Below are 72089 nucleotides of genomic sequence, written 5' to 3'. Positions count from 1 at the left end.
TATAGTTGGCTTTAAATGCTGCTATGCTTTAACCTGCTTAAAATGTCTTTATTTATTACTATGCTTAATACTGCCGTGTTATGAGCTGTAAATAGCTTCAACAGAGACATGCAGATAATAGCATTATTATTGTCAATTATTAGATATATTAGCCACTTGTTACCAACCAAGGTCTCCAAACAACTTGCATTTAAAAACCTAAACCTAAATATATTATACCATAAAAATTCATAGAAAACATGAACATTCTCATTCAAACACCTGCAATTCATTCACTTGTACATACACACACACACAAAAGCACACACATGCTCACAACAGCCACAGGAAGCTTTTGGGACAAGTGACAATCTTACTGGGGAGCCATAGTTCTGAAATCTCAGTGAGCATTAAGTCCACATAGTTGGCCATCTAGTAGGCTGGCTCTTAGCCTTCTTGCTTTTCGGAAATGAGCACTGTTTTGTCTGCACAGTTCTTGTCAAAGATAAGACCATTTATCCCCTAGAACAGCCCTGTTTAGATCTATTGGTATGTCTAGCATTTGCTGCATAAATAGCAACGGGTGAGGTACGCGACTGGCAGCATTTTCCTCCACAAAACACACAAACGAAACACAACAGGGAAAGTTCGGTGGTTTGTCTGGGCAATTCATTTCTCAGAAGAGGTGCCAAGGTTCAAATATGGGCAGATTTCAGGCTTGCAGATCCTACTTTGCTTTTAAATCGAAAACAGGGACTGCCATACGTCCGGATTTCCCCGGACATTACCGGGATTGTACTGAATTGTGTCAATGGAGAATTTCACACACAAGACCAGCTCAGGGTGCTTGGATACCCAAAAGGAAGATAAATAAATTGTTGCTTCTGCTGCTGCTGTTGTTTTACTGCTTAATTCCAAAATAGGCTTCTAAGTTGTTTACTAGTGTTCAAGCATTTAAAAAACACAGTGATGCAAACATTAAAATAGACATGACATTATGGATCTACACCCAAATTATTTATATCACAATTGACACTTTATGTTTATCCTTCTACAACATGATGGTGCCAATGAAATATGTTATGGATATTGATATGAACTGCAAGACTGCTCTGTATTGAATTGTTGTATTTTGGACTGTTAATCATAAAAACTGTAATGAAAACTTTTTTTAAAAAAAGAAAGAAACTACTGCGTTAAATTTCTTTCCAGAATCTTGGTTTTCCTCACTGCACTCCAAAGTGATTTCTGGTCCCACACAACACTAGGAGAAAGGAAAGGAAAAGAGAAGCACAATTGCCTCCCCACCTGTTTGTGTTGCCTCAAGTATCTACAACAGGTGCGTGGATATCGTGCATCTCCCTGCTGCCAAAGGCAACTGGTTGTGCTGTCTATAGCGGTGTTTGCCAACCCTTTTCATAGAATCATAGAGTTGGAAGAGACCACAAGGGCCATCCAGTCCAACCCCCTGCCAAGTAGGAAACACCATCAAAGCATTCTTGACATATGGCTGTCAAGCCTCTGCTTAAAGACCTCCAAAGAAGGAGACTCCACCACACTTCTTGGCAGCAAATTCCACTGTCGAACAGCTCTTACTGTCAGGAAGTTCTTCCTAATGTTTAGGTGGAATCTTCTTTCTTGTAGTTTGAATCCATTGCTCCGTGTCCACTTCTCTGGAGCAGCAGAAAACAACCTTTCACCCTTCTCTATATGACATCCTTTCATATATTTGAACATGGCTATCATATCACCCCTTAACCTTCTCTTCTCCAGGCTAAACATACCAAGCTCCCTAAGCCGTTCCTTTTCTGACTGTGGCCCTCTTCCAAACTTGTTTCCTTCCTGTGGCCCCCCATTGGCATAGTTAAGGAGGGGCAGCTGCCCCCCCCACAAGTAAAAATCAATACAAATCTGAGGTTCTGGCCCTGCTAACAACAGCCTGCCCCCTAACAAAAATCCTGGCTATGCCCATGTCCCCCCATTCCGACCGGTAGAAAGGTAGCTATTTCAATCTTTTGTTTGTAAATAGAATATGTTTTATTTTTAATTTTTTTATTATTCATAAAAAAATACAGTTACATAAAATGATAGGAACACAGTGAAATATTGTTTGAAGCAGAAAAACATAGAATCATATTTCTAGTGCAACCCCATGCAATGTGGGAAACTCTGCTAAAGCATCCATGACAGATAGCCATCCAACCTCTGCTTAAAAACCTCCAAGGAAGGAGAGTCCACAATCTCTGAGGAATATCTATCTTCTATGTATTATAAACAAGTAAACAACATTTATTTGATCCCGGTTGCTTGACACAGAGGGGGAAACCTACAGATACCGTCCAAAAGGCACAAAGGGAGTTCTGTATATATGGGAGAATTTTAAAAAGCAAGTGATGCTCACTGACCTGGTGCAAAAAGGATCTTGTCATGCCGCCTAGCTCCCCACACTCTTACCTGGGAGTAAGGCCCACTCAACTCAGTGCAGCTTTCTTCTGAGTAGACACTTAGCTATTTACTAGATGCAAGTCAGCAGCACCAGATGACCCCGCTCACCTAGTGGCTGGGGTGGGTTTCACCCCATGCCTTGCAGAGCCAGTCTGATGCTGTCAATGAGCCCTGCACCCCTCGGCAACATCTGAAGGCCCTGATCCACTAGGTGCTGTGGTGGATTGCATCCTGCGTGTTATGTACTGAGCTGAATCATAGAACAATAGGATCCAGAATCAGCAGTCTGATTGGTCCGCAGGAGCCACTGAATCCAACTCCAGGGGGAAGTGAATCCACAACCTGATTGGCCTGCAGGAGCAGCCAATCAGGTGACTGGCAGAAGTGAATCTGCAACCTGATTGGCCTGCAGGAGCAGCCAATCAGGCTGCTGGCAGAAGTCAATCCACAAACTGATTGGCCCACAGGTGTAGCCCTGAAATAGCCAATCACGCAAAGCCCATTGTGTAAATAATGTATATAAGCAGATGGTTTTGGGGAAAGGACATTCTTCTCTTCTTCTCCTTGATGACTACGAGCTGAATAAAGAACATGAAATTCACTCTCGACTCAGAGTATATTTCACTGCGCCTTGTAGAGTCAGGCAGGGGCGTAGGAAGATAGGGGCAGTCGGGGCGGTGCGCCCCGAGCGACGCAATCCCAGGGGCGCCATCGCCGCTGCCCGCCCTGCCCCAAAACATGCGGCCCACCACAAAACGCGCATCACATCACAAAACATGTGCCACGTCATTGTGCACGGCGCGCCCCACCCCCAGAACGTGTGCCACGTCACTGGGGGCAGCGCGCCTGCTCACCGCCCCCGGTGGTGGAGCATGAAGCTCCGCCACTGGAGTCAGGCTCAGGCTGCCACCGGGGCCAGCACTGGCTCATCTCGCCCTACCCATTGCTACTCCACCACCACACTTGGGGTTCTGATCACGGGCGCTACTGGTCAGTACGGGAGCCTCAGCGTTTGCCCTCTCCTGCCAGAAAGAAACCAAGACTGCACCAAGAAAGCACACATGGCAAAAATGAGCACTAGGCCCTCCTGGTGGGTCGCCCCCTTACCCGCTTGATAGACAGCCAATCCATATATATATATATATATTCACTTCTCACTTCCCTCTGTGGCCCCCTAGCCTCGTGCTGTGCCCCCCCCCCCATTTATACGATTTTCACCTGTTGCCCCCTTGGAATATCCTTGCACCCTCCAGGGGGCTATATGGCCCCCAGTTGGGAAACACTGGTCTATAGGGTTACGAGAGAAATTCACCTCAGTTTGCATTCAAAAGGGAACGTACCTAATCTGCACTCTCCTGAGTAATAAACGAAACGAAACTCAGCCATCCTTTGAAATTCACGCTTCTCTGAATTTTGCAGTGCAGCTCCCCAGGCCAATATGAAAAATGCACATGCCATGGTAAAGTGTGCATAGGAATGTATATGCTCTACCCTCCAAGATCAGAGGCTATATGCTTCTGAATACCAGTTGCTGGAAACTGATGGAGAGAACAGGGCTCTGTCTCCTGCTTGCAGGCTTCCCACAGGCTCCTGGGTCCTGTGAGAAGAGGGAGCTCTTCTTTCATTCTTAAGGGCTCTCATGCTCTGCTGCTCTGCAATTACTAACATTGCTAAGAATAATTGGGAAACGTGTTGGGTGATATATGTTGACTAAAGGTGAACCTGAATCTCTTCTTGAGCCTAAAGGAGAACGTTGCTTTAAAACCTGATGAGTCTCACATTTGCCTTCTTGGAAGAGAAGGAAGGAGATAAGCAACCGAAAGCAACGACATTATGGAACGATCGAGGGAGGTTAGCAGTAGCCAAAGGAGAGAAAGTGGAAACAGGAACTTTGGCTGATCCATTAGGTCAGAAGGAAGCATCCGTCAACAAAGTCCTGCGGTGAGGCCTTGAAGAATGTAATTTGCGAGTAGCTAAAGAGGGAAAGGGCTTTGTTGACAAGCAAGTCCAAGGCAGCCCCATATATTCAAAGAACCCGCACAGTTCATCTTTGCAGAAGGAAACAAGGATGAGCTGGAGGCATCCCCACCCAAGAAAGATCACACATCCATTATTACCCCTGTAAATGTGGAGGGTGGTGACTAACACCAGCAAGAGACAACGGGAGGAAAGGTCACTCAGAAGAATGCATGAGCACAGCACAGTCCTGGAACAGAACAGGGAGGAACTTCTTGAACTGCCACAAAGTGCATCCTTCAATCCATCAAAAGGGAAGGCAGAGAATGAAAACGATGGACCTCGAGGTCATCGAAGCCCTCAGAAGTGAGGGGCGACCATTTATTGCAGGGATGGCAAATCCTTTGACCCTCCAGTTTATGGCTGGGCTATAATTCCCATCAGCCCTGCTGACTGGGCCTGATGGAGGGTGGAGTCCATAGCAGGAGAGGGACCCAGGCCATGCAGAGCTTGTCTGACGCATGGGGCAGGAGTCTTGTTAGAAGAAAGTTATAAACTACAGGGTAAAATGTCAACTCCACCTACCATTCAGAGGAAAGGAACAGCATGGGGGGATTCTCTCTCTCTCTCTCTCTCTCTCTCTCTCTCTCTCTCTCTCTCTCTCTCTCTCTCTCTCTCTGTGTGTGTGTGTGTGTGTGTGTGTGTGTGTGTGTGTACATACACCTTCACATACAACCCACCCCCAAAATGCATCAACTTTCCAAAGCCAAAAACAATGTTACATTGTGCAATTGAGGAATGTCACATCATATCATTATTATTTCAGCCAAGATTAGGATGTTCAAATATTGCAATGTTCCTAGTTTATACTGCAGAATACTTGGGGAATCGAAAGTTCTTGAGAAGACAAATCATCCAGAGGACAAGACTGAGATAAACGTGGTCTAGAGGAATACAAAGTAATTAATTTCCCCTCCTAGCCTGAGCCAATGTTGTTATTCCTTTTTGGACAAAGTTATTGCATTTCCTCATTATATTTGCTTCGGCAGAAACCCTACATGTTCTGAAGGTAGAAGGAACAGTTTCCAGAACAACAGAGAAGCACAAAAATACCCAGACTTTGGAAAGGAAGAAATTTGCCAGCTTTTGGCATGACTTGGCTAGATTCTCACCTCTCCATGCTAGGCTACACCAAGATATCCTAAGTGGAGGGAGCACTGTGGCACTCAGGTCCTGCTTGTGGGTTTCTCTCTGGTTGGCCACTGTGAGAACAGGATGCTGGACTAGATAGATAGGTCACTGGATGTTACTTGAACTCCAACTCCCATCAGCCCCAGCCAGCGGAGCCAATGAGCGGGGATGATGGGAGCTTCAGCCCAACAACATCTTGAAGTCCACAGATTCCTGACTCCAGCTTTAGAAGCAGTTCATGTTCCTGGCAGTAGCATTGGATGACATGTCAGGAAAGAACCGGTGGGTCTGTGTTCAGCTGCCCCATGTGGTGAACCTTTGAACTGCAAGTGGCAGCATCTCCAGGCCCACCCAGTTGACCATTGGGTCCTCCTTGGCAGGAAAGAGTCTAAAAGGGCATTCAATTCCAGTTGGGCGTGGCTTGAGCAGCAAGGTCTTCCTGAGCTCTGGTGGGCTCCTAAATGGTTGATTATACTTTGATTTCTGGTTTGCCCCTGGATCCAGCTCTGGATTTGTCCATTTATTCTGGCTTATCATTTGGTCCTCAACACACTTGGCTCCTAAGGGAAGTATTTAATGTTTGATGTTTTATCGTGTTTTTAATATTCTGTTGGGAGCTGCCCAGAGTGGCTGGGGAAACCCAGCCAGATTTTTTTTGGGGGTGGTGGTGGTGGTGGTGGTAAATGTTGTTGTTTAGTCGTGTCCAACTCTTCGTGACCCCATGGACCAGTGCACACCAGGCACTCCTGTCTTCCACTGCCTCCCGCAGTTTGGTGAGACTCATGTTGGTAGCTTCGCACTGTCCAACCATCTCATCCTCTGTCGTCCCCTTCTCCTTGTGCCCTCCATCTTTCCCAACATCAGGGTCTTTTCCAGGGAGTCTTCTCTTCTCATGAGGTGGCCAAAGTATTGGAGCCTCAGCTTCACGATCTGTCCTTCCAGTGAGCACTCAGGGCTGATTTCCTTCAGAATGGATAGGTTTGATCTTCTAGCAGTCCATGGGACTCTCAAGAGTCTCCTCCAGCACCATAATTCAAAAGCATCAATTCTTTGGCGATCAGCCTTTTTTATGGTCCAGCTCTCACTTTCATACATCACTACTGGGAAAACCATAGCTTTAACTATACAGACCTTTGTCGGCAAATATATGGGGTGTAAATATATTATTATTATTATTATTATTATTATTATTATTATTATTATTATTAGGCTGCTCAGGCAAGGCATCACATTTGGCTGTAGTAAGCCTAGCACTGAATGCAGAGCTCAGAATTTTCACCATGGGGGGAGGTGGAGTCATGCTACAAAGCAATACTTTATCTCTACATAATAATAATAATAATAATAGTATTATAATTATTTATACCCCACCCATCTGGCTGGGTTTCCCCAGACATCCTGGGCAACTCCCAACAGAATGTTTAAAAAAATGATAAAAGATTTAAAAAACTTCCCTCAATAGGGCTGCCTTCAGATGTCTTTAAAAAGTAAGATAGTTGCTTATTTCCTTGACTTCTGATGGGAGGGCGTTCCACAGGGCGGCGCCATTACCGAGAAGGCCCTCTGCCTGGTTCCCTGTAACTTCGCTTCTCGCAGTGAGGGAACCACCAAAAGGCCCTTGGCACTGGACCTCAGTGTCCAGGCTGAACAATGGGGGTGGAGAAGCTCCTTCAGGTATACTGGACCGAGGCCATTTAGGGTTTTCAAGGTCAGCACCAACACTTTGAATTGTTCTCGGAAACATACTGAGAGCCAATGTAGGTTTTTCAGGACCGGTTGTTATGTGGTCTTGGCGGTCACTCCCAGTCACCAGTCTAGCTGCCGCATTCTGGATTAATTGCAGTTTCTGAGTCACCTTCAAAGGTAGCTCCACGTAGAGCACATTGCAGTAGTCCAAGCGGGAGATAACTAGAGCATGCACCACTCTGGCGAGACAGTCTGTGGTCAGGTAGGGTCAGGTAGGGTCTCATCCTGCGTACCAGTTGGAGCTGGTAGGCAGCTGCCCTGAACACAGAATTGACCTGCGCCTCCATGGACAGCTGTGAGTCCAAAATGACTCTCAGGCTGCGCACTTTGTCCTTCAGGGGCACAGTTACCCCATTCAGGACCAGCCCGCCCCCTGTCCCCCCAAAACAGTACTTCTGTCTTGTCAGGATTCAACCTCAATCCATTAGCCACCATCCATTGGTCTTGTCCGCTCAATGTGCCAGAGCCTGTCTTCACATGCAGGGGAAGTCCTTAACTCACCGAGGGTTTGAGACTCATCGATTACCCTCACCTGGTTTAGCTGGCCAGTCAAAACCATTCCTGGGATGTGTCCACTGTCACATGCTGACAGCTTCGAGGAGCCACAGGTAAGACCTGAGTGCAGGGTGGGGACCAAAGGTGGGCCAATTACCCCAGAAGAAGCACAACGTGTCCCCCGTCCCAACTTCCCCATCACCCTACACCTCCTACAATAACAATATAAAACCACAATATTAAAATCAGTTAAAGCAGTGTACAAACAGACATGGACTCCTGTTCCATTTCTGCTGCTCTTTTGCAAGCCCCCGATTCTGGTCATATCTCCCTGGCGATGTGTGGATGGTATTGGCTATGTAAGGGTCAACACTCTTTCGCTTAGGGTATGAGATTGTAGCAGGCACAGTTTGTTATGCAAAGATAAATAGAGAGGAAGCTGGAGTTACTGGGTTTTTTCTGTCCCGCAGAACTGCTAAGGGAACAAGACGCTCTTTCTTCCTTATTGAGAAACAACCAGCACTCTGCACAGTGCCTGGTCGCTGAGTCCCTTAAATAATAATAATAATAATAATTTTGAAACTGCTCCCTTGTGACTGGTACACTGCAAGATGGTTGAGAGAAAGAATGAGTGCGGACGGAGAACGAGATGGCGCCTCCTCTTGCATGAAGGCTGGATGGGAAATGAATCCTTGAAGTCTTCTTCCCTCCCAAGCCAGGGAGATCCCCCAGCAGCAGCTCACTTGTCTGGAAGAGGGAATCCACTTGTGGCTGCAAATTAAGTCTCCAAAGAAAAATCTTTGCTTTGGCAAGTTTCCTGCTTTGAATTCGCACTCTTTGGCAAAGCGCTTTGATAGAAAAACTTCCCCAAATGCCTTGTCCTCCTTTCCACCTCCTTGCCCATTTCACACACACACACACACACACACACACACACACACACACTCCACCCCTTTCTTTTCTTTCCTTTTTTTCTTTTCCCAAGCTTGCTGCTGGAGTGCTGAACAAACATTGCCAGGTGTTAAGGCAATGTGATATAGTGGAAACTCTCTTTGCGCTGGGAATTAGCAGGTCCAGTGGCAGACACGAAAGATGCTGTTAACTGTTTGTTCCCAAGGTACGTTGGGCCGTGTTAAGAAGAGACTATTTGATTTTATTCCATTTATGAGTCACTTCCCATAAAACCTCCAAGCTTGTGTGTGTGTGTGTGTGAGGGTGAGCGAGAAAGGAAGAAAGATGTTGAGTTTTCATTTTCATTTTTTTTTTAATGGTTATACAATATTCTGCAAAATACAGTGTCATCAAACAGGATCTGATGGCAATTTACATAGACTCACAAAATTGTAGAGCTGGGAGGGGCAACAAGATTCATCTAGTCCAACCCCTCTGCAGTGCAGGAATCTTTTTTCTCAAACCCAGAACCCCGAGATTGAGTCTCATGCTCTGTTCTATATACAGTTATAGATCATTACCAAACAAATTGTTGTTGTTTAGTCGTTTAGTCGTGTCCGACCCTTCGTGACCCCATGGACCAGAGCACGCCAGGCACTCCTGTCTTGCACTGCCTCCCGCAGTTTGGTCAAACTCATGTTCGTAGCTTCGAGAACACTGTCCATCCATCTTGTCCTCTGTCGTCCCCTTCTCCTAGTGCCCTCCATCTTTCCCAACATCAGGGTCTTTTCCAAGGATTCTTCTCTTCTCATGCCAAACAAATACAGACTTGAAATGAAACCAAAATAAATAAACCATAGGTTTGTGCATGCTTAGAAGGTAGCAACTAGAACTATTTACAACGTAAGTGATTCAGATGGATGCCAGTCAACAGGTTAAAAAAAAATCAATGCAAATAATATTGTTTGTGTAAACAATTAAAAGCAATCCTAGGTATTTAAAACAGTTTCAAAATCCAATACAAACTGGGGTAAAGGAAGGTCTTCAATGGACACCAAAAGGACAATGGAGGCAGAGCCTGCCTGATATGTAATGGGAGGGATTTCCATAGTCTTGGAGCCACCACAGTAAAGGCCCTATTCCTCTATTGTATGCAACATGCTACTACTTTCTCTGGGTAGATTCATGCCTGACGGCAGCAGACCTGGGGGGGACGGGAACTGGGAACCTGCTCCCCACAAGCCAACCAAAGCCACATTTTGTGGATCTGTGACCTTCTCACTGGCAGACAACTAGGGCCATTAGATTCAAATGGAAAACAGTAAGGATAAGGTGGAAGTTATTTTGGCTCCAGCCATACCTAATTTTCAGTCCTCAACCTCAAAAGTGAGCTGAAGCACAGCTATCCTTTGGAATTCAAATTTCTTCAAATTTGCGAGGCACCTCTCCAACATAGCTGCCAAGTTTTCCCTTTTCTCGCGAGGAAGCCTATTCAGCATAAGGGGAAATCCCTGTAAAAAAGGGATAACTTGGCAGCTATGCTCTCCAACCTGTAAGTGTGTCCAAAAATATATATCAGTGAAAATAATGCACCGAGCTACATTGCTTTAGGGGAAAGGGCCTGCAAAAATGCATATATTGGGCAAAAATGAGTATAAAAATGCATATATTAAAAGAAAGGCACATGACAATGCATACAAATTTTTGTTACTATTTTCTCGCAGGAGTCCAGCTGGTGTAGTCACAAGTGTGTTCCCATCCTACTATGATCAGCTCCTCTTCCCACTGGTCTCTCAGAACCAGGAGAGGCATGAAGAGAGCAGAGGAGAAGTTAGCTTCATACAGGTACAGTCTCAGATTGCTTGGGGAAAACCATGGAGAGGAGGAGAGATTGGCAACTGTGGGGAGGTGGGAACCTTTAGTTTTGGCAACTGCTGTTGGCTGATCCTGTCTTTGCTAATAAAGAGTTAGCTCCAAGTTGTTTGGTGTGCCTTCCCACTGGCTCACCACCTCTGAAAAGGTGGCTATGTGAACTTGCCTTGGGTAAGGTTGTTAGGAAATGTAAGGTTTGCAATTGCCTTGTAATTTCTTACCTCTGTGGTTTGTTCCTCTGTACTCTATTGAGCTGTTGCCATTGCACCCAGAAGTCATTACAACATTCAGGTTTTCGATACACCGGATATTCTTTCATCCTGTTTGGTTTTATAATTACTAAAGGGCACCACTTTAATTAAATGTGTGTGCAATAACTTACAGCAGATTCTTCTGAGGGAATACTCGGGTCTAAGAGGTTATTATTGGAAGAGTTAAAGCAAGCAACTGCGGATGAATCGCAAGAAAGAAGCATTATTGAGGCTGCAATCCCAAACACAGACTGTGGAATAAACACCACTGACAAGAACGGGGCTATATTTCTGGGGAAACGTAGATGGAACAAAGTTTTTGTATTAATTATACCCCGCCTTTCTCTCAGGGCAGCGCCCAGGGCAGGTCACTGCATCAATTAAGGCAGATGCAATTAATAAACACAATTAAATAAGTAACCCTATTTTTTAAAGAAAGAAAGCACTGGAAACATTTAAATTGAATTGTGCCTGGAAATGGAGTAGTAGCTAGTGGAGCATTTGTAAAAAGGAATTGCATTGCAAGGGGTTGGACTTGAGCCCCTTCAAACTCTACAATACTATGCATCTATGAATATCTGTTCTCCCTGTTACCGGCTAATACAATCCTGTTTCACCAAGGCCACTGGAAGAGAGGGAAGCTAGGCTGCAATTCAGAAGATAATGCACAGAGTTAATTCACTGTACGCGAATACAGCTTGCTTGAGACTAAAACCTACTTAAAAGCTTTGCCTCTGACCTTGGCAAAGCTCTGATCTCTTATCTCATACGGAGAGAGGTGTGGAAGAGCACTATGACTGATGAGGTTAAGGCAATCTCAAAATACTCACTGATGCATTCTCCTCCCTAGTCAAATAACAAGCGAAATGCTCTCATTAGAAAAGGACAAAATGGGAAGCCTTAAGAACAGAGAGGGATGGAGGCAATTTTCAGGATGTGGCAATCTTCCGCAGAAGGAGTATCTAATTCTGGGTGCACGAGGCAAGTCCGCATTGGTATTCAAAGACAATTTGTTCAAACCACATTTTCTTTTCTTTAAAAGTAATAATAATTAGAGATACAGACATTTGTATGAAAATAAACTATCTCATTAGAACACAGCCGCAGTTATACTCCTTGCAGTAATAGATTCTGGGCCCAAAGCAATGGAAGATGAAATAATCACAGGACAAACATCCTGGGTTTTATACAAGCCACAATTTTATTGATTAGATGTCAGTAGGTTTTGGCGTAGGTATTTGGTGTGCATCCTGAATCCTGGAAGCTCCTTCAGCTTTTTGAAATGGGCCTTTTTAAAGACCAGAGTGCGTGTCCGACAACACTCAGTTTTCCCTTGCCTCTGCATCCTGAACCCCAGGAGAACATGATCACTTCCTCCCAAGTTTCCAAGCACTTCGACTTCATCCATCAGTTCCTCCTTATTGGTGAGGACCAGGTCCAAGATAGATCACCCCCTTCTTGGTTTTTCCACCTTCTGGGAAATGGAATGGTCAGCGATGCAATGGAGGAATTGCATCAGACCTTACACTCTTGGCAGAGTCTGAGTCCCAACAGATATCGGGGAAGTCCCCCATGATTACTATTTCTTTCCTTTTGGAATGTTTCATAATCTGCTCTAGTAAGGCATCATCCAAGTCTTCATTCTGGCTTGGCGGTCTATAGCAGACACCCACAGTAAGGTCATTGTTGTTTCTCTCTGCTACAGTTTTTACCCATATACTCTCAATCGGCTGTTCATGCTCCAGGTCATGGATTTCTTCACAAGTGTACACATCCTTTATATACAACGCTGCTACTCCTCCCTTCCTGTTTGATCTATTCCCACATTCCAGTCATGAGTCTTATCCCACCAGGTTTCAGTAATGCCTACCAGGTCGTATTTGCCATCCTGTATTAAAAGCTCCAGTTCATCTTGTTTGTTTCCCATACTCTGTGCATTTGTATAGAGACAACTGAAACCATGAGTCATTCCCTGCAGCTGCTTCCTTCCTGTAGCTTCTTGCCATTTAGCAGGTTTCTGGAGCACCAACGTGCATCAATGAAGCTATCATCCCCAGTGCAGTGCTCTTTTGTCATTCATACTGTTTTCTCCCTCCCCCTCAAGATCTAGTTTAAAGCTCTCCTGATCAGATTCTCAAGGCTCTTGGCAAACACATTTAGTCAGCCCCTCCTTTAAAATTATAGAATTACAAAAGCCACCCCAGCTTCTAATTTGATCCCGGAATGTCCCTATTTTCCCCACCAGCAGAGTGGATCGCAAGGAGTCTAGATTTTTTTTAAAAGGATTTGTAAGCATCTAATCTTGCCCCTTTCTAAAATTTATTTATTGGTGTGCTTTTCTTTTTGTAAATCTACCCAAAAAATAAAATTTGGAATATATACCAAAATTTGTGTAAATCTACCAAAGAATAAAATAAAATAAATTTGGGGATGGGGTTTTTTCTCTGGTCAGAGGAGGGTGTGTGTTCAGTGTCTAGCTGGTACAGTGGTGGTAGTGCCCACCCTTTTTCAGAGAGGAAATGCTCTGCAAAAAAAGCGAGCGCAAAAAATGTGAGTTGAGGAGGGTAAATTGCCAGCGGAGTGAGAAACGCCCCTATTTTCATCTGAGGAATGTTGGCGGTTATGTCTGTTAGGATCTCTTACTCACAAGTAGGACCCTGGCAGAGACACATGCCCGACTGGCATGTTCTCTCCCTCCTGGCCGATCATTCGGGAGCTTCAAGAGCTTTCTCCAGCCCGAACATCATAGCTGCTGATGCCAACTGACATCAGCACACTTAGGGATCAGCAGAGTTTGCGCAGTTGCGTAACTGACCTCAGCAACTCAGCATTTGGCTAATCTACCTTTATTTACATATAAACACACATGGAGCACTGCAACATGGCTCCCTCTCTCCCCAGCATCAGGCATGAAAGAGAATGAACAAAGGATAATAGTCCCACTTTAGGAAACACAGTAACACAAACATCCTGTCTTTGTCACTTCCCACTGTGGAATGAAAACATATACCATCATGTGATAGACAACAACCCCATGACAGCAGACACAGGCAATGAATCTTTAACAATGTCGTGCATAAAACCACCTTCCCCCGAATCGTTCACTTTTGTGAATTTGAATGAAATCTTTCCCACCCGCAATTGAGCGTCATTTGCCCAGCAAGGAGCTGGGGGAGATCTAAAGCATGAAAATGCGAAAGGGGAGTGAATAATAATAATAATAATGATAAAAAAGGATTCATAATTACATGACGTGCTTCTGTCCCCTCTTCATAATGAATGCCCCCTTTTCAGCACATACTGTATGAAATAAAAAAGATGATCTGGAAGGCAAAGCTGCAAATGACTCAGCGTTGGCATATCTGCAGATGTCTGTGGCCTCCTCCACTTCTGGCTAGGTATTCCAGCAGCCGGATTATCAGAGCGGCTGCAGCGGAGAATATTTCCATTCATTGTTTCATGTGGCTCAGCAAGAGATAATCTCGGTTATAAGCTCACTTGTACGTTCACCTTATCGGGCAGAGGCATGCCAGCCTGTACCACATTTGGCTTTTGTATCAATCTCGCAGGTGACTCATTAAATGAGAATACTGTAGTGTAATACAAGTGGGACCCCTAGGAAAACGATGCATTCTCATTCTCTCTCTCTCTGTGTGTGTGTTTGTGTGTGTTGTGAGGTTGTTGTTTTTTCCTGGTCCAGCAAATGAGCAAGGAGCATTGCTGGAGCACATCAAGTCACTCCTATTATGCCTAGCAGCTACAACTCCAAAAGGAATGGTTTTCCTAGCTTTTAGAATCACAGGCAGAAAGCAATGGTTTGTTTGCCCCTGTTATTAAGGGGAAAGGCACTCAGAGGTTGTCTGACTTTGCTTGGTAGGTGGACAGATAAAGGACCACTGGATGGTTAAATCCAGTCAAAGGTGACTATGGGGTGCAGCGCTCATCTCCCTTTTCAGGGAGCTGACGTTTGTCCACAGACAGCTTTCCGGGACATGTGGCCAGCATGACTAAACTGCTCCTGGTGCAACGGGAGACCGTGACGAAAACCAGAGCGCACAGAAACACCGTTTACCTTCCCGCTACAGTGGTGCCTATTTATCTACCTGCACTGGTGTGCTTTCAAACTGCTAGGTTCGCAGGAGCTGGGACAGAGCAGCAGGAGCTCACCCCATCACAGGGATTCGAAATGCCAACCTTCTGATTGGGAAGCCCAAGAGGCTCAGTGGTTTAGACCGCAGCGCCACTCGCATCCCCGCCACTCAGGTTAAGGTCCCAGGGTGGGTTGCAACATTAAAGCAATATCAAGGATTCAGGAGCCATTGGGAAAAGCAGGTGGCAACCAAGCAAATGGCCTTCTTCATTTTAGCTCTCTGTTAGAGGAAGGGCTGTAGCAAAATGGTAGAGCATCTGCTCTGCATTTAGAAAGTCTCAGGTTCAATCCCCAACATCTCCAGAGAGGGCTGCCAGTGTTGCCTGCATCCAACCTTGGAGAGCTGCTGCAAGTCAGTGCAGAGACAATACTAAAACAGATGAACCAAAAGTCTGAGCCAGCATAAAGCAGCTTCCTATGTCCCAAATGTGTTTATGGTTTTTATGCTGCAAACAGTAAAATGGGTGCATTAATATACAATCTGCGTGCTTATCTGTAAAATATCAGAGAATATGCATACAGGCAGAGCGCTGAGGCTTCTGTTCTGATTTCTTAAATTATTTTTTAAAAGCTTTTAAATTATGATTCCAAAACCACTTTCTGTAAATCTGCAATCCCTCTTACCTTTGGAATTCTGCTCACTCCCTTTGATTTACTTTTGGTATTTTACGTTTCCTTCCTCTGTCTGCAGAAACATAAAGGGAGAAGAAAGTATTCAAAGTTCATGCGTGCAGGGCATGCATAATTGGAAATATTTTATTGGAGACGCCAGAAAGATGAAACGTTAACAATGCATTCTCCCCAACCTTGCAACCAGAAATAATTTTTAAAAGTAATTATGCAGGTTGAACATAAACCACTGTCTTCTCTTCCACCTAAAAAAGTAAGGGGGGGGGAGATGTCGCATCATCCAGAAATAATTATTTTAGACAAACAAATGAAAGCTAGGAAACATACGTAATTATTTATCTCTAGTCACAAAGTATTTGTCATATACAGAAGGAGCACAGAAAGAACCTAGGAAGGGAGGCATGTTCTAGATTTGTGGTGGCTGGGGCAGCTATGTACAGCTATGCACATCTAGGATTCTTAGGCTGGACCTAGACACATTTAAAAAAAATGTTTCAGGAAAACGCATTGTAATGGGAAATCATGTTGCCAAAAGATGGAACTCTACAGTGCCATCTGGTGTCACAGTGTTATAATGCATTTAAAACTGCAGGGGAGAAGACCCTGAGAAGAGCAGGGTTAGGGAAGGGTGTGGTCTAGGGAGAGGGGTGTGGCTTTGGGAAGAGGCGTGGCCTGGAGAGAGTTTCAAGGGGTAGACTGTGAAGTCTGGAGGGCCACACACAGCCCCTGTGCTGAGGTTCCACATTTCTGCTTGAGAAAGAGAGAAAGAAAGAGAGAGGAGAAATTGGTTGCGCCCTGGAACAGCAAGTCAGTGTTTCACACACCCTGTGAATGTCCTATTGAAATCCCTCACTGCGAGAAGCCAAGTTACAGGGAACCAGGCAGAGGGCCTTCTCGGTAGTGGCACCCGCCCTGTAGAATGCCCTCCCACCAGCTGTCAAAGAGAACAACAACTATCTGACGTTTAGAAGAAATCTGAAGGCAGCCCTGTTAGGGAAGTTTTTAATGTTTGATGTTTGATGATGTTTTAAATTTTATTGTGTTAATATTCTCTTGGGAGCTGCCCAAGGTGGCTGGGGAAACCTAGCCAGATGGGTGGGGAATAAATAAATCATCATCATCATCGTCATCGTCATCATTTCTTCTAAGAAGCAGTCTCATCTCTGCTAAAAGACCAGCAGCATCTGGAGGAAACTCCTGCCCCTCCACCCCCCCAAAAACCTGGGTATGCTCAGTAGGCATAGCTTGCTAACTGAATGAATGGAGATTGTATGGAATAGAGCGCATAAAGGTGCTAGCACATTTGCAAAGCTAAGCGGGGTCCTGTATGGTTTCCAATTGGATGGGGCAACCATTTGCATTGCAGGGGGTTGGAATAGATGGCCTCAGGGTCCCTTCCAACTCTACAATTCCATGATTCTGTAACTCTAAGATTTACATCATCGCCCTTCAAAGTGTGTTTCACGAGATGGTGCAGAGCGGTCTGCCTGTGCGGCTACAACACTGCTGCCCCCTGGCCGTGAGCCTGCAACTTTACAGCTTTCAGCTCCTGCCGCCCCCAACCAAGCACATCATGACTGAGGTGATATATGTACAGACTTCCCATTTCGGGATGTGAGTGCGTCAAAGTGTGCAAACAGTTCAATTGCCCAAAGGCAAATAGACCTAATAGTGGGAACTATTCCTCTTCCACCAAATAATTACCTCTTAGAAACATGACAGAACATTTTTTTTTTGTACTTTTAATACCAACGCGTCGTTAAGGCCTGAGGCCTACCTTAAATGTAGACCTTTCTCTATTGCTGTTTGTTTATAGTGCTGACTGCCACCCGAATCAATTGATTTCTTAACGCATGATTTCCTTGCGTCCTGGCTCCAGGTCTCACTCACGTTGAAATACGGAACAGTTTTGACAGCCATACCCCTTGCCTCCTTCTCTCCCTTATAGTATACCATAACCTAAGGAATTCTCATGCTAAGTGTTGCATACCCCACACCTCGCACCCCGCACTTAATAAACTCTGCTTCCAGAAAATAACAGAGATGAGTTAAAAGGGAATCAGTTTGTATGTAAAGTAGACTTTCTTTGGGATTTCGCTGTCTGGTATCCCAGAAGGAAGGATTCTGGCCTCTTGGGGAAAGTCACTTTAATTCTTTTTTTTCTTAATTTCGTTATATATCATGTCTCAAAAGGCCTTTGAAAAGAACATTAGAGAAAGGGGCAGAAGCGCTAGCATTATATTCAGGAAAACTAATGCAATAATTCCAATGTCCAGATGCACCCTAAGAAAAATGGTCCTTTCTGGTTTGCTTATCAGAGGTTAATCTCTCTACTCTGTATGTCTTCCACCACTTCCTTCTCTTCCCACAGAGCCCTGTAAGGGTTTGCCGTTATTCTGTTTGAAAGGCAGCCGATGAAGGATGGCTGATGTTTTTCCCCAGCACCAGATGTTCTCTCCAACTGCTGCTGGATAAATGAGGACCCTCTGCAAATATGTCACTGGGTAATCATCCTGAGCTGGCTACATCTGGCCCATTTGCCGATGCCCCACGTCGCCCTAATGGTATCATATTCAACGTCAACAATCTGCCATGAGTGAATAAAATAATGGATGTTTCTGTCAGGCAACAATCTTTAAAGAGCGGTGAGGGAAGCAGGTGGAGGCTGAAGGAACCAGGGCAAACATCAATAACTCCATCATATTAGCACTACGGTATAACCAGTTATAAAAATGACTCCGCACGAGAGGGGCATTGCACGGTAGAGCAAGCAAACTCTGCCCCGCTGTCCGCATTGCCTTCCACAAGATAAGGGGTGACTGTTTAAAGTGGGGAGCCTGCTTCTATCCATGTAGACACCCAAACAATGGAGTCCCCACCACGTACAAGTTCCTCGCTTCAGACAGTCACTTTCTGGAAGCTTCTAACAGGTTGTTGGAAGGGGACGTGCTCGGGTCCTACAGGAATCTGATTGGCCAAGGTGAAAACAGGATGTTGGAATAGGTGGGCCACTAGGGTTGCCAGACTCAATAGAGGACAGGACTTCTGTGCCTTTAATTGCCCTGCTCTCTTTTGAGTCTGGAAACCTTAAAGAGAAACCAGCAGACCCGTTGTTTAATTTCAAAGCAAAGGGTCTGCTGGTTTCTCTTTAAGGTTTCCAGACTCAAAAGAGAGCAGGGCAATTAAAGGCACAGAAGTCCTATCCTCTATTGAGTCTGGCAACCCTATGGGCCACTGGCCTGATCCAGCAGACTCTTCTTATGTTAACTTCAGACAGGACACCCATGTGTGTACATTATGGGCTGCATTTAAAGCTGTTGTTGGCATCCGTGTGTCTCAAGAGACAATGGAGTACACCAGGGCCGGATTTAGGTTTGATGAGGCCCTAAGCTACTGAAGGTAATGTCCAGTTGTCCTTTGTCAACAACAAATTGTCACTGTTCTTTTTAACTGACCACCCACTCTGTTTTCCACGGTGTTTTTTATTGCTGCACCTTTGCTGAACCCTATCTTCTCCCCCTTATACCACCACCACACCACAATGATCTCCAATCCCTTCCGTTGCTCACAGTTCAAATCCTACTCTCGAGTTCGGCACACTAAAATATCTATTTTAAGTAATCCGAAAAAGGCTTCCTTTCTTGCATAAAACAATCATCATTAGGTGATTGTGAGCTCAGCTCTTGTACTGAAAAGAGATTCTTCCTGGGCAGAGAATGTGGGCCTTAATTCTAAGAGCAATTTGCCCTCCCATTATTTTGCTTCTGGTTCTTATTGGTGGATCTTGGGGTTCTTGTTTAAAAAAACAAAACACAAAACCCCCAAAAGTGGATCCCACATGCCAGAAGTCTTCCTTCACCTGCCCTAGAAGATCCTTTAAAATTCAGCAGTGTAGTGTATTGCAAGAGAGGTGGGAAGCCTGGTGGGAGCTGCTAGATCAATAAACATAAGCACGAGTGTAGCGCAAGCTAATGAGATTATTGTTGCAGAGAAAGGAAGTTGCGCAGTGAGAGAGAGAGAGGGAAAATGTTCCTGCCAGCGCCATAAATCTCAAGCAGATGCTCGGCATTTAATTTTTACTACAGGGTGCCTGCACCGGATAGTTGAGAAACGACTATAAATATCTGCTTTTTTTATTATGTCTCTGGGAAGGCAAGAAAGCGAGAAAACCCCACAAAGGGAAGGAGAGCTCACAGTGTGTCGTTAGACGGGGAGCCACCAGCTTTAGGAAGCATGAACCCACAATTTTATGAGCTGCAACCCCAGGCTAAGCTAAAAGGAAATGCCTCCCCGAGACAACTTAGCCTCTTGTACTGGTCATTCCATAGGTTCGCGACAACTCTCTTTGTATGCTCTGTGCTCCTTGATAGAAATGGTGGCTTCACAGTTCAGCATCCTAAGGACCACATTCTTAATGTGATAGATATTTTCATCATGACACAAATGTGACAAGGTCAGTGTATGATTTAAGGAAGATGGCATGGGACGTAGGTGGCGTTGTGGTCTAAACCACTGAGCCTCTTGGGCTTGCCGATCGGAAGGTCGGCAGTTCGAATCCCCATGACGGGGTGAGCTCCCGTTGCTCTGATCCAGCTCCTGCCAACCTAGCAGTTCGAAAGCACACCAGTGCAAGTAGATAAATAGGTATCGCTGCAGCAGGAAGGTAAATGGCGTTTCTGGTTTCCGTCACGGTGTCCCGTTGCACCAGAAGCGGTTTAGTCCTGCTGGCCACATGACCCGGAAAGCTGTCTGTGGACAAACACTGGCTCCCTTGGCCTGCAAAGTGAGATGAGCGTCGCAACCCCATAGTCGCCTTTGACTGGACTTAACCATCCAGGGGTCCTTTACCTTTACCTATGATTTAAAGAATACATTGTAAGTTTTTTTTGGGGGGGGGGGACTGACTTCATGTAAATTTGTGGGAGAACTCATCACCCTGGCTGGTCTCCTCAGGCTGGAGCATGTGCTTGCCCAAGGTTCTGCAAACCAATCTGATCTTTTGATGTTATTGCAGCTCTATAAACCAACAGACAAGTAAAATCCAATTGGACAGTAAAAGGTTTTCATTGTCAAATCTATTTAAACGATAACTATCTGGATGCAATTGAATTAGCAGGGGGGGGAAATCTAAAGCTGTGCTTTGCTTTATAACTGCCAAGGGCATTATTATTAGTATTATTATAAATTTATATACCACCCTATAGCCACAGGTCTCAGGGCGGTTCACAGGATAAAATCACAATATAGAAACACAAAATACACAACCCAGTAATACCCGCCCTCAACTGATCAGAGAGGGGGAAAATAATTTAAAGCACACATTAACAATATTTCTAATAAAACGTATAAATATAAGCACCCATCAGGTATTGTCAAGGAGTAGATTAAAATATCAATTTAACTAAAATCATTTTAGCCATTGGTTCCCCACCCCCACCCCCAACTGCAACCATTCATAGAAGCTCTTTGATCCAGAGGAGGCTTCTATGAAGGGCCTCTGGGAGGCAATCTTCTATTACCCCCCCCTTTCCTTCTGCAGCCCTTGCTCCCATCCCCAAATCTGATCCAAGGGTTGGTGAAACCTTTGGGACAGAATTTGGTGGGAGCAGGGGAGATGGCCTTGAGTGCTGCAAAAGAAAGGTGGCATTTGCAAAAACTGCCTCCTTCTGTCCATGGGGGGGGGGGGCTCGTAGGGTCCAGTCCCACTGTGTATATTCCTTCACCCAGTGGCAACATGAGAAAAATAATAATTGGGGAGTTGGGCACAGAAGGAGCAAAGCATATTTCTAGGTGACCAAGGAAGAAAAATAACAGCATGTGCTAATGACAGGGTTCAGAAATGGGGGGGGGGGCAGGCAAATAAATGCAGGGTGATCTCCTTTATTTGGGGGGGGGTCATTTGTCCGCCTCCTGTGCACCGTCTGTCACAAAAACATTCAGCTTTCATTATTTTATTTCTTAAAGCAAAGTGTGGAATTTGTTTCTGTTTGTTTCATAAAAATTTATGCACTGCTTGATTGTAAAACAAAGACAAAAACAAACTCAAAGCGGTTTACAAAAGTACATGTTAAAGTACTATTAAAATTACCTGAAATTTCTAAGCCTCTGGGGACACTTACCAATGATTTGAGCACGTGCCAAAAAGATAGAGATAAGGACGCACACAAACAAATAATGCACATATACACTCCTACAGTGCTTTTTCTGGGGGTACGCATACCTCTAAGCATTTTGTGAATCTAAGTTTGACCTCATTGAGGGGCAGTATTTCAGCATGAGTAGGAAAATGAGAGTACCCCTAAAAAGACAGCTATAACCATATTGGTTCTAAAGTTGGGAGGAAAGGAAGGCAGCTGATAAATGTACCACAGAGGGAGGGGAGACAGGAAGGGTGGGCTGCCCCATTGATCACCATGTTACAAACTTGGGAAGCGGTTTTCTGTAACTTATAATTCCTTATTTAAAAGCCTAGAAAGCGAGGAATGATGGCAGCGATTGTTCGTGGTGTATTCCTGCCATCTAGTGGTAAATTTGAAACATTATTGGAAATTGAAAGCTGCTTCCTTTGCCTGCTCACTTCCTGGAATTAAATCTTCTTCTTCTTTGGCGATCACTCATAGTCGAGTAAAATTGTCTTCCATAAACACTGTTTCAACAATGAGTCTGTAAGTGACTGTGGAGGCCAATTCTGGATCCACATGTCCTTCCACAGTGGGGACTGATCACGCGGGAGCTGATCACAGTGTGGATTTGCCAAGCGTGCCTTCCTCTTAGCATGTTTCTCCCTTGCGTCCTGAGTTCAAGTGTCTTCAAAGCCCATGATACCTTTGATAAAGGCTGTTCTTCAACTGGAGCACTCGCAGGCAAGTGTTTCCAAATTGTTGGTGTTCATACTACATTTTTTAAAAAATTGCCTTGAGACAGTCTTTAAACCTCTTTTGTTGACCACCAGCATTACACTTTCCATTTTTAAGTTTGGAAAATAGTAGTTGCTTTGAACCTCATCTAACTTCCCTGCAAACAGATGAGGATGAATACACATTGAATAGCCAATGTTGTCTAAACTCCTTGCAAACTAATCCAGAAAAAGGGCTCAGTAAACAGGTCACCAGATACATGATAGATGATCCTTTAAAGGTCTGTGCCTGTTTTCATTTGTCACATGTCAGAATACATCGGGGAAGGTGGTATTACGTTTTCAGGTGCCCAGCCAGCCAGCCAATCTGGTTTTACCAGCATTTCCCAACACATTCAGGATTTGTATCCAGATTTCTTATATAATCCAGATACGTGGCAGGTGTACATCAACACTTTGCATTGATGTAGGGTTCCTACATCAATGACCCATTTATTGAGCTTTATTGAGCATTCATTGTCGTTTCTTTACTCCAGAATCCTAGGCACGTAGCCTGATGCCTATAGCACCTGGGACTTATTCAGCCTACAATCTCCATCTCAGAACTGAATCCCACCTCACGGCTTCCATAGCAGCCTAATTTTTGTCCTCCTCGCACCACCCCTCTCACTCCCTGTTTTGTCTCGCATTTTGCCTGATAAAGAGTTCTAGTAGGGTTGCCATATTTCAAAAAGTAAAAACCAGGACACCCTGAAAGCTGCTGCTTTTTTCCCCCTGGATTTCACTTTTGCCTTTGAAATCCACAGACATATGGCAGCCCTATTTCTAGAGAACTTGAAAGCCCACACTCCTGCAATGCAAGAATATGCCCCCATACGGGGATCAAACCCGTAGACCTTTGCATTTTTGGCACCACGCTCTAGCCAACTGAGCTAACCGGCAAAGCTCCCCCCACATCCCTCACTATTAGAAGAAGAGAATAGTTTGGATTTGATATCCCGCTTTATCACTACCCGAAGGAGTCTCAAAGTGGCTAACATTCTCCTTTCCCTTCCTCCCCCACAACAGACACCCTGTGAGGTGGGTGGGGCTGAGAGACTTCAGAGAAGTGTGACTAGACCAAGGTCACCCAGCAGCTGCATGCGGAGGAGCGGAGACACGAACCCGGTCCCCCAGATTACGAGTCTACTGCTCTTTAACCACTGCACCACTGTTGGCTGGTACAGATGAGAATTGGAGTCTGCCCACATCTGGTTTGCCAGAGTTTCCTCATCCCTGTATTTATGACGGCCAACACCTTTGCCTGTTTGTGCGGTTCATTTATTCCTGAAGGGCGCCTCTTATTAATTGACATTTTTGCATAACAGATGCTGCCCAAATCGATGCTGCCAAACCAGACCAGCCGTTCCAGAGCATCCCCAGTGGGACAGTGCTGGCCTCAGCCTGAGAAGACACCTGTTCCTGGCTTTGCTCTGCTCCCGCACGAAGGAATGAATGGCAGTGCCAGGCCACAGACCTTGGCAGCAGTACAGCACTTGGAGCCTGGTCTTCAGAGGATCCTTCTCGTCTCTGCCTGCCCTCTTTGTAGCCTGCAGGAGGAGTCGAGATCTGTGCAGAGGGAAAGTGTGAGGACTTTGCCCCCTTGTACAGAGTCTTTCTCTCTCTCTTTCTTTCTTCTTCTTCTCTCTCCCCTGTATATGTGGCAGGGGACTGGAAGAGGCCAGGCGGAATCCAGAGCTTGGGAACGCTTTCTTTTGCAACAGGAAGGATGTGGAGCTCCCTGCATGCTGCCACTGAGCCCACCTACACAAGGGGCAACAGGAGCCGCTCCTGGGTGCTGGCTGTGGGGGTGGCAGTTGGCGTGTTCCTCCTCGGATTCCTCATTGGTATGGTGCGGGCTGAGCCAAGAGTCTCGTTTTATCTGCAAAAAGGGCTTGGAGAGGAGGCTGGAGGTTGAATTGCATGCACTGCTGCGCTGTCACTCATTATGGGAGGGAAATAATTGCCTTCGCATTCCAGGGAGCGAGTTCTCCTCCTGGAACTTGTTAGGAGGAAGGGGAAGAAGAAAGTTTTTTTAGCTTTTTTTAAAAGTCGTTTTAGTCTGCAAGCAAGAAGTTTTGTTTCTTTAAAGATTTGAACAGATGCGCTTTTAAAAGACATGGAAAGCTCTCGCCTTCCTCTCTTGCAGCTACTAAGAACAGACAAAGTGGGTTTGCGGTATTTGCCCAGCAGCATGTCAGTGGCTTTGAAAAGATTCATGGAGGGCAAAGTCAACAGTGACAAGCTGTGATCATTCAAGAGAACCTCTGCATACTGCAGCAGAATACCTTTGAGTGCTGGTTGCTAAGGACAGAGTGCTGTTGTTTTTGTGGCTTGCATGTGGGTTTGGCAGAGCCTGGGGGTTTGGGGGGGGTTGGTTTGGTTGCTATTGCACTTTACCTGCTGAGAGTAAGCCCCCTTGAATGCTGAAGGGACTTACTTCTGAGTAAACATGCAGGTGGACTGGACTGCAGGTGGATTTTTGATCTGATGTGCCAAGGCGTTGCTTATGTCGGTCTGTTCTCTTGCCTGTTAAAGGCACATTTGCTTTACTTTAAAAAGAACAAAACAAGAACAAATTTCAATTTCTGTATGTTAAGATCATTTCAAACTTCTCTCATCCATCCCTTTGTATCTAGTCTTCAAGGGGAGACTCCCATTGCTTATGGAGCCAAATGGCACCACAGACATACACTCAGTATAGTCAGGCTTTGGGGACCAAAAAACCCTGTGGGGCACCTCAAAAACAAACCTGTGAGACTGAACATACCCGGTGGGTTCATTGTGTTTTGGATTCCTGAATGGAAGCACTTCACACTGCAACATTTTGTTGCAGGGTCCCGCATGCTATTTATTTACACTAGAACCAACGTGCATAAATAAACCCTTCACAAAGCCTGCCTGCACACCATACATTTAAAACTCATGTTGTTGTTGTTTAGTTGTGTCCGACTCTTCGTGACCCCATGGACCATAGCATGCCAGGCACTCCTGTTTGGTCAAACTCATGTTCGTAGCTTCGAGAACACTGTCCAACCATCTTGTCCTCTGTCGTCCCCATCTCCTAGTGCCCTCAATCTTTCCCAGCATCAGGGTCTTTTCCAGGGAGTCTTCTCATGAGGTGGCCAAAGTATTGGAGCCTCAGCTTCAGGATCTGTCCCTCCAGTGAACACTCAGGGCTGATTTCCTTCAGAATGGATAGCTTTGATCTTCTTGCAGTCCATGGGACTCTCAAGAGTCTCCTCCAGCACCATAATTCAAAAGCATCAATTCTTCGGCGATCAGCCTTCTTTATGGTCCAGCTCCCACTTATCTTATCTTATCTCAAAAAATCCTGGGTATTGTGGCTTGTTAAGGGTGCTGGGAATTGTAGCTTCATGAGGGGTGAACTACAGCGCCTAGGTTTTTTTGTGGGGGGGGGAATTGTGCTTTAGCTGTGCTTTAAATGTCTGGTGGGCATTAACCCTAGGTGAAGAAACCAAAATGCCCCTCCGCCCCAAAGGAGCTTACATTTTTTATATATAAAAAAATAAAAACTATAGAGAGAGGGGACAAAGAAACAAGGTAGGAGGGGAAAATGTTTCTCTCCCCAGCCTTCCCAATTTCTGAAATTGTAGCAATGAGTAAAAACGAATGTATTTCCTCTGGCATTTCCTCCCCCCCATATTCTGTGAAGGTGAATGAATGGTTAACATTATGAAGGTTCTATGGGTAAAGCTCACTCCGTAACAAGTAAATGGCCTTTAAGCCATGTCTGTCTAGGTCCTAGGACTTGGGTCTAGGACTCTAGGACTTGGGTCTTCAGTCAATGAGTTGGCACTGCCACCGCCATGTTGGATTCCATGTTTTTAAGCAGAGGGGTGGACTAGAAGACCCCGGGGTCCCTTGCAAGCGTACAATCCTGTGCTTCTATGATGGCAGTTGCAGTTGTTGTAGCTCTCTTTGGTCTATCTTGCAGGCTGGCTGAGTAAACCTGAAGGTCAATTGAAAGCAACAGGTTCTCACGATCAGATGAAGAAGGCGTTTATGACAGAAATGACAGCTGCAAATATCAAGCAATTTTTATAGTAAGCAAAGTGCACTGCGTTGATATTTTGTGTGTGTGTGTGTGTGTGTGTATGTCTTTAAATTGACCCAGAAACCACTTTTTGTGACTCTTTTGGAACAAGGTGGTTTTAGCAAATGACAATAAGCTCAGTCACCAGAGATCTATCAGGTTTCTGATCTCTGATTCTAGTTTATACAGGAATATTTATTTGTTTGGAATCTTTACTTTGCCCCTCCCAAGGGAAAAAAAACAAGACAGGGCAAAAGAAATTAGATTAATGCCTAAATTCACCCCCCAGGCTGGTAATACATAATAGCTTTTTTGAGAGTTAGAAGTGGCAAGATAAGGGCTTCATTGTCCATGATGTGCACACTCATTTCTTTTGTCTGGCTATCATCCCTGATCAAACACTAGAAAAAAGAAAAAGACTGATGTACAGTCCTGAACTTGTGGCCCTGAACTGAAAAATAAAAACCCTGTGTTTGAATAACAGAAACAAGAAACAACGGTTCTTGAATGGCAAGAAAAATTGGTAGAGTTCATGAACCTCGCCAAAATGACTGCTGCAATTAGGAATATCCCCAAACAGAAGTGTAAAGTTGAATGGAAGTATGTTGAGGACTATTTGATCAAAGAAAATATGAATATTGAATTGGTGATTTGCTTAAATTGAAAGATAAGCAGGGAAATATAGAGAATCTATGTAAATAATAATTTAGATAAAGCAAGACTAGGGAAAGTTAATAAAGAGAAGCGGTGTACAAACTTTAGGAAGTCAATTTTTGTTTTTGTTATGTTTTGTCTTATCTGCTTTGTAAATTATGTTTTTGGTTTTTTCCCCCTTTGTTCTTATTTGTTAATGTTATTTGATTGGAATTTTATGTTCTATGCATTTCTGTTATTATTCTTTATCATTCTGCATGTTTTTTTTCTTTCTGTTTATTTGATTCTATTTTGTAATATATATATATATATATATATATATATATATATATATATATATATATAAGAATAACAGAAACAAGATGGCAGATATGGGAAACTGCTCTAGCCATGCATCTCTATGGTGCAAATATTCCTGGTATATGCTGTCATTTTTAGAGATGCCTTAAATTAGATGCTTCAAGTGCATTGCAGCTAGGAGCCCTTAAGTCAGAGGTAGCTAACCTCCAGGAGGGGGAAAAAATAGGAAAAATTAAAAGTAGACTGTGCTTAAGGCTTAAGCCAAGTAGACCCATGTATAGCTTTCCTATGTATAAGAAGCTGGTGTAAATTTACATCAGATGTAAACCCTGTTCAGGAGCAGGGCTGTTGCTCTTCCTATGCCTGGTAGAGGGGAAACAGGCCTTTAAAACAGTGTTCTTTGCCAAGCTGGCAGGCGACATGTTCTGGCCTTCCTCAGCCAAATTCAGCTCAGCTGGTTGAACCACAGGTGAGCCAGGATGAACAAGCTACGCTGAAGCACCTTTGATGGTGCCAGGACTGCAGGCTAAAATATATTTTTCAGTTTGGTGGCATTTCCTGAGATTAATTTAGCGGCATACATTTGTAATTACAAACAACGTTTTTAGTCCATGGCAGTGTTTATTAATAGAAAAGCTGGAATACAGAGCACGTTTTCAAGTGGGAAAGAAAACTATGGCACAGACTCATTTAGCCAATAAGTCAGTGTTCCAGTTATAAATGCTAATATGTTGACGTTTGTCCTCCCAGCACCAGCTCAGTGTGTTTTTATGATTGTCAAGCAGTGTTAAAGAGGAAACTTTCTTTCCTTTTATTCATACTTGTTCATGAGGGTGTGTTACACATTTTGGATGCCTACAAAATGGATGCAGGGTGAATGAATGAACGAATCTTTATTTGCGTCAGCCATCAGCCATAGTAATAAACCAACAATACAATATACAATGCCACTTAAAGGGTAAAAGAATAAGCACGCAGGGTTTAATTGCTTAATCAATCACATGGAGCAAGACCTCAGTTTCTGTGCTCATTAGGCCTGACATTCTTGTATAGAGATCCTGTTTTGCTAATAAAGAGTTAACTCCTGCTTGATTGGTGTGATTTGCTGCTGGCTCGCTCCTTTGGTCAAGATGGTCACCCGGCTGCAATTTGTGCAACGAGGACCGACGTCCAACAACAGCAACAAACCCAATGACAAAAAAAAATGAATGTGATTTCATTCATTATACCCTTCTCCTCTTTTCCAGCAATTTCACTCGGCTGCCTCACTTGGCAGGCACGCCAGAGAACCTGCGCCTGGCCAAGCAAATACAGGCCCAGTGGAAGGAATTTGGCCTGGACTCGGTCCAGCTGGCTCCCTATGACGTTCTGCTGTCCTACCCAAATGAAACAAATCCCAACTACATCTCAATTGTGGATGACCAAGGGCATGAGGTAAAGGAGAGAGAGGGAGAAAATGGATTTCCCCATCTGGCTTTAGCTTCTTCTTTTTTTAAGTCAACCATCCCTGTCCCTTTCAGAACATTCAGTTTAAGGGATAACCATACAGTTATAAGAGATAAATTCTGCTGAGCTTTGAAAAGAGCAAAATACCTGGAAGAGAACTTTTCTCCAGGTGAACCTGCCCACACTTTGAGGTGACGGTTCCTTAAATGGCTATCCCACCTTCCCCCAAAAGGAGTTCGCACCGGCAGCGGAACAAAGCGAATAGAATAAAATGAAAACGTATTTATAGCTTTTAATTTCAGTCACATACCCTCACAGGTAATAATTTCAAGGATGCCAGGGCAGTCTCTTTCAGCCGTCAAATGCTTGGGCGAATAGAACTGTTTTCCCATTCCTTCTGAACATTAATAATGAGGAAGACAGACATATCTCTCCAGACAGAGCCTTCTTTGTCATAGAATCCCAATCCTTCCTCAGAGATATATGCCCAAGTGCCTACTTTCTCTGTGCATTGTGGAGGGAGGGATGGACCACATTTTCTTTTCTCAAGCTTTTAGCGACATCTCCTCTCAGGTTGTTTGCTTACAGTTGTGGTGCCCCGAGCTGATTTTGGGGCCTGTTCTTAGATGCCACCTGCAGCTCTAACATGAATGCAATGCAGGACAGTAGCTGTGATTCCTGCATTCCAGACGGATGGACCAGAGGGGAACCCTTTAGGTCAGGCATCCCCAAACTTTGGCCCTCCAGATGTTTTGGACTACAGTTCCCATCTTCCCCAACCACTGGTCCTGTTAGCTAGGGATCATGGGAGTTGTAGGCCAAAACATCTGGAGGGCCGCAGTTTGGGAATGCCTGCTTTAGGTCCTTTCCAACTCCATGGTTCTATGAAATTTAACAAATGGACTGACAACATGATAATGTTCGCAACCTATGAATTGTCCTGCTTACATATGTAGACTTGGACCAATATGGCAATATTTGGAATGAGCTTCTACGAAATGTAGTAGGCTAATAATATTTACATATATCTTAGGATAAGACTATCAAATTCATATAACAATGTATGAACTAGGGTATTTTTCATCTATTCTATATATTCGTATGCTGCTTCTTTCTACATGTTTTGGAGCGTTTTTATTTTCTCTTTTCCCATGCATCACTTTATTTCTTTATATTCAAAACCTTTGCAATTAAAATAATATTACTCGGGGGGGGGAACAATTAGATGAAATTACCGTATTTTTCACTCCATAAGATGCACTTTTTTCCTCCTAAGAAGTAAGAGGAAATGTGTGTGCGTCTTATGGAGCGAATGCGTGGTCCCTGGAGCCGAATTGCCCAGGGGCGAAAGGCAGATCGTGCTTTTTTTCTTTTAGAAAGAGCTAAAGGCTAACAAGAGGGAAAGAGAGTGTTGATTGCAAGAGATGGGGAGGGAGATAAGGGAGCTAGCTCCCTTCCTGCCCTGCCCAGGCCCCTTGCCCAGGCCTCAATTGTTGTCTGCAGAGAGAGGCTGCTTGTTTCCCCAGCGACATGTGACTGGCTGATTAGATTATCTGTCTGGAAACTGTAGAAATGGGTCCCTTTCCTTTCCTAGAGAAGCTGCAGAACAGTGAGTTGAACCCCATAAAAACAGGATTTTTTCCCCTTTGCAAGGTAAGCTCAACAACTTTGAGCTGATCCTCAAAAATGGAGCTTTCCCCCTTTGCAAAAAAAGATGCACAACTGTGAGCTGAACCCCACCCCCACCCACCGCCAAAACGGGGCTTTTCCCATTTGCAAAAAAAGCTGCACAACTTTGAGCTGATCCTCAAAAAAATGGAGCTTTCCCCCTTTGCAAAATAATATTTAAAATCAAATATTTAATGGGGAGGGGCAAAGGCACTCAAGCCTAGGAGTTGGCTGCTATGCCTAGGACAATTCAAGAAGGCAAAATATAAAAGGATGTCATATAGAGGAGGGAGAAAGGTTGTTTTCTGCTGCTCCAGAGAAGCGGACACGGAGCAATGGATTCAAACTACAAGAAAGAAGATTCCACCTAAACATTAGGAAGAACTTCCTGACAGTAAGAGCTGTTCGGCAGTGGAATTTGCTACCAAGGAGTGTGGTGGAGTCTCCTTCTTTGGAGGTCTTTAAGCAGAGGCTTGACAGCCATATGTCAAGAATGCTTTGATGGTGTTTCCTGCTCGGCAGGGGGTTGGACTGGATGGCCCTTGTGGTCTCTTCCAACTCTACGATTCTATGATTCTAATTTTTTTCTTGTTTTCCTACTCTAAAAACTAGGTGCGTCCTATGGTCAGGTGCGTCCTATGGAGCAAAAAAATACGGTAGTCTAAACCTGATCTTAATATTCTGTCTACTCCTCTGCTCTCTCTTAACTGCCCAGCTTTTCAACACCTCATTATCTGAGCCTCTCCCTCCGGGGTATACAGACATTGAAGACGTTGTTCCACCCTACAGTGCTTTCTCCGCTCAGGGCATGCCAGAGGTAAGGACTGATGTGGGGTAGCGGGTTGTGTGAATGTGCCTTCGGCTAGGTGAATGACCCCCTCTCTCTAGTTCAGGAGTGGTGATCCCTTTTCAGATCCAGTGTCGCTTTCCCTTGTGCGCAACCTTCTGGGGGCCACATACCAGAAGTGGGCGGGGCCAGAGGCAGGAGTAGGTGGGGCATCTGATGCATTTTTTTCCTTTAGTGCTGCAGTAAGCTAGTTTCTACACATACACACACTCTATCCTCCACCCAGACAAGCAGGAGGCATGGACAGATCTCAAGGACATATTCCAAGTAGGCAGATACTCTCAGGGAGGGTGTGCAGTCAGGGCAGTGAGGGGTGTGATCTGGGGAAGATTCTGGGGGCCAGATAGAAAGGCCTGGAGAGCCATATGTGGGTCCTCCTAACCTGAGTGTCAGGAGCTGGTCTGAATCGGAAGATTGGGGAATGCAATCACAGGGAGATCAGCTCCTAACAGAAGAGGAGGGGGAGTACTTGCCTCCCCTGCTTCCAGCGTTTCCAGAGAGACAAGTAGACACAGAAGCTGCTCAGTTGAGAGGAGCTACCCAGCTATGAGATAGTAGCTATGCAACCAGAAGGGAGGGAGCAGCTAGGTGATACATCAATAGAGAGTGGGGGGAAACCCCTCCCCCCTGAACTCAGAGGTCCAAGCGTTTCAAAAAACAAAGGAGACACAGAGGGGGAGGAACTTCCCGTTGGCACGCTTCTTGCTGCGGAAGTGGGGAGGAGTCAGGGTAAGCCAGTGTGGTGTAGTAGTTAAGAGCAGTGGACTCGATATAGGTTCGATTCCCCTCTCCTCCACATGCAGCTGCTGGGTAACCTTGGGCTAGTCACACTTCTCTGAAGTCTCTCAGCCTCACTCACCTCACAGAGTGTTTGTTGTGGGGGAGGAAGGGAAAGGAGAATGTTAGTCACTTTGAGACTCCTTCGGGTAGTGATAAAGCAGGATATCAAATCCAAACTCTTCTTCTTCTTCTGTCCTTACGGAGGGTTGTCTGTTTGTGCTTGCAACATAATGCTGTTATAAAATGACTAGAAATCTACCAAATGCTCGTTAATTCTTATCATTGAGCTACCAGAAGGGAGAGGGGAACTTGGGTACTTGACACTGACGTTCCCCACCCCTGCTCTAGGTTTTTATATGTCCCATGCTTGTTGGTATACAAGAGGATTGTGACTAAACTTGATGGCCAGCAAGAATTTCAAGCTACTAGGTTTCTGCCACACCTCTCCTGCATAGGCAGCAGCTAAAATAAGCCAATTCCTAAATTTGGAATCTGGGCTGGATCTACACTGACCTGTTTAACATTATTTTCCCCCATTAGACTAATAGTAGATATGTTGTTCTGAAACATCACAGGCTACACTTGTTGATTAAAAGGTTTACTACCTTGGTGTTTCCCCCGTCCCCCCGGCAAATGAAACTTATACCCGGCCACACCATTTCCCAAAACACTGTTTCTTTCCCTGCTGCTGATTTTTGGTTGCTCTGCTCTGCCCTCCGGTGTCCCATTTTAATTCTCCCTCCCTCTGTGTCCTTTGTTATCTCCACATGCCACCACCCCTCGAATACCACTGGAGGGCGGTCAGAGATTGAATGCAGTAGAACATTACATAGGGACATGAGTAGCAGCGTAAGACATATAGCTGCATAAAATGGTTAAAAATTAAGTGGTTAAAAAGACAGGAAGGAATGTGCCCATCTACGTTATCAAAACCCTGTTGTTGTTGTTTAGTCGTTGAGTCGTGTCCGACTCTTCGTGACCCCATGGACCATAGCACGCCAGGCACTCCTGTCTTCCACTGCCTCCCGCAGTTTGGTCAAACTCATGTTCGTAGCTTCGAGAACACTGTCCAACCATCTCATCCTCTGTTGTCCCCCCAAAACCCTACCTTAACATTAAAAACCACAAGTGTAGATCTGTCCCTTGTCAGAGAAATACATTTTTGAAAAAGATATGTGGGTTCTTTTGGCGCTCCCTAGGAAGAAGCAGTCCCCTGGAACTGCTCTGGGCATATAGCTGATATTGGGGAAACTGCTGTTGGCTGAAAAACTCTGGGCAGTTTTCAGTCGGGATTCAGGCCTCATCATGGGACTGAAACTGCCTTGGTCGCACTGGTTGATGATCTCCGGCGGGCTAGGGACAAAGGTGAGAGCTGGTTCCTATTCCTGCTGGATCTCTCAGCGGCTTTCAACACCATCAACCATAACATCCTTCTGGACCGTCTAGAGGGGTTGGGAGCTGGGGGGGACTGTCATACAGTGGTTCTGCTCCTTCCTCCTGGGCCGCGTTCAGAAAGTGGTGGTGGGGGACGAGTGTTCGGACCCCTGGGCTCTCACTTGTGGGGTGCCTCAGGGCTCTGTCCTCTCTCCCATGCTCTTTAACATCTACATGCAGCCACTGGGAGAGATCATTAGGGGGTTTGGGCTGGGTGTTCCTCAGTATGCGGATGATACCCAGCTCTACCTCTCTTTCAAATCAGAACCAGTGAAGGCGGTGAAGGTCCTTTGTGAGTGCCTGGAGGCGGTTGGAGGATGGATGGTGGCTAACAGATTGAGGTTGAATCCTGACAAGACAGAAGTACTGTTTGTGGGGGACAGGAGGCGGGCAGGTGTGGAGGACTCCCTGGTCCTGAATGGGGTAACTGTGCCCCTGAAGGACCAGGTGCGCAGCCTGGGAGTCATTCTGGACTCACAGCTGTCCGTGGAGGCACAGGTCAATTCTGTGTCCAGGGCAGCTGTTTATCAGCTCCATCTGGTACACAGGCTGAGACCCTACCTGCCTGCAGACTGTCTCGCCAGAGTGGTGCATGCTCTGGTTATCTCCCGCTTGGACTACTGCAATGCGCTCTATGTGGGGCTACCTTTGAAGGTGACCCGGAAACTACAACTAATCCAGAATGTGGCAGCTAGACTGGTGACTGGGAGCGGCCGCCGACACCACATAACACCGGTCTTGAAAGATCTACATTGGCTGCCAGTACGTTTCCGAGCACAGTTCAAAGTGTTGGTCCTTACCTTTAAAGCCCTAAATGGCCTCGGTCCAGTATACCTGAAGGAGCGTCTCCACCCCCATTGTTCTGCCCGGACACTGAGGTCCAGTACCGAGGGCCTTCTGACGGTTCCCTCGTTGAGATGTCAAAGAGAAAAACAGCTACCAGATTTTTAGAAGACATCTGAAGGCAGCCCTGTTTAGGGAGGCTTTTAATGTTTAATTATTTTATTTCATTTTTCTGTTGTAAGCCGCCCAGAATGGCTGGGGAAACCCAGCCAGATGGGCGGGGTATAAATAATAAAATTATTATTATTATTATTATTATTATTATTATTATTATTATTATTCAGAACAAACAGCAATCTGGGGAAACCCAATGCCATTTATACGATTCAGTGCTAAACCACAGGTTTTCCCAGGGGAAATGGCAGGGCAAACTGGCATGGACGAGCCCTTGATATTGACACAAGAATAGTGCATTGTTGGTAGATTTATTGTGTTCTAGTTTGTATTCTGCTGCTTCTCCAATGCCATCATATTGGCTGCATTAACACAGAAGCATATTCTATTTTCCCTCCGAAGTTTCCCTGCTATTCTCTGCATTTGAGCTTTCAGATGCCACAAAAACCAATTCCGGAAATATAGCAGAATATAACTTAGTGCAAGTTTAGTGCTCATATCTGTGTTCTGTGCAAGCAAAGGTAACGTAAAGTAAGGGATCCCTGGATGGTTAAGTCCAGTAAAATGTGACAATGAGGCTGATCTCGCTTTTCAGCCCGAGGGAGCCGGCGTTTGTCCACGGACAGCTTTCTGGTTCATGTGGCCAGCAGGACTAAACCACTTCTGGCTCAATGGACACTGTGCCAAGTGCCAGAGCGCACAGAAACACCATTTACCTGCCCGCCACAGCAGTACCTATTTATCTACTTGCGCTGGTGTGCTTTCAAACTGCTAGGTGGGACAGAGCAACAGGAGCTCACTCCGTCGCACGGATTCGAACTGCTGACCTTCTGATCTGTGCAAGTAATACAGAATTGAGCACTAAACCTCTGCTATTGAGCGCTCTTCTTACGTTCTTTTGTTCTTACACCCCAGGGAGATCTGGTTTACGTGAACTATGGAAGCATAGAAGATTTCCACAGGTTAGAGCGAGATCTCGGAATTAATTGCTCTGGGAAAATTGCCATTGCCAGATATGGGAAAATCTTCAGAGGAAACAAGGTAATGGTGGTTATAACCCATCTCAGTGTGTAGGGGCCGCTTTGGCACACAGACAGAATTTGCCCAAATGTGAGAGCGGTGTTTATATTTTTAACACAGCATCTATGAAGGCAGAATCTTACGGAACGTAACTTAATACTGATGTGTGAAACCCATTTGGATTTTTTTTTTCAGGCTAACACAACAACTGTGAAGGAGGGATCTTAGCATAGAGGAGGGCCTGGGGGCACTTTGATCATGCCCCCCAAACATACCCATTTCACAGAAAGAAAATGGGCAATTCTAAAAAAACCCTCTCTCTAAAATAGCAAGCAAAACAGCTGCACACACTTCAAAACCAGTAGAACAAGTACGGTGGTACCTTGGTTCTCGAACCTAATCCATTCCGGGAGTCCATTTGTCAGACGTTCGGCTTCCGAAAAATGTTTGCAAACCAGAACACTTACTTCTGGGTTTGCCACCTTTGGGAGCCGATTTGTTTGGCAACTAAGCCGTTCGGGAACCAAGGTACCACTGTACAACAAAACCCTGCACCCCTTTGAACAGAAACATAACTCACGAAGCAATCCCGCAAACAAGCAAACAAAAAAACACCTCCCAAGCATATATGTTTAAGATAAAAAATGAGAGGGTCAGGTAAACTTTGGAGGCAGCAAAGGTGCTATGGTGCCCCTCCAGTACCACATTGGGGACTTCAGGCTTTGGGGGCCATCCTATGTCCAGATTCCCCATGATCAATAGTTGAGGATGCAGCCGATTTCCAGCTCAGACAGATGATTCTTGGCTCTGCCAGCGTTAAGTCTCCAACCTCAGTTCAACCAATGACACGCCGGTGTAGCTTGCTGATCCCGGCTCAGCCAGGGCTCAGCCAGCCAAGCCAAAGCTGGCTGAACAAAGGCCAGTGTCAGTCCCCCCCAAAAGAGGTGTTCTGGGGGAGCTATGTGGATGGGACCAGCGAGGGCAGGGGCTTAGGCTGTATCCTGGCAACTCAGCACAGAATGTTATTTTAAAAGGCTTGTTTCCTGACTGCCAGGCTTTGGCAGAGCAGCAACTAGGCTGCTGAACAGGGCTTGGACCTGACCTGGCCATCTCTGGCAACTACCAGGCTGTGCCATATGGAGGCAACCTCTCACCTTTGCACAAAGGAACAAACTAACTGCAGCATCAATGTGATTCCCCCCCCCACCAGGTGAAGAATGCTGCTGCTGCTGGAGCCAAGGGGGTCATTTTATACTCCGACCCAGCTGACTCTTGTGCCCCTGGAGTAGAGCCTTACCCAGTAGGGTGGAATCTTCCCGAAGGTGGAGCTCAGCGTGGGAATGTCCTGATTCTGGATGGCGCTGGGGACCCCCTCACACCAGGGTATCCTGCCAAAGGTGAATGAGACTGAAAATCACATGGCTTTATTTTGCATTCCTCCATTGTATGCAGGCATAGGCATACTCGGCCCTCCAGATGTTTTGGGACTACAACTCCCATCATCCCTAGCTAACAGGACCAGTGGTCAAGGATGATGGGAATTGTAGTCTCAAAACATCTGGAGCGCCGAGTTCGCCTGTGCCTACATTAGAGGGATACAATCTGAAATGTGGTTAATTGAGGGTTGGGGAAAATGGCAAAACAATGCCATGAGATAATATATGTTTGAAAGGAGAGAAGTGGATTATAATCACACTTCTGTATCCCAGATTTCAACTGGATTAGCGGTGTTTCCTCTGCTTGGGAAAATCTGGGAATGTTTCCCCCCCCCCATTCCTCAGAAAAGTTTGTTTATGTATGCCACTACTGTGGCCCGTGTTTTGTTAGCCCCAAAATGGAAAACGAGCGAGGTCCCAACTACAGAAGAATGGCAATTTATGCTGATGGAATATGTGCAGCTTGCAGACTTAACATATAGAATAAGAGAACATGAAGAACACTCGTTTAGAGAAGATTGGAAAACGCTTATTGAATATAAGGAGGGGAATTGTGTACACTTGGAAACGTTGGCTGCATTAAGATGAATTCAACAGTGTAAAAAAGCTTTGATAGTTGTAATAATGGAATGCTAAATGGTTTAGTTTATGCAAAATATGCAGGGGTTTATGATATGCAAAATGAACCATGGAAAGAGAAGAAGGGAAGTCATTGATATTTTAACAATGTTTTAATGAGCATTCTAAATTGTAAAACAGAAAATTTAATAAAAATTATATCTATATCTAGAGGACGCGGGTGGCGCTGTGGTCTAAACCACAGAGCCTAGGGCTTGCCGATCAGAAGGTCGGCGGTTCGAATTCCCACGGCGGGGTGAGCTCCCGTTGCTCAGTCCCTGCCAACCTAGCAGTTCGAAAGCACGTCAAAGTGCAAGTAGATAAATAGGCACCGCTCCAGCGGGAAGGTAAACGGTGTTTTCGTGCGCTGCTCTGGTTCGCCAGAAGCGGCTTTGTCATGCTGGCCACATGACCCGGAAGCTGTACGCCGCCTCCCTCGGCCAGTAAAGCGAGATGAGCGCCACAACCCCAGAGTCATTTGCGACTGGACCTAACGGTCAGGGGTCCCTTCATATCTATATCTATGGGAATGCAGGGGTAGAGGAAGCCAGGGGTCTCTAGAAATGAGGGGTGGGGAAGATGTGGCCCACCAGATGTTGTTGCAAAAAGATCTGCACCAGCAGTTGCCCCTCCTCTTCCCTTCCCATCATGCACCAGCTTCAATGCAGAGATCCTTGCTTTTGGGGCTTTTTCTGCCAATTAGGAAGCGCAAGGAACTGGCTAGACTGCAGAATGCTGGAGAAATATTTTTAGTGGGAAGAAAAGCCCATGACCACCTCACTTTGATAAGCTAAGCCCAACCCTGCACTCACTGAAACTCTAAACGGCTCTGAGAAAGAGGCAGACAAAGTAGAAATGCCTTTCACAAGGGAACAAGGGTTTTGAGAAATCATGGGGCAGCACTTTTTAGAAACCTATCTCTGGCACCAAGGCTAATTTTGGGAATGCATGGCATGAAGTTAGAGCACAGTAAACAAATTATATTGGCAGTACCAAACCATCTGCCATTGAGTGATTTCTTTTATGTGAGAAACCTGCAGTTTTTAACTTGGTTGGCAAGGAGTTTGAAGCCCTTCATAAATAAGCAATATTGTAATTAAATTTCTGGGGTGATACTCCAAAACTCTTCTATTCAAAGGAACTGCTAACTTGGTTTCTGCTAGCTGCCAGACTTTCTATTGCACACAAAACAATGGAAGAACTTAAATGATGTGCCTTTTGATCATTGTGGCTTAAGAACTTATGGAAGCTCGGAATTGCTGAAAAGATAACTCACGGGATTCATGTGATGGAAGGCAAAGAACCAGCAGAACAATTTTATGCAACTTGGTGGGACTTTTTCATCCTTACCTGCACCTAAAGAAAGAAATACGGCCCTCCAAAATTATGCTTTCGTTTAATATATCTATACTTACCATTGTTGTATGGTCCATGGGGTCACGAAGAGTCGGACACGACTAAACGACTAAACAACAACAACCATTGTTGTGCAGGCATCTCTCTGATGACTTTCTGCATACAGTCATACCTCGGTTTAAGTACGCTTCGGTTTGAGTACTTTCAGTTTAAGTACTCCGCGGACCCGTCTGGAACGGATTAATCCACTTTCCATTACTTTCAATGGGAAAGTTCGCTTCAGGTAAATTACACTTCAGTTTAAGTACTCCACGGGCTGTCTGGAATGAATTAATCCACTTTCCATTACTTTCAATGGGAAAGTTTGCTTCAGGTTAAGTACGCTTCAGGTTAAGTACAGACTTCCGGAACCAATTGTGTACTTAAACCGAGGTACCACTGTACTTGCGTTGGAAACTTAATTAATTGATTGATTGATAAGTGAGCAATATTTTCATTATTATTTTCAATATTTTCGTCCCCCCCCTTGACCCAGAGTACACCTACCGCTACGATGAAGCCCAGGCGACAGCTCAGTTGAACATTCCTGTCCACCCTATTGGTTACCATGATGCTGAGATGTTGCTGAGGTAAGCACACCCAGTGGTTAACATTTACAGGTTTAGTCGATTCCACAATCAACTTCGTGGGCCGGCATGGCGGGTTTCATTCACCCTATGCACCTCGCTCCCACCCAGCCTGGGCACCAACAGATATGCAATGCCACTAGTGTTTACTCCTGAAGCCAATATAAAAAAAATGGCCAAGGACCTTACAGTCTATTTACAATTGTGTTTCTCCCCTCCCCCCTCATATTGCTTTCAGGTAGGCAAAGTTATTGCCCTTCCACAGTGGTGAAACATATCTGATACATAAACCACTGAGCCTCTTGGGCTTGCCGATCAGAAGGTCAGCGGTTCGAATCTGCATGACGGGGTGAGCTCCCGTTGCTCTGTCCCCGTTCCTGCCCACCTAGCAGTTCAAAAGCACGCCAGTGCAAGTAGATAAATAGGTACCGCTGTGGCTGGAAGGTAAACGGTGTTTTTGTGTGCTCTGGTTTGTGTCACAGTGCCCCGTTGCACCAGAAGCGGTTTAGTCCTGCTTGCCACATGACCTGGAAAGCTGTCTGTGGACAAATGCCGACTCCCTCGGCCTGAAAGCGAGATGAGCGCCGCAACCCCATAGTCACCATTGACTGGACTTATCCATCCAGGGGTCCTTTACCTTTACCTTTACATATCAAACTCCTTTCCTATGTGATGTTTGCCCTAATGCATCTTGACTCAATCAACTGTGATTTCTGTACTTGTCTTGCCACTTCTGGGATTGTTCGTCTTCTTGCAGAGCCTGATTTTGGTATAGGGGTAAGATCTGCAGGGCTGTGAAAAGCATAAATATGCAGGCTAGCAAAGCTTTCCATTTCTCAACCGACTATCACTTTCCCCAGCACTACAAAAAGGGTCAGGCTAGTCAGTTAAACAAACACCTCACCCTCGATTCACTGATAAGCCCTGCATTCGTCACTGAACAAGATAGAACCCACATATACCCAAGTGACTTGTTTATATTTGAAAGGGCTCAGAGCAGAGCCATTGAGATTCCAGAGCATGGCTTGGCTCCAAGACGTCAATCTCGAGCAAGCTAACGCTGGTTAAAATCCTAAATGTCCAATTTTGTGCAAAAGGTTACAGTAACTCATGACAAAGCCAGCCGAGGTTATAGTTCCCAGGCCGAGACCTGTTCCTTGACGTTGGAGACGTCTATCTGAGGATATGTGGGGCAACAAATAATTACAAATTATAGGAAAATTAATAGGGAGGGAGGAGAGTGGTCAGAAAACAGGGAAACAGCTTTCAAAAGAAACTATTTCACTTCAAGCATCAAGGAAGCTGATGGGAAAGAGACTTATCTGCACTATACTTAAAGAGTCCTTCTGTTAGAACAATTAGTTATAAGAGAGATCATTCTTTTTTAAAAAAAATCCATTAAAAGAACACTCTGTGCTGGTACATGTTTTTCAGCCTTTTCCCACTTTTCCTTGTCTTACAAAGGCAGAAACTTTGAGCCAAAAAGAGAGAAAGTCAAGGGGTGGGAGAGGAAACCAGTGCTTAACATGGCGAACAAAAAGGTCACAGACTCATAGAATTGTAGAGTTGGGAGGGACCCCAAGAGTCATCTAGACCAGCCCCCTGCAATGCATGGAGCTCATGATTTTAAGATGAAGAGTCTCATGCTTTACCGACTGAGCTGTCTTAGCAGCTTCGGAGATGAAGTTCTCAAATATATTTTCAAAGAACATATTCCCCTCTTTTCTTAAATGGATCGTGAACTTTATTATCACTGCGGCAAGTCTGGGATTCTTGAAGTATGTGGTTCATTGTGTAACTCCCAGCCCCTTTTCTGCAACTCCATCCTAGGCACTGCCCCCTGCCCCAGTTTAAGCTATAATGCTAAACCTGCTTGTTAGGAAGAAAACCACATTGACCACAGTGACCATCCTAGTTGGAAGGAACCTGAATATCATCTAGTTCAACCTCCTGTAATGCAGGAATCTTTCGCCCAATGTGGGGCTTGAACCCACAACCCCCTAGGTTAAGAGTCCCTTTACCTTTACCTTTAGCCTTGCTGATATGTATAAGACCGAATCAGATAAGTGCTGGAGATGCAATGAGTTTGAGGGAACGTATCTTCACATGTGGTGGACTTGTAAAAGGGTAAAAGAGTATTGGGAAATGATCTACAATGAATAAAAAAAAGTGTTTAAAAGTACCCCCCCCCAAAAAAAAGAGTCATTTCTGTTGGGGATAATTCAGTCTGAAATTCCCAGGTGTCAAAAAAGGTTATTTATGTATGTCACTACTGCAGCCTCTGTTTTGTTAGCTCCAAAATGGAAAACGAGCAAGGTCCCAAAGAAGAATGGCAATTTAAGTTGACAGAATTTGCGCAGCTTTGCAGACTAACATATAGTACAGTGGTACCCCGGTTTAAGTACACAATTGGTTCTGGAAGTCTGTACTTAACCTGAAGCGTACTTAACCTGAAGCGAACTTTCCCATTGAAAGCAATGGAAAGTGGATTAATCTGTTCCAGACGAGTCCACAGAGTACTTAAACTGAAAATACTCAAACCGAAGCGTACTTAAACCGAGGTGTGACTGTATAAGAGAACAAGAAGAACATACATTTAGAGAAGATTGGAAAAAAATATTGAATATATGGGAAATAACTGTATAAGTTAATGCTGTATAACTTAATGCTGGCAGCATTAAGATAAGTTCAACAGTGTAAATAAGGTATGATGGATGTAATAATGGAATGCTGAAAGGTATAGTTTCTGTTAAATATGCAGGGATTCATGATATATAAAATGTACCATTGAAATAGAAGACAGGAAGTCATTGATATTTTAAGGATGTAAAAATGAGTACCGGTACTTTAAATAGTAAAACAGAGAATTTAATAAAAATTATATACAGACATTTGGTTGGTTGCTGTGAAAATAGGATATTGGACTAGATGGGCAAAATACCTTATCCAGCAGGTTCTTTTTGTTAGGTTTTTCCTTTAAGACTGATGTGGTCAATGGTGCTACACAGAGATGTGTGTTTGTAACCTTGTTCTGAATGATAGCACACCTGTGAGCTTTTGCTAATTTGAATAATTGAAGGTAGGGTTTGCTTACTGTAATGTGATTGGGTAATTGACTATTTTGAATTCTGTATTTAAGCTACCCAAATGGTTCATGGGTGTGGTGGTGGTGATGTATTGTGAAATGAGAGGAAAGGAGTAGAGGAGTGTGTTGTATATAATTGTAAATAAAAGCAAGCAAAGATACTGAAGACGACTTTGTTATTTCGTTGACCCTGCCGCTGTTGCCACTCGGTTGGTGCGTATTTTGCCCAACACTTTTTATGTTCTGATGTTGTTTGTGGCACAAAAGGGCATAAACAGGGAGGGCAATTTATCCCTTTTGGGGAGAAGTCGCCATCTGAGTGGTGCCACAGCAGTAGAAGAAGAAGAAGAAGAAGAGTTTGGACTTGATATCCCACCTTTCACTCCCTTAAGGAGGCTCAAAGCGGCTAAAAATCTCCTTTTCCTTGCTCCCCCACAACAAACGCTCTGTGAGGTGAGTGAGGCTGAGAGACTTCAGAGAAGTGTGACTACCGGTAGCCCAAGGTCACCCAGCAGCTGTACGTGGAGGAGCGGGGAAGCAAACCTGGTTCACCAGATTATGAGTCCAACGCTCTTAACCACTACACCACACTGCCTTAGCAGTTCTGACAACAGAACATTACTAAATTTTGATCAAGGCCTTATTTGATGGTGTGAGGAAATATGGAGGTGAAAGAGAGAAGTTTTCCCCCTTAGATGTGAAGATCCCGGGCCACTAAAGAGAGGGGGAGGTACCTTGAGCCTGGGAGTTAATAGGGAAGGAGTGCAAATATTTCAAGACTGGTGAGACATGTTCTTTGTGAGGCTAACTCCATTCTGTGATGCTCCATTCTGCGCTAGCAGAATTTTCTTAAGGAAATACATTATGGCAGAATCAGAAGTACACACACAACCCTTAATAAAATAAATGGGAGTGGGGTTTTGGAGGGAGGATTTCCAACGAAACATGGAAATGAGTTTGGTGGCTGGTCCCTTCCAAAACTCCACGTCTTTATCATGAAAAAGCTTCTACAAAGCTCTTGTTGAGTTGTTATCTAAAAGAATGAGCTAGCTATTTCCAGAAGTTGAAGATAAATATAAGTGTGCTAGTATTTTAAAAAACAAAGAAAGAAAAAAAAGAAGAAGAAGCAATGTCAATAAAATGAAAGGATATTGATTAACTCCTGTTCTGATAGTTATAATAATAATAATAATAATTTATTATTTATACCCCGCCCATCTGGCCGGGTTCCCCCAGCCACTCTGGGCGGCTTCCAACAAAACAGAAATTCTAAAATACAGAGATCCATCAAACATTAAAATACAGAAATCCATCAAACATTAAAAGCTTCCCTAAACAGGGCTGCCTTGAGATGCCTTCTAAAGGTCTGGTAATTGTTGTTCTCTTTGACCTCTAGTGGGAGGGCATTCCACAGGGTGGGTGCCACTACCGAGAAGGCCCTCTGCCTGGTTCCCTGTAACTTGGCTTCTCGTAGTGAGGGAACCGCCAGAAGGCCCTCGGAGCTGGACCTCAGTGTCCGGGCAGAACGATGGGGGTGGAGACGCTCCTTCAGGTATACCGGACCGAGGCCGTTTAGGGCTTTAAAGGTCAACACCAACACTTTGAATTGTGCTCGGAAACGTACTGGGAGCCAATGTAGGTCTTTCAGGACCGGTGTTATGTGGTCTCGGCGGCCGCTCCCAGTCACCAGTCTAGCTGCCGCATTCTGGATTAGTTGTAGTTTCCGGGTCACCTTCAAAGGTAGCCCCACGTAGAGCGCATTGCAGTAGTCCAAGCGAGAGATAACTAGAGCATGCACCACTCTGGAGAGACAGTCAGTGGGTTATCTTGTTTGGCAATCTTAAAAGTGAAGTATTGGATGGAGATGGAGAAATGATTGCCACCCTGGCCAACTGCTGTTCGTAGATAAGCAATCAGCCATAAGTACAGACGAAAAGTATCCTCTATTAATCAGAGATTCATTGAGCAGGATATAGGCCGTGAAAGCCGGATTTATGTTGAAAATGACTGACAGTATTAAATATAGAGAAGGCAGGCCAAGGAACTAAAAGTTTCATTGGAAATATGGCCAGTGGTTATTATTGTACAGTACTGGAACAGATAATGTGCAACCATATAGCTTATTTTGGTGTGCTGTAATCCTATGTTATTTTCTTCGTTTTCTCCTCCTTTATATGAAAACTGTATATATACAGGAATCGCAAAGTTACTTTTTCATTTCAGGTTTTTTCTTTTTCTTTTTCTTTTGCCTTGCTCGTTTCTGCATTACATGCTTTGGCATTCCAGATTTTCCTTCAAAAAATAATAAGGGGGAAATGGTGCACTGTTCTGCATTAGCATTCTATGGCTTGGGAACTATCTTCAAGGGCAGACCCACAAGGAGTGCATTGTAGTAATCTGTGTTGGAGGTTCCTAGGGTCTTGTTTCTCAGGTGTTCCATGCCTCCAAAACTGCCTCCTTTCACTCTCCCAAGAAGTACTGGTGGCCAGCAACTTATATGGTTTTGTAAGAGGATTAGACAAATTCATGGAAGGTAAGACTTAAGAGTGGCTACTTCCCATGCTGACTGTGTTTCACATTCACTGTTGGAAGCAGTAGGTCTCTGAATACCAGTTGCTGGAAATCACAAATAGGGTGAATTCAGGTCCTGCTTGGAGGCTTCTCATAGACATGTGGTCCTTACCTTCCAAGTCCCAGACTGCAGAATCCGGGACCGGCAGCCGTGTGACACCGGAAGTTGCATCGACATAACTTCCGGTGTCGCTTTGCCCTTCTATGGGCACCAAAAATGGCCGCTGCCAGCTTCAAAAGTAGCTTCTACGCATGACTGGAAGTGTCGGCCCGCCCATCTATGGGCACCAAAAATGGCCGACGACGACACCGGAAGTCGTGTCTACGCACTTCCGGTCATGCGTAGATGCGACTTTTGAAGCCGGCGGCGGCCATTTTTTGTGCCCATAGAAGGGCAAATCAGGAAAAAAAATGGCTGCTGGCAAGAGAAAATAATGGAGAAAAACGGGAGGCGAAGTGATACGGGGGACCACCGGGAAAAGGTAAGTAAAAACGGGGGGTTTCCCGGGGAAAACGGGGTACTTGGCAGCTATGATGTGGTCAGTCACTGTGAGAACATGATTCCAGACTAGATAGGGATTTGTATTGATCCAGAACATCTCCTCTTAAGTTCTTGTGTTCCTTATGGTCGCTGGTAGGATTGGGTTTTCCTCTTCTCTCTTGATGCTTCCACAGCAGGTGGGTCTTCCTAGTGGATCACCCATCTCTAGCCTAAGGCATTCTAGGAAACAAGGTCTTCCACCCTGTGGCAACTCAGCTTGCAAGCGATCTTCCAGACTGAAAGACAAAACAACCCACGACCAAGTTTGAAAGCTTGGTTATGCCTGAAGTCTTTTTGCCTTCCAATTTTTATTTGCCAATCATTACCCTTTGGGGTTTCGCAGCTACAAAATGGAAGCGCCAAAAGAGGGACTTGGGGAAAAAAATATTCTGAAAGCCTACATGCTAGAAGTTACGGAATATTATAAGGAGGAACACACCATTGCTCCTACTTCTTTCTCGGATGGATGCCAACTGTAATGTTATCTTTTCCCAACAGGGACATGGCAGGACCACCCCCGCCAGATGACAGCTGGAAGGGAAACCTCTCTGTGCCTTACAACGTTGGGCCAGGCTTCAAAGGCAGTTCTTCAAAAAGGTGGGAGGAGAATATAATCTTGTGGTGTTGAGTAAATGGCCAATAGGAAAATGGAGCCACAGAACCTACACTGAATAAGAAAGGCGAAACAAACAAAAAAAATTCCTTCCAGTAGCACCTTAGAGACCAACCAAGTTTGTCATTGGTATGAGATTCCGTGTGCATGCAAACTTCTTCAGTCCAACATGGCTACCTACCTGTAACTTGAATAAGAAAGGTTTAGTTGGTTAGGGTAATGTAGGCTGTCTGTCTATCCTCTTTGTTTGGGACCAAACGAAGATCCCTCCTTAAGACTACCTTCTTGTACTTGTATGAACATACCTAAACTTTATTTATTTACTTATATGCCACCTTTTCCCTGACGGGGACTCAAGGAAACTTTTATCTAAATGCAAGAACACTAAAAACATAGAAAAATCAGTCATTAAAATGCAATTAAATATTGATGGAATTAAAATGATGTGCATATATAAAACCTGTTCAAAACATACCAATAATTACAATAAAAACAGAGCACAGCACCAGCCCTTTAATGGAAAGCAGTTAGTTCCCCCAAATCCTTTTGGAACAAAAAAATATTCAGTTGCTGAAAGAAGAACAATAAGGAGGGAGCAAGTCAATAACTTCTCTAGGGAGGGCGTTTCAAAGTCTGGGAGCAGCCGCTGAGAAGATCAGTGTTTGTACTCCAGCTTTCTGGCTGACTGGTAGAAAGGTAAAGGTAAAGGTTAAGTCCAGTCAAAGGCGACTATGGGGTTGCAGTTCTCATCTCGCTTTTAGGCTGAGGGAGCCGGCGTTTGTCTACAGACAGCTTTCTGGGGCATGTGACAAGCAGGACTAAACCACTACTGGTGCAACAGAAAACTGTGACAGAAGCCAGAGCACACAGAAATGCCATTTACCTTCCCACCACAGTGGTACCTATTCATCTACTTGCACTGGCGTGCTTTCGAACTGCTCGGTTGGCAGGAACTGGGACAGAGCAACGTGAGCTCACTCCATTGCAGGGATTTGACCTGCTGACCTTCTGATCGGCAAACCTAAGAGGCTCAGGGGTTTAGACCACAGCACCACCCATGTTCCTACACTACAGTGTGGTGTAGTGGTTAAGAGCGGTGGACTCATAATCTGGTGAACTGGGTTCAATTCCCCGCTCCTCCACATGCAGCTGCTGGGTGACCTTGGGCTAGTCACACTTCTTTGAAGTCTCTCAGCCCCACTCACCTCACAGAGTGTTTGGTGTGGGGGAGGAAGGGAAGGGAAAATGTTAGCCTCTTTGAGACTCCTTTGGGTAGTGATAAAGCGGGATATCAAATCCAAACTCCTCTTCTTCTTTTTGACCGGTAGAAGATGCTAGAGTAGCGGATACAAAAACATGGTCTTCTCGGTGGTGGCCCCTCAACTTTGGAATTCCCTCACTAGGGAAATATATATGACCTCATTGCTGCTGGTTTTGCGTATGACCTCATCACTGCTGGGACTCCCGCATTCTTTCTTCCCTCTGCAGCCCCCACACAGCACCCCCCTCCCCTCAGATCTGCATCAAATAGTCCCCTCAAACCCTTCAAAGCACCTTGAGTGGGGCAGTGTGGGGGAACTGCAGAGGGAAGGGGACTCCATTCTGCCAACAACTTCTGTTTCACGGACGGATGCTCACATGTTGGACTCCATCTAGAAAGATGAGCACATGGGTCCAAAAAGAAGTGGCTCTCATGCCGAAGGCTGGTGTTAAAACTAAATCCACCTTCTGAAAACGATATTTCATAACTTATACAGGACTATAACTATGCAGAATTTCAGCCCTAATCCATTCTGACTTTAAAGTCTAAAGTGTGCATTTATTTCTTAACCTGACATTTAACACTTGATTTTTTTTATTGCACTTGCATTAGCAAAGTCAAAATGCATGTCCACAGCATCAAAGAAGTAAGAAGAATTTACAACGTGATCGGTACTCTCCAAGGTTCAACAGAGCCAGGTAAAGCCATTCCCTTGCTCATGTTGTCTGTGGGATCAAGCCAGGGAAAGGGTTGTAGTTCAGAGGTAGGATGCATGGTTAGTATGATAAATGCCCCCTAAGAAAGGCTTTCACCTGAGATCCAGGAAGTCCTTCAAATTTAGCTAGTCCTCCAGACTAGATGGACCAATGATCCGACACCTATTTTAATAATAATAATGCTATTTTTTCCTAATACCATTGTACCTTGGTTCTCAAACAGAATCTGTTCCAGAAGTCCATTCGACTTCCAAAAACGTTCGGAAACCAAGGCATGGCTTCTGATTGGCTGCAGGAGCTTCCTGCACTCAATTGGAAGCCGCGTCAGGCACTCGGCTTCCAAAAAAAGTTTACAAACACTCGAGCCAAAACGCTTGACTCACAAGGCATTCATGTAAAAAGCCTTAAAGTAACTTTAAGAACATAGAAATGCCATGCAACATTCAATCTATCTATATATATATAAATGTAAACTGGCCATGTCTGTTAGTATCCACGTTTCACCAAAACCGCTTGACCGATTGCATTCAAATTTTGACACAATGCTGCATGCGAATATGAGAGCAAGCCAAGCCCATAACAGTTTTCAAAGACAGATGTCACACCTGTGCCACGTAAAACCCCGTGTCTCAAAACACACCACTCAGACGGAAATGCATTCTGGGAAAAGAACGAGGTTGCAAACCAGCACCCTCTAGCGGTGGCTACACTGGTACTGCACCTATAAAACCTTCCCTCTCAACAGCACCTTGGCTCCCATTTACATACTAGGCCGAAGCCTTTACAGACTAGGCTGAATGGAGGTACTGACTCACCTGGGTGGGGGGGTGGGGGTGGGGGGACGGGATAAGTCAGGACTCAGGACACGGTGGGACCAGTCACAGGGATGAGCTGGGGATGGAAGGAAGAGGGGGCATGATACATCATGGGTCGGGACAGGGTGGGGGGAATCACAGGGATAAGCTGGGGGTGGGTGGTGGAGGGGTGGGATACATCATGGATCAGTGCAGGGTGGGGGCAGTCACAGGAATTAGCCACAGCAATGCGTGGCAGAGCCAGCTAGTAACCTATAAATGAAATCCAGCAAAACAACAGTAAAAATTCAGTGGGAAAAAAGTACTTTCATAGACACCATAATTGTCATAATCCATCAGATGCTTGCTAGAAGATGCTGAAGGAAAATAATGATGGTGCCCGGTTGCTGCCTTTGGGGGGGGACAGCATTAGACATGCAGTGAGCCACAACTGAAAAGGCCCCCTCCCTTGTCAGCACCCTTTAATCTTCCCTCAGAGGCAGAAGAGGGACCTCAGATTGAAGGGTCTGGGTAGGTACGTATGTTCTGAAGATATGTTCTGAAAGATATCGAGGTCTTGAGCCATGCAAGGCTGTCTAGTCAAAACCACTTCTATTTATTTGTTTTTATCCTGCTATTCCTCCTTCCATCATGGAACCAAAGACCAGACGTCCTTCAAAATTCACACATCTCCAAATGTGCACTTCTCCAGCTACAGAAAAATGTGCTTCAAAAAAAGGCACATACTGGGGTGTGCATTTAAATGCATTTTATTACTGAAAATAGCCTTTAAAAATGCAATTTGTTAGAGGGAATGTCTCTGCAAAAATGTATATCAGACCAAACGGCACATAAAAATGTACACTAGGGGAAAAGTGACACTAAAATGCTGGTGAATTTTCATGAGGACTTTTTAAATCAAATTGCAAACTGATGTGGGAACTGAAGTAAAGATTGCAAGGATGAGAAAGGGAGACCAAAATGGTCAGATCCTCTCATCTCGAGCTCCAGATTATCCTCAGAGGGGCCCTTAAGTAGAACTCTTGTCGTGATTTATTGTGCCCATTTAAAAATTAATCCTCATGTCCATTGATCCAGACAGGTACGTTATCCTAGGGGGTCACCGAGACTCTTGGGTCTTTGGTGGGATTGACCCGCAGAGCGGAGCGGCTGTTGTTCACGAGATTGTCCGAAGCTTTGGAAAGCTGAAGCAGCAAGGTGAGGCAAGAAGAATACAGAACCTAAAAATCTGTCAGTTCGGGGATCCATGCATCCATCCATCCATCCAACATCTCGTCTTCCTGTGTGCTGTTCTGCAGGTTCTTTCACCCCTTACCCTGAGCCATTTTTGAGGGGTGCACAGATGGAGGGGAAAGCCTAGGCTTCTGCTAGCAGAACGTGCTACTTGAGTCCAGCCCAGTCATAGGTGCCAACTCCCTGGGGCCCTGGGTGCCCAAGCACCCACAAAATTCCCCATGAAGGGGCTGGGTTGCTGTGCATGAAGGGGGAGCAGGGGGAAAAACTTAAACATGTAGCAGAGTTTAAAAAAATAAATAAATAGACCAGAGGCAATTGTACTTCATCCAGCAGAGCTTTACTTGCTACTGAAGGTTAGTAGCTGTGCCGAAATGCCGGAGGAGCCTGGGCCCATAACCTGTCGTCCATTAAAGGGGGAGCAGGAAAAAACTTAAACACGTAGCATGGGCACCCACAAATTTCAGTGTCAGGGCCATGCATGCTGCATGGCACCCACAGCCCTGGGCACCCATGGTCATGGGACCAAGCTACAACTCCTGCGCCCCATTTTTATGAGCCCAGCTTCTTCAAATAAACCATAGATAACAACTGACCATAGTTCCTGGTTTGGACATAACAAAAACCCACAGCTGAAAATGGAAATGGTTGCTTCCACCTCCTGGAGCCAGGTGCAAAATACTGGCATGGGTGGGATGCAAGACATTCAGCCATGCAGCCAATCACTTTTTGGACCCTATAATCCGTACACTGGGATGTTCTGCATATACCGTATGATTCTACATCTTGGATAGTAAAGATTGGGAGTCTAATGTAAGGTTGGGGGAAGGGTTCCTCTTTTTATCCTCGTATGATCTACATCTTCCCTGCCCCACCCCCTGGTGTGAACACTGTGTTACAAAATAGGTTTATCTGTTTATTAGTTTGCCACTTCGTAAAATGAGTTCTGTAGGACAGCAGTTCAAATTCTGCACGCGGGGGGGGGGGGGTGGTACCTGAATTCTGCAACCTGAATAATTGATGACAATAGAACGCATAAGGGCAATATCCCCTATTTAGACATAATCTATTCTGGTTTGGGCTATCTTGAGGATGTGATTTTGGGTACAGATTTATTTATTTTTTACTTTATTGTGTGTGTCTTTCGATCTGTCTAATATGCAATGTAATGTAGCAACATGCAGAACCTTTGCAAGGAAAGGCCACAGCTCAGCAGCAGAGCAGAAGGTCCCGGGTTCAAATCCCAGCATCTCTTGTTAGGGCTGGGAGATACTCCTGCCTGAAATCCCGCAGAGCTGCTGCCAGTCAGTGCAGACAGTGCTGGGGTAGATGGAGCAATGGTCTGCCTTGGTATAAGGCAGCTTCCTAAAATCCAAAACAAAACAAAAAATGAAGCAAAAATCCTTGCGGTTCAGAGGGTTTCAGTCTTTTTTCATTATTTCCCATAACAGCTGCAATCCTGCATGCACTGAGATTGCTCGGGTCTGATTGAAATCATTGGGATTTAAGCAGCCACAAGGACTGACAAGCAGAAAAGAACAGTGCATGTAAATATCTTGCCTTTGAATTGTTTGATTGATAATGGAGAGGCTTTAAGGAACAATGGCTTGTTGTTGTTGTTGTTAAATGACAAAGTCAGAACTGCAAAGGACTTGCTCGGTTTGTTGTGAATAACATTTTGCAGACGAATAGAGTAGAATAGAGGAGGATGAAAGGTTGTTTTCTGCTGCTCCAGAGAAGCGGACATGGAGCAATGGATTCAAACTACAAGAAAGAAGCTTCCACCTAAACATTAGGAAGAACTTCCTGACAGTAAGAGCTGTTCAGCAGTGGAATTTGCTACCAAGGAGTGTGGTGGAGTCTCCTTCTTTGGAGGTCTTTAAGCAGAGGCTTGACAGCCATATGTCAAGAATGCTTTGGTGGTGTTTCCTGCTTGGCAGGGGGTTGGACTGGATGGCCCTTGTGGTCTCTTCCAACTCTATGATTCTATGATTCTATGGCATCTTAATGGGTAAAGAAGCATGATACAAATTACTCCTGTTGATAGTGAGTGCTGACAGGATTGTAGCCAAAATGGGACGCTGACAACATGGCCCTTTTATAATGTGTTGGGGGGGAGGTTATTGGGTTGTGGTTGTTGTTGTTTTGATTATGTATTTTGTAGTTTTATAGTTTGATTTTACCCCGTGAACTGCACTGAAACCTGCGGTTATATGACAGAATAATAATAATAATAATAATAATAATAATAATAATAATAATAATAGGAGGAGGAGGAATCAACATGCCTGAGGGACCCTGAGATTGGCAGTAGTATAAAAAAAATCTGCAAAAGGCACTTTAGAAGGGCCAAACTTCCCCTCTGAAAAAAATAAAAATGCCTTAGCCCACTGAAACTGAGCCTGTTCAGTAGCCACAGAACGCTGACTGTCAGTTGGAGAGGAAAACAAGCAAACCCAAAGGGGGGGGGTGATGGTGGAAAGCTCTTCCTGCAGTCCTTGCAGCTTGTAGTATCCTGGATGAAGGCACAGTTGGTAGACACGCAACCCTAAATGGGATTCCCTCTTACAACAAATCAAGGAGCATACATTGAAACATTCTCTTGCAGGTCCCTCTTGTTAAATTCTGGTCCTGATCGCCCTCAGAAAATGGCCTACCTCAAGGCTATTTTCACCACTAGCTTCATCCTCTGATGATCTCTCTCTCTCTCTCTCTCTCTCTCTCTCTCTCTCTCTCTCTCTCTCTCTCTCTCTCTCTCTCTCTCTGTGTGTGTGTGTGTGAGTGAGAGAGAGAGAGAGAGAGAGAGAGAGAGAGAGAGAGAGAGAGAGAGAGAGAGAGAGAGAGAGAGAGAGCTGGCGCAGATTGCAGTGGCCAGATTGTTGTCTGAAACACCTAGACACACACATATTGCACCTGTGCCAAGTTTTTCCTGCCTTTTGATCAGCTGCTGAGGTCTTCTTGGTAAAGGTAAAGGAACCCCTGACCATTAGGTCCAGTCATAATCGACACTGGGGTTGCGGCGCTCATCTCGTTTTACTGGCCGAGGGAGCCGACATACAGCTTCTGGGTCATGTGGCCAGCATGACAAAGCCGCTTCTGGTGAACCAGAGCAGCACACGGAAATGCCGTTTACCTTCCTGCCAGAGTGGTACCTATTTATCTACTTGCACTTTGATGTGCTTTCGAACTGCTAGGTTGGCAGGAGCAGGGACCAAGCAACGGGAGCTCACCCCGTCGCGGGGATTCAAACCGCCGACCTTCTGATTGGCAAGCCCTAGGCTCTGTGGTTTAACCCGCGGCGTCACCCGCTGTCCCTGCCGAGGTCTTCTAGTTGACATATAATTCCCCTAAGAACTCAGGACCAGGTGACTTGAAAGACCACTTGCCCCTGTATAGACCTGTGAGATCATTTCCGGGGAAATTATATTCATGGTATCTCACCCTACAGAATCTCACACCACAGTGAACCCCAAGAATGGCCTTTTTTTTCTTTTGCTGTTGCCCCTATACTGCGAAATGCATTTGCAGAAATTCTTCCCTCTGCCGTACTCGACACAGCAACCGTTCATTGCTTCAAATGTCTTGCAAAGCCTTCTCCTTCGCCTATGCCATTCTGACCCATAAGATGGGACCCTGTGTTTCATGTATGAATCCCCTGGATTTCTGTTTTAGGTGCTTTTTTTAAAAAAAAGTTTTATTTTATTTGTTTTAGTTTTATGCTTTCCGATTGTATTTTTGTTTTAATCAATAGGGGTTTTTATATCACGCACGGCATGCGCTGCTGAGGAGGCTTTTGGAATGCTAAGGGGTTCAGAAATGGTTTCTAATAAACAAATATATATTGTGTTCATAATGATGCTCTAAATATCTCAACTGCAGGATGGAGGCCAAGGAGAACGGTGATATTTGCCAGCTGGGATGCTGAGGAGTTTGGCTTGATGGGATCTACAGAGTGGGCTGAGGTAAATCAATAAGGAAAGATACTTCCAGATGATCGCTGTCTCTGAGTAGGATCCATTCACATACAGTGGTACCTTGGTTCTCAGACGCCTTGGTACTCAAACAACTTGGAACCCAAACACTGCAAACCCGGAAGTAAGTGTTCTAGTTTGCGGACTTTTCCCGGAAGCCAAACATACTCCGTTTTCAGTGTTACACTTCTGTTTTGAGTGCCACACTTCAGTATTGAGTGTTACGCTGAGGTGTGTCTATTTTTGCTATTTTGCGTCTCTTTTTGTTTTGTTTTTATGACTGTGTGGAACCCAGATCAGCTACTGATTGATTGATTATGTGGCTGCAGTACCATACCTGCCAAGTTACTCTCTGAAAAATAAGGGACTGGACCGGAAGTAGCATACCGGAAGTAGCTCGGTGGCCATTTTGGAACTGGGCGGAGCATGCTCAGAAGTGACTTTTGATGCTGCTGTGCCCAGTTCCAAAATGGCCGCCGCACCATTAGTCGCGCTGCAGCCATTTTGGAACTGGGCAGAGCAGCATCAAAAGTCGCTTCTGAGCATGTGCCGCCCAGTTCCAAAATGGCCGCCGCGCCAGAATAAACCGGGGGAAAACAAAAAAATCCGTTTTTTCAGCTGGGGACAGCTGGAAAAACGAGGGTTTCCCGGGGAAAACGGGAGACTTGGCAGCTATGTGCAGTACATTGCTTATTGCTTTCATTTTATGGATCAATGGTCTCATTAGATAGTAAAATTCATGTCAATTTGCTGTTTTAGGGGTCATTTTTAACAGTCTGGAATGGATTAATCCGTTTTGCATTGCTTTCTGTGGGAAAGCGTGCCGTGGTTTTGGAATGCTTTGGTTTTGGACTTCCGGAACGGGTTTAGTTTGAGAACCAAGGTACCACTGTAGTCCCCAATTCAGGCTGCATAGTTACAGCCGATTTGGAACTCTTGTACAACAAATGCACGTCCTAAAAAGATCAGATTTTTTGTGGTAAGGAAAATGCTGAGGAAATTCCACTGTAAAATGCGGGATAAGAACATAAGAAGAGCCTGCTGGATCAGGCCAATGGCCCAACTAGGGCTGGATCTAGACACATTAAAAAAAAAAAAAACGTTTCAGGAAAACGTGTTGTAAACCTCATAATGGGAAGTCCAGTTGCCGAAAGAAAGAACTCCACAGCGTCATCTGGTGTCACAGTGTTATAACGCATTTGAAGCACTTTATTTTTTAAACTAAAGTACAGTAGTTGAGTCCTAGATCACTGCTCTCACAGAGGCCAACCACATTCAGGACCTGAGTTCGAGAGACCCTCCTCTCCTTTGGTTTCAGGAGCGTTGCTGCCTCCAAACACAGAGGCTCGTGGGTTTGATCTGTGATGGGCCAAACACACACTTGCCAGTCATTGTCGCTTGACCCTGCATGTGTGAATTGGCCCATGGAGAATTTTAATTTTTTATTGGTTTTTGTACATATTTTCCAAACATAATATCCCATCCTATACCACATAACAAACCTCCGGCTATCACAGCCTGAGACTTCTGTCAACCTTGACTAATGGTTTTCTAACTTTCTTTCTGATTTTGCATTTTATTTTAATAGTTATTGCTATGAAATCCATATCCCAAATAAACTCCTTCTTAGTCCTCTTTCTCAATAATTCATATGGTTCTCTTTACAAAACTTCTTGCAACCCTACAAGAGATTTCAATTGATTACAATTGTCTTTCAAATATATCATCAATTTCTTCCAGTCTTTCAGGAAAGTCTGGTCTTGTTGGTTTCGAACTTTCCCAGTTAATTTTGCCAACTCGGCAAAGTCCATGAGTTTCATCTGCCACTCTTCTTTTGTTGGTAGTTCTTCCTGCTTCCATCACTGGGCTAATAGTATTCTTACTGCAGTTGTTGCATATAAAAACAATTTTTTATCATGCTTGTGAATCTCTGTACCTACTATACCAAAAAAGGCTTCTGGTTTTTTTTACAAATGTATATTTCAACATTTTTTTAATCTCATTGTAAATCGTTTCCCAGAAGTCTTTTACTTTCTTACATTCCCACCACATATGGTAAAAAGTACCTTCTTTTCCCTTACATTTCCAGCATTTATTATTTGTTTTGTGCATTTCACTGGTGTCATATACCATCTGTACATCATTTTCACCATGGAGAAATATTTTAGGCATGAACATGAACAAACATTTTCTTCATTTCTGTTGTAGGAAAATGTCAAAATACTGCAGGAGCGTGGTGTGGCCTATATCAATGCTGATTCCTCCATAGAAGGTAAAATATATGCACGTTTTAATAGAGAATGAGAAGGGTGTGGTCATTGAGTTGTCTTTTGGGACAAAAATAAAAAAATTCATTCCAGTAGCACCTTAGAGACCAACTAAGTTTGTCATTGGTATGAGCTTTCGTGTGCATGCACACTTCTTCAGATAAGAATATCTGGATGTCTTTTGGGGTTGAACTTCATAAACATGTACCGTAATCATAGAATAGAATCATAGAATCATAGAGTTGGAAGAGACCACAAGGGCCATCCAGTCCAACCCACTGCCAAGCAGGAAACACCATCAAAGCATTCTTGACATATGGCTATCAATCCTCTGCTTAAAGACCTCCAAAGAAGGAGACTCTACCACACTTCTTGGCAGCAAATTCCACTGTCGAACAGCTCTTACTGTCAGGAAGTTCTTCCTAATCGCTGGATTGGGGAACAGGTTTTGTTTGCATTTGCTTGTTTGGGCAGAATTTGGGATGAGTTGTGCTGAATCTGGCCCAATCTTGTGGTGCATTCAAACATCTGTCTTATTTTTCCTGGTTATAAAATGCTAATGCTTCTCTCCTGGTTTCTAATGTCCCTTTACAATGCATTTTATGGAACTGTGGATTTTTTAATTATTATTTTTTCTCAATATACCACCACGCCATGCTAAATTTCCTTCCCACCCGTGGCTGTAATGTGATGCAACAGTGACTTCATTTGTACTTCCGTTCCCCAACTAAAATGAATATTCGGTTCATTAATTTCTTCGGGGGTGGATCTAGACACAGTGGGCAAACCGCTGTAAATAAATTAGATTGTTATGACAAAAGAAAGATATCTCTATGGAAAGCCGCGTTTTAGAATTTCCTGCTCTCTGGCGCCGTTGGGTGTTGCATGTTCATAGCGCATTCAAATCGATGTATCTTTGCTAATGTAGCTGAGTCCTTGGTTTGCTGAGTTAAACTCAGAAGGCTGATCGCCGAAGAATTGATGCTTTTGAATTATGGTGCTGGAGGAGACTCTTGAGAGTCCCATGGACTGCAAGAAGATCAAACCTATCCATTCTGAAGGAAATCAGCCCTGACTGCTCACTGGAAGGACAGATCATGAAGCTGAGGCTCCAATACTTTGGCCACCTCATGAGAAGAGAAGAATCCTTGGAAAAGACCCTGATGTTGGGAAAGATTGAGGGCACTAGGAGAAGGGGACGACAGAGGACGAGATGGTTGGACTGTGTTCTCAAAGCTACGAACATGAGTTTGACCAAACTGCGGGAGGCAGTGGAAGACAGGAGTGCCTGGCGTGCTATGGTCCATGGGGTCACGAAGAGTCAGACACGACTAAACGACTAAACAACAACAACAACAAACTTAGTTGAATACCACCCAATAAAGCATTCAGGCCAGCATGCATCACAAAAGAGAAGTGAAATGCAACATCATGCAGTGAAACTCAAACCAGAAATTTAAAAAAGATGGGTTGTATCCTCTGCTCTTTGATCTAGCAGGGGCTTCTGCAATTGGGAGAAAAGAGGTCTTAAATTTCCGTTGCCTCCCACAGTTCCAAATGGCCCCCAACCCTATGGAACAGATCAAGGGGGTGCAAGGATTGCAGATAGCAGGGGGAATCGGCTAGAATCCCCTCCTTTCCCTTCTGTTTATGGGAAGCTGTCCCTTGGATTAAAGAGCCTTCCATTAGTGGAGTTTGGTGCATGCTCTGCTACTGGTTCAACAAATGTGCATATAGATGTTTTAAAAAAAACTTCATGGTTTTCATATTCGGAGCCCATTTAATAGTCCTGGAATAGAATCATAGAGTTGGAAGATTCATCCAGTCCAACCTTCTGCAATCCAGGACCCCCTTGCCCAACATGGGGCTCAAACCCACGACCCTAAGATTCAGAGCCTTGTGCTCTACCAACTGAGCTATCTAAAAGACAGTAATGTGGCAACTACCCGTGTGGCGTAGTGGTTAGAGTGAAGGACTATGATCCGGGAGACCAGGGTTCAAATCCCCACCTGGTCGTGAAGCTCGCTGGGCGACTTTGATCGAGTCACTGCCTCTCTGCCCAACCTACACCACAGGGTTGTTGTGAGGGTAAAATGGGGAGGAGAGCTCAACCTCCCTGGAGGAAAGGCGTGATACAAATGCCGTTAATTGATACTACTTCTCTTCCAGGCAACTACACCCTTCGAGTTGACTGCACGCCGCTGATGTATAGCCTGGTATACAATCTGACTAAAGAGGTAAAATAAAAGAAGAGGAGGGAAAAATTAACTCTAAGAAGAAACATAATAGATTTATTCATTTGTTATAGATCTATCCCACTCTTCCTTTTTGGGGAGCCTCACCTGAGACTCTCAACCTCCTCCCCTGCATACAGTCCAATCCCATTGGCTTGGCTTCGATGACAACCTTTTTGAAAACTTTGTTTATTTGGTTTTTCAGATTAAATTTTTACAGTCCAACATACAACATAAGAACAAGATTCCAAGGAATCTCTTGGACTTCCCTCCTCCCCTTTGTGGGTCTGATTGTTAGTCATTTCCTCCTTCATCTTTTCTAATAATCCAAATCTCTCCAAGGTATCCATAATTCACCATTAAATGACAAGTCATATTCCAATCCTACTAAATATTTTAACTGTTTACAATGGTCTTTAAGATAAGGTATAAATTTCCCCCCATTCCTTATTAAAATTTTGGTCTTTCTTCCTGCTTTCTGATTCTTCCGGTCATTTTAGCCATTTCAGCATAATCCAGCAACTTGATCTGCCCTTCTTCTCTGGTAGGGAGTTCATCTGCTTTCCATCTCTGGGTCAATAACATCTGCACAGTTGTGGCTGCATACATAAATAGTCTTTTCTGCTCTCTTGGGATTTTGGCACCTAGAATTCCTAAAAGGAAAGCTTCAGGGCTCCCCCCCCCCCAGGAAATGGTTATTTTAAACATTTTTTTCAGGGCAGTCATTTTGGACTCACAGCTGTCCATGGAGGCGCAGGTCAATTCTGTGTCCAGGGCAGCTGTTTATCAGCTCTATCTGGTACGCAGGCTGAGACCCTACCTGCCCGCAGACTGTCTCGCCAGAGTGTTGCATGCTCTAGTTATCTCCCGCTTGGACTACTGCAATGCGCTCTATGTGGGGCTACCTTTGAAGGTGACCCGGAAACTACAACTAATCCAGAATGCGGCAGCTAGACTAGTGCCTGGGAGCGGCCGCCGAGACCACTGGTCCTGAAAAACCTACATTGGCTCCCAGTACGTTTCCGAGCACAATTCAAAGTGTCGATGCTGACCTTTAAAGCCCTAAACAGCCTCGGTCCAGTATACCTGAAGGAGTGTCTCCACCCCCATCATTCTGCCCAGACACGAAGGTCCAGTGCTGAGGGCCTTCTGGTGGTTCCCTCGCTGCAAGAAGCCAAGTTACAGGGAACCAGGCAGAGGGCCTTCTCGGTGGTGGCGCTTGCCCTGTGGAACGCCCTCCCACCAGATGTCAAAGAGAAAAACATGTACCAGACTTTTAGAAGACATCTGAAGGGAGCCCTGTTTAGGGAAGCTTTTAAGGTTTAATAGATTATTGTATTTTAATATCCTTCTGGAAGCCGCCCAGAGTGGCTGGGGAAACCTGGCCAGATGGGCGGGGTATGAATTTTATTATTATTATTATTATTATTATTATTATTATTATTATTATTATTATTATCACATTTGCAAAACTTACTGTGTTTTAATAGATACCAAGCCCCGATGAAGGCTTTGAAGGCAGATCTCTTTATGAAAGCTGGTATGAGAAAAACCCCTCAACAGGGGAGGAAGGTGTGCCCAGGTAAATCCCAAAAGGTTTGGGATGGAGAGGGGATGGCGGAGGAAACCACTGTAGTTCCTTCCAGAGGTGGGGTTTCTTCGTCTACCTGTTGTGTCACAAGGACCGAAGTGCAAAACAAGCAGGGCAGAAGTGGGACAGTTGAGCCCGGTTGGCCTTCAATGGGTCTCTCTAAAGTGGTGTAGTGGTTAGAGGCCAGGGCTAGGAGCTTGGACAGTAGGGTTCAAACCCCCACTGGGCCATGAAACCTCACTAGTGTTGTTGGGCCAGTCAGCCTACCTCACTGGGTTGTTGTGAGGATAAAATGAGAACAGAGAGAGCCAAGTACAGTGGTGCCTCGCTTAACTAATGCCCTGCTTAACGAAATTTCCGCTTAACGAAAGGATTTTTCGAGCGGAGCTTGCCTCGCTAGACGAATGCGTTTTACGAAAAATTCGTCTAGTGAATCGCGGTTTCCCATAGGAATGCATTGAAATTCAATTAATGCATTCCTAAGGGCAAAAAAAATCAAAAAAAAAATCAATGCATTCCTATGGGATTCGCTAGACGAATTTTTCGCTATAAGAAAAGACCCGTGGAACGAATTAATTTCGTCTAGCGAGGCACCACTGTACACCACTGTGATCTGTTTGGAGGAAAGATGGGTTATGCATTCGTTACTATTGTTTCAATTTATTAGTCACTTACTATGTACAGTCATACCTCGGTTTAAGTACGCCTCGGTTTGAGTACTTTCAGTTTAAGTACTCCGCGGATCCGTCTGGAACGGATTAATCCACTTTCCATTACTTTCAATGGGAAAGTTCGCTTCAGTTAAGTACTCTTCAGGTTAAGAGCGGACTTCCAGAACCAATTACACTCATACTTCGGGTTAAGTACGCTTCAGGTTGAGTACTCCGTGGATCCATCTGGAACGGATTAATCCACTTTCCATTACTGTCAATGGGAAAGTTTGCTTCAGGTTAAGTACGCTTCAGGTTAAGTACAGACTTCCGGAACCAATTGTGTTTGTAAACTGAGGCACCACTGTAAAGGGTCTCTAAGTGGCAACCCAGCCAGATGGATGTAGTTTTATTATTAGTAGTACTACCGGTAGTAGTAGTATTTATTACTACTACCGAGTCACCCTCCTTTTTGGAGTGTTCCCTCAGCCTCCCCTCTCCTCTCCTCTCCTTGGGAGTCCTCTGGAGAGCCACAACTGACACCTCTGATCTCTGAGCTGCCCCCCCCTGCCCCAAAGAGAGGTGCCTTCTCACACTGCCCCACAGGGGCCTGGGAAGCACCCCCTGGCCGGCCCCAGAGGCACCATTCGCCTGCGGAGCTTGTAGCCAGGACTGCTGCTACAACAAACAGCCATGCAAGCCTTTGGGAGGCAGAGACAATAGCAGAATTTTAAACGTGTAACATAAAATTAAGAAAAAAAGAGCAATGTGTTGCAATGAAAGCTAGGCAATAACCCATAAAAAAGATCTGCCGGTGGATCAGTATGTACACTGTGTTGCTTTGAAAACAATAATTCTATGGCAATGTTTACCCAGTTTGCCCTCTGTCCTGTCTTTTTTTTTTTCATTTAACAAAAGGATTAACAAGCTGGGCTCCGGCAATGATTTTGAAGTCTTTTTCCAGAGATTGGGCATGGCTTCCGGAAGAGCTCGATACACTAAAAACTGGGTAAGCCTGTTCTGTTACTTCCACAGCATCCTGAAATAAGCGTCCTGGGGAATTTGGATATGAATCCCTTTAAAAGCTCACTGTGGTTTATTGTTGTTGGCATATGTCTTATCTGGGAAGACGATGGAGGAGTGCACCTTTTGGAGGTGAAGTCAAACTGTTGGAAGGTTGCAGCACCTGCTGTGGCTGCAGAGACCGATATGGGAGAGACAGGTTTTGTTGCAGCTGGGGCAGATGAAGGTGTCCGGTTGTGCTGCTGCAGACGCACCATGGCATTTCATCTCTCTGTACTCCTCCCAGTCGTCATTCCTTCTCTGGTCAGTACTGTGGATGCACATCCTGACTGTCTGTCTCAAGCATAGGAGCCAATTCCTAGGGGCTGAGGTCCCTTCAGCCCACCCACCCCTCCGTAAAATATTTGAGGGGCTGGTGAACATTGCCATTCAAATAGTGTGTGTCTTCTGCCCCTTCCCTCAATATTTTATTCAAGCTGGCACCCCTGGTCTCCAGGCACTGCGTATTTATTGTAGATGCCAAGTTAACCTGGCAAAATTCACTGGAAACGAAAGGGGTCTGGCTGTGGAGTTCTGTAAGACTAAGACCAATTCCAAAAATCATTTAAGACCAATGGAGGCTGGCACTCATTCAGATTCATAGGGTGGAAGCCACTGACAAGTACAGTCATACCTTGGGTTGCATTCTCTGCAGGTTGTGTATTTCCAGGTTAAGTACTTGGTGGACCTGGAAGTGTTTACTTCCGGTTTTCACCCCGTGTCCATGCGCAGAAGCATTCTGCACACTGTGTGCGTGTGCAGAAATGCTCTATCAGCGCTTCGCACATGCACTAAAGCGCCGCTCGGGTTGAGTACTTTTTGGGGTGCAAACGGCAGCCCAGAACAGATTGTGTACTCAACTCGAGGTACCACTGTAGAGGAAAGCAATTCTGCTTTTGCCTCCGTCCTCCTCCCAAATCTATAAAGGCAACACTAAGGAGGAGATCCTATGGCAAGATGTGCCAGCATGAGCAGTTTAGGATTCATTGCATCTTTGGCTCATTCAGCCAATTCCTGGCTCAGCTTGGCTCAGCCCAAAGTTAAGCCAGTTGCTGCAAACGGCAGGAGAAGAAAGCGCCCTTGGGCTCAAAACCCGCTTGTAGGTTTCTGGTTGGCCACTGTGAAAATAGGATGCTGGACTAGATGGGCCATTGACCTGACCCAGCAAGGCTCTTCTTCCATTCTTAAGTCCCCAACCCCAGCTCAGCATAATTTACTCATTGCATCTCAGATGGGGCTCAGATGACTGAGCTGAGGCTAGTGAGGTTCCCCCAAAAGGGGTGTTCTGGAGGCATTGCATGGCAAGACCAAAGACAGGGAGACATAGCGTGGATCCTAACTATGTCCAGTTGGTCATGCAACTTGGAAACCCTGAATTCCATACCTGAATGGGGCAGGCAAGACAGAAAGTTGACCAGCAGAATATTTCAGAGTCCAACAGAAAGCCCTTAAAGCATGACATTCTAAGAGTGAGTTTCAGGCTTCGGGGAATCTGACCCCACTCCCTCACAGCAGGCTGCCAGTAATAGATAAACAAGAAGCTCTTACCAAAGTCTTTATTCAGTATCCGCCTCTTGGGGTAGTGGCATTGCTCAGAGTAATCTCCTTCTCCCTTCCCTTCTCAGTCGTCAACAGTGCCACCCATTTTATGGTGGCTGCTTAAGGCCAATTGCCTCTTAGCCCTTTGTTCTCCTACTTTCACTGCTCACCGTGTTCTGGGAGAAGGTGGGTCTGGAATGCTCTCTAGTGATAATGTAGGTAGCAGTGTTGGTCTGACGCAGTCAAAATATATAAAAATAATAATAAATTATCCAGTAGCACCTTAGAGACCAACTAAGTTTGTTCTTGGTATAAACTTTCATGTGCATGTATCTGAAGAAGTGTGCATGCACATGAAAGTTTATACCAAGAACAAACTTAGTTGGTCTCTACGGTGCTACTGGACAATTATATAGAGGGAGAGGGAGAGGGAGGGAGAGGGAGAGGGAGGGAGAGAGGGAGGGAGGGAGAGAGAGAGAGAGAGAGAGAGAGAGAGAGAGAGAGAGAGAGAGAGAGAGAGAGAGAGAGAATGTGTCATCCAGCTGTTCTTGCTCTGCTTCTTCCATTATTTCCCAGCTTTGCCCCTCTTCTATCCCTGAGCTGTGACCCTCTGCAAACCACCGTTGTAAATCTATACCAGGGGTTCCCAAACTCAGCCCCGGGGGCCGGATGCGGCCCAATCGCCTTCTAAATCCAGCCCACAGACAGCATGTTTTTACATGAGTAGAATGTGTCATTTTATTTAAAATGCATCTCTGGGTTATTTGTGGGGCATAGGAATTCATTCATATTTTTTCTCTCTTCAAAATATAGTCTGGCCCCCCACAAGGTCTTAGGGACAGTGGACCGGCCCCCTGCTGAAAAAGTTTGCTGACCCCTGATCTATACTGTCCTCCTCTTCTTGGGAAGGTTCAGGAAGAGGGGGAGGCTGTCTCCAACTTTCCTCCTCCGATGTCCAGTCCCTGGCAGTGAGGCAAGACTGAGCTGGCCCATATCCACTGGATGCTGAGCTGATCTCACAGCCAGTGCTGTCCAGCATGGAGCCCAATCTATCTCCCACCACAGCACCTCCTGATCCTGCCTTGAGTGACCAGGCAGCCGATGTGGCAGTGGCTGCCGAGAGTTTGCAAAGTTTGGGTGGCTGCACATTTCACCCAACCCAACTTGTAGGATTTTTTATTTTATTCTTTTGCTGCGCATAAAAACTGATGAGATGTGAAAATGCAATCTGAGTGTGCCCACTTCTTACTTTTCAGAGGGTGGACAAATACAGTAGCTACCCTGTTTATCACAGCGTCTACGAGACCTACGAGATCGTGGAGCAGTTTTATGACCCCACTTTTAAGAACCACCTTGCTGTGGCTCAGGTGCGTGGAGGAATGGTGTTTGAACTGGCAGATTCCATCGTCCTTCCTTTCGACTGCCGGGATTACGCCAAGGCACTCAGCAGTTACGTGAACGTCATTCACAACATGACCCTGAAACACCAGGAAGCCTTGGTGACGTACAACGTGTCGTTAGGTATGTGCTACCAGGCATAAGACAAGAATCAGAGAACTGCAGAGTTGGAAGCAATCTTGGAGGTCCTTTGTTCCAGGGGTAGCTAACCACTAGATGTTTGGGACTACATATCCCATCAGTTCCGGCCAGCGTGGACCAATGGATGGTGAGGGATGATAGAAGGTGGAGCCCAACAAAACCCATAGCAAACCACATTATTCATCATGTTGGCAATCCGTGCTTTCTTCCTACCAGAACCCTAAGAGGCTAAAGACATTCCGTTAGAATTCTACCGGTATTTTATTTTCTCATTTAACAATGTTTGTATACAGTCATACCTCAGTTTAAGTATGCTTCGGTTTGAGTACTTTCAGTTTAAGTACTCCGCGGACACATCTGGAACGGATTAATCCACTTTCCATTACTTTCAATGGGAAAGTTCGCTTCAGGTTATGTACGCTTCAGGTTAAGTATGGACTTCCAGAACCAATTACACTCATACTTCAGGTTAAGTACGCTTCAGGTTGAGTACTCCACGGACCCGTCTGGAACGGATTAATCCACTTTCCATTACTTTCAATGGGAAAGTTCACTTCAGATTAAGTACAGACTTCCGGATCAATTGTGTACTTAAACTGAGGTACCACTGTACTAACTTGATTGTAATAAGACCTCTAAGAGTGGGCGGGGTATAAATATTATTATTATTATTATTATCATCATCATCATCATTATCATCACCATCTAAGCAGATTTGGAGGGACCCACAAACAATTAAAATTATAAATAAAAGACATTTAAAACAGGCTGTTGAAAACATTCAAAAATAATTAAAATCAACACTGAGCAAAAAGGTTAAAACACCTGTCAGTAGTCTGCATGACTGGATAGGCTTGCCTAAATAAAACGTTTTTAAGCAGGCACCCAAAAGAGTACAAGGAAACCCCCCACCCCCAGATATCAATAGGCAGAGAGTTCCAAAGTGTTGTCACAGAGGGATTTCTTTCAAGTGCAGAACAGTGTATGATGTCCATCTGTAACTGTGCCAGTTCCACAGATCAAAGGGGTTCAGAGAACATGCATGGGGGTAAGGACATCCTGCAGTCAAAATGGTCCCAAGCTGTTATGGTCCTTACAGGCTAATAGTAACATTTTGTACTTGTCCTGGAAACAAATCAGCACCCAGTGCAGATCTCTGAGCAGAATTAATGAAGCGGGTGGCACTGAGCACACTCTGAGCCTAGGGATTTGTTTTCATTACCCTAACTGAACCGAACTCGCAGTCCTTTCACACGCCCTGATTACCTTTCTTTATTTCAGCAGCCTGATTTAGATGGGGAAAGTAATTTTGTTCATTGCCGTGGTCAAAATCCATTGATGACCACTGCAAAAATCACCCAAGGATCTACCAGGTAAACCTTCTGCCCACCTTTGCCTTGCTGCAATGCAGGAATCTTGCAGCAAAGACTCGTAGAGGGACCCTGGAAAGTCTCAAGGGGAAGGGTGCAAAGTGGGACTCCTAAAAAGACAAACAGTCCCCCAGTGACTCTGTTAATCCAGCTACTTTGCACATCCCACTGGCGTTAGATCAGTCCCCCACCTGCGCATGAGTACCCCACGATTCCCTTTGTGGGCTCTTTTCCTTGCTACGTACGCTGCTTGTGTCCAGGTCTTATGAAAAAGCCCTGATTTTTCCCTGGTCAGCAACTAGGCTTCCCGTTGCTTAGGGGAGAAACCACAAGCCAGTGGCTGAGCACATCTTTCACATGCAGAAGGTCTCTTTAGTTTTTTTAAATTGATTTTCACTTTTACCATTTAACATCATACATAAATCATAATCATTTTACAAACAGGATTTTCAGAATCCCCAAACTTCCCTCCATGGTTTCCCCAGATATTCTTTTCAATTTGCATCATATCATATTCTCCATATTTTCCTAAAGCTCCATTTTTATCATAATTCTCACTTCATTGCAAGTGTTTTTTTTTAAAATCCTGCCAATATTTTCAATTGTTTACAGTGTTCTTTCAAGTAACTTTTAAAAAAATTCCCCATTCTTTATTAAATTTATTGTCCTCTTGATCTCTGATTTTCCCGGTCGTTTTCGCCAATTCGGCATAATCCATCATCTTTATCAACCATTCTTCTTTTGTAGGTAGGTTGTCCTCCTTCCATCTTTGGGCAAGTAGCATCCACGCAGCTGTTGTAGCATACATAAATATTCCTTTCTGATCGCATGCAGAAGGTTTCAGTTTGCCCCGACATCTCCAAATAAAGCACTTTAGCCAGTGCAGTTGAAAATTACCTCCCTTTGACATCCCGGAGAACCACTGGCCCATCAGAGCAGTCGGTGTGGAGCTAGAAGAGACCTTGGGGCTGTAGTGGCTTTTTCAGTGAAGCTGCTGCCCAGTGTGCAACAGCTGTGAAAAAGGCAAATTCAATTACAGGGACCATTAGGAAGTGAATTATTTGATTCTAGTTACAGGTAGGTAGCCGTGCATGCACACAAAAGCTCATACCAATGACAAACTTAGTTGGTCTCTAAGGTGCTACTGGAAGGATTTTTTTTATTTTGAATCCTTTGAGAAACTTAAAATCAAACCACCAGCATAATAAGCATTTAATAGGAGTGTCTGCCCTATATCTCCATGGATGCAGCAGACAAGATTCACGAAATCCAATGACGAGCTTTCCCCCCCCCCCCCTCCTTGCTGTCCCAGGTTCTCTCCTTGATGCAGTGGGGAAGTTTTCAGAATCTGCCAGTGACTTTCACAAGAGATCGCAACTACTGGACACCAATAAGTAAGTCACCTAGATTATTGGACATCTGGCCTGTTCTGCCCCGGGGCAGAATTCTTCAGGCTGAGGTCTGCTGATAAATACATGCAAAAGAGAGACACCCCCTCAGTGGACTGGGAGGGTCTAGCTAGGGAAGTCCAGTGCTCAACTTCCAAGAAGTTGTTGAATAGACCTGTGTGCATTTGAGAATGTCAGCTTTTGTGTTGGCTCCCAAAGGGCAGCACCTAATGACTCTGTTGGAGCAGCTTTGATGCTTCTTCTTTTTTGTCCCTGTGGTCTAATTTTCAGCCCTATTGCAGTGAGATCTTGGAACGATCAGCTGATGTTTCTGGAAAGAGCATTTATTGATCCCCTTGGATTACCTGGCAGGCCGTTCTATAGGTAAGAAAACATATGCTCTTTATAGCTCAGTTGGTAGAGCATGAGATTCTTAATCTCAGGGTTCTGAGATCGACCTTCGGCAAAAGATTCCTGCATTGCAGGATCTTGGACTAGATTACCCTTGGGATCCTTTCCAAGGCTACAATTCTATGATTTATCACTCCTACATTCCCTTCCCTTCCTTAAAAGTCTTTAGATTCTTCACCCCTTTCATTACCAAAAAAGCTACCTCTGAGTTGGATACAGAGACCAGTTATCTCGTGGTTTTAAAGTGTTTAACAAGTGATGGGGAGCCTCAAACACCAGCCCATGTTTGCATTGGCATATAAATAACCCAAATGCCAAAAACAAATCATAATTAGGAAATGGCTCATTTGATTTCCAAGCATTTCCAAATGTGACCTGAGCTTCTCCCCCCAAACCCCTCAACTCCCTTCCTCCTACCTATCCTAATCTATCCCCTTTCCCCTTCGAACCTCACTTACTGGAGCCAGCAATGGTGGAAGGAGTGATGGTTCTCCAACCGCCTTGAGAAGGAAAAACAGGTGGTCTTTCCACCCTTCCTTCTTCGGCTGATGTTGGAGTCAGACCTGGTATAAATCACCTTCCTTTGACAAGGTGCCCCATGATATTCTTGTAAAGAAGCTGGTAAAATGTGGGCTAGACAATGCTACCATTCAGTGGATTTGTAGCTGGCTTACTGACCGAACCCAAAGGGTGCTCATCAATGGCTCCTCCTCATCCTGGAGAGTAGTGACTAGTGGGGTGCCACAGGGTTCTGTCTTGGGCCCAGTCTTGTTCAACATCTTTATCAATGACTTGGATGATGGGCTTGAGGGAATCCTGAGCAAGTTTGCAGATGACACCAAATTGGGAGGGGTGGCTAACACCCCAGAGGACAGGATCACACTTCAGAATGACCTTAACAGATTAGACAACTGGGCCAAAGCAAACAAGATGAATTTTAACAAGGAGAAATGTAAAGTACTACACTTGGGCAAAAAAAATGAAAGGCACAAATACAGGATGGGAGACACCTGGCTTGAGAGCAGTACATGTGAAAAGGATCTAGGAGTTTTGGTTGACCACAAACTTGACATGAGTCAGCAGTGTGATGCAGAAGCTAAAAAAGCCAATGCAATTCTGGGCTGCATCAATAGGAGTATAGCATCTAGATCAAGGGAAGTAATAGTACCACTGTATTCTGCTCTGGTCAGACCTCACCTGGAGTATTGTGTCCAGTCTGGGCACCACAGTTCAAGAAGGATACTGATAAGCTGGAACGTGTCCAGAAGAGGGCAACCAAAATGGTCAAAGGCCTGGAAACGATGCCTTATGAGGAACGGCTTAGGGAGCTGGGTATGTTTAGCCTGGAGAAGAGAAGGTTAAGGGGTGATATGATAACCATGTTCAAATATATAAAAGGATGTCATATAAAGGAGGGAGAAAGGTTGTTTTCTGCTGCTCCAGAGAAGCGGACACGGAGCAACGGATTCAAACTACAAGAAAGAAAATTCCACCTAAACATTAGGAAGAACTTCCTGACAGTAAGAGCTGTTCGGCAGTGGAATTTGCTGCCAAGGAGTGTGGTGGAGTCTCCTTCTTTGGAGGTCTTTAAGCAGAGGCTTGACAGCCAGCTGTCAGGAATGCTTTGATGGTGTTTCCTGCTTGGCAGGGAGTTGGACTGGATGGCCCTTGTGGTCTCTTCCAACTCTATGATTCTATGATTCTATGATTCCTGTCTTCCTAAGTGTGAGGTACATCTATCAGAGACAAGAAAAACGCTTTTGCCTCTGGTCCATGGCAGAAAGAAACTCCCCACTCCTGACAAAGAGGAACAAAGGGATGGATATTGAAAGATAGGACTTGAGTCCCTTGAAAATTTCAGTAGGGTTGGTTAAGGTTCCTCACCAGGCACAACCTCCCCAGATGTTATCATGAGCTCTGCTTTTTAAATATTGTTGCTTGTGTTTCCAGACACATCATCTTTGCTCCGAACAGCCACAACAAGTATGCTGGAGTGTCCTTTCCTGGTATCTGCGATGCCCTGTTTGACATTGCCAACGCAGAGGTCCAGCACAAGGCCTGGGAGGAAGTCAAGAGACAGATCTCCATTGCAGCCTTCACAGTCACCGCCGCAGCTGGGACTCTGAAAGAAACAGCATGAATCCCTAGAAGGTCCAAGGAGCTGGCTCTAAGTCCTGCTGAGTTTGGAACTTGGTGGCCGTAGAGACTTTCCTTGGGGAGGCTTGTTCACATGTTGCACTGAACACAGCTACAAACTGCCTTTACCCATGTACAAGTGATTGTGTGAAAGAGTGCGCCCTTGTTGATTTGTTCTGCTCAACCATTGTGCACACAGACAACACAGGCACTGAACATTACTGTGCACACAGGTACACACAGGTTGTACACTCATAAATCCCAAGGATTTCAACAGGGACTTAATCATGGCTAACCATATAGGTTTTCAGCTCAGAGAAATCCAAGCTATTCACACCATCACAACCCAATCTTGACAGGCATGTCTTTCATTGCCTTCCCTGCGTTGAGGTTTTGAGGGCCATCAAAGCCAATTTCTTGATGGAAAAACAAACAAACAAGTAGTCCAATTGGTGCGGACCTTGATACAGAAGAATGCCCACCTTCCAGATCCCCAAGGATGTGATATGATGGCACACCAATGTGTTGATGGATCTCGGTTCCCTTGAAAGCTTGTGGGGTGTTCACACATTACATACAATATGACTCACTTTGCAAAGGATTTAAATTTGGGCTTTATTTTAAAACTTGCTTTTAAATTCCATGGCCTCATTATCTACTTGCACCCCAAAGTTTTGAGTGTGCCTTTACAAACTTGTACACAACCAAAAACAAAAACAAACAAAAGTTCTATGGAAAGGAGGGTGAATGAGCTACTGAACTTTTGGATATCTACGTTTAGAACTTAGAAGCTGAAAGGTCCCATCATGATTGGTATTCTCACTGGTGGTGAACACATGTTAGATGCCATTTTAAATTTCCCACAATGCCACAGAACAAGTCTACATTGGTTATTCTGGGGCACTGTGTGAAACTTAAATGCTGGAAATTTAAATAAAATTAAGTTCTGGTGCTACCTGGAGTGCCGTCACCATGGAAGGCCATGTGGGGAGGGGAGCATTGGGCATAGGAGTGGCCCCACAGACAGATGTGGCCCTGGGGGCCCCTATTGGCTTTGAAAAGCAAATGATCCCAAACTTCTGGAACATACACTGAAAAACCACAGGTGCAATTGCTGTACAATTTCCCCATCAACAGAACCTCCCTTTAGAAATCAGTTTTGCTTTTGTGCCTTTACAAATAAAAATAAAGTTCCCTCTAAAAAGATTGCAGAGTGTGGCATATTGTTCTCCCAGGATGTTGGTTTACAGAGCAAATGCTTTAAACTTTAACCTGACCTGTTACAGGATGAGAAGGTTGCTGATCAATGATGAGAAAATAATTACTATTATTAATATGAAATACACCTTACCACTTTTGGGAAGAGCAACCAGGTGACCTCTGCTAGCTACTGATG

At 44.9% G+C, this 72089-nt stretch overlaps 1 protein-coding gene across 2 annotated transcripts; it reads left to right on the top strand.

Annotated features, from left to right (window-relative positions):
- The first annotated feature begins 24122 nt into the window (after window positions 1–24122).
- Window positions 24123–71889, top strand: LOC118085476 (Putative N-acetylated-alpha-linked acidic dipeptidase). Of its 2 annotated transcripts, none has more exons than XM_035116169.2 (19): window positions 24123–24348; window positions 26460–26568; window positions 28760–28946; window positions 31342–31443; window positions 35560–35685; window positions 36875–37061; window positions 39610–39703; window positions 46396–46494; window positions 48384–48469; window positions 50380–50499; window positions 54415–54497; window positions 56715–56778; window positions 58943–59010; window positions 60498–60589; window positions 62167–62257; window positions 65106–65370; window positions 68071–68152; window positions 68438–68530; window positions 70508–71889. In XM_035116169.2, the coding sequence occupies exons 1-19, from the start codon at window positions 24231–24233 to the stop codon at window positions 70695–70697; spliced, it is 2256 nt and encodes a 751-aa protein (XP_034972060.2). In that variant the 5' UTR covers window positions 24123–24230; the 3' UTR covers window positions 70698–71889. The 2 variants fall into 2 exon arrangements, with proteins under 2 accessions (XP_034972060.2, XP_034972061.1); XM_035116170.2 differs by having other exon boundaries at window positions 24217–24353.
- The last annotated feature ends 200 nt before the right edge of the window (window positions 71890–72089 follow it).

The sequence above is a fragment of the Zootoca vivipara genome, chromosome 4 (genome assembly GCF_963506605.1).
Source record: "Zootoca vivipara chromosome 4, rZooViv1.1, whole genome shotgun sequence".
Lineage (NCBI taxonomy): Eukaryota > Metazoa > Chordata > Lepidosauria > Squamata > Lacertidae > Zootoca > Zootoca vivipara.
The sequence above is the reverse complement of the archived record's forward strand: the minus strand, read 5'-3'. Positions and strand labels throughout refer to the sequence as shown.

Coding starts and splice junctions, on each gene's coding strand:
- LOC118085476 (XM_035116169.2), top strand. CDS start 24,231: ATGTGGAGCTCCCTGCATGCTGCCACTGAGCCCACCTACACAAGGGGC. Junction 26,569..28,759: donor AATATCAAGCAATTTTTATA/GTAAGCAAAGTG, acceptor CCTCTTTTCCAG/CAATTTCACTCGGCTGCCTC. Junction 60,590..62,166: donor GGGGAGGAAGGTGTGCCCAG/GTAAATCCCAAA, acceptor ATTTAACAAAAG/GATTAACAAGCTGGGCTCCG.